Consider the following 72089-nt stretch of genomic DNA (forward strand, 5'->3'; position numbering starts at 1 on the left):
CCTCAATGGTGGATGTTCAAACGAACCATCAAAGTGAATATCAAAATCATACGCTCGTTGACGCATCCTGAAATCATTAAAATATTAATTAATTAACTATCATTACTTTACATAAAGTAATAATATTTACATAATTTATTAACTTCAACTCGAAATTCAAAAAAATCCATGCAAATAATAATATTTTACAAAACCCTAATTCTGAAGAGAAAGATGATGCGAAAACCATACCTTCCCGATGAAAGAAGCAGTCAAATACCAAGAAATACAAAACGGATTTGAAAAGTTTATTAATTTGTGATTTTATGTGCGATTAAGATTTTGAAAGATTTAGGGTTTCCATTTTTTTATATCAAAGAGAAAAGGGGGACAAAAAAGGAAATAAGTGGGGTTGGGTGGGGTGGGGTAAATGAATCGGGTGGGGTATTTATATACATACACATACAATCGATACATATAGATATAGTTATAATCCAGATAGTGGAATCCTACGTGTATAAATTTTATCCAATTTCATTCCTCATAACAGACATTTTGAAAAACTTGGTCCTAAAATAGGATTTTGTGACAAGTTGAGGTATTTTCCAATCAATTAGCAATTCATTACATCTTAACATTGTCAATTTTCGATTATTTGTAAGGCCACTTTTATGGTTTTTTTTAACGACAGAAATATATTAAATTAAGGACAACTAGGAAGTAACTAGCCGCCAAGGTACAAATACAATCAATCTAGAATTTAACAAAGACAACAAATCTAGACCCTTCAAATTTATGTATGTATTAATTTAAGTACCCAAAAGTTTTGATTCTACAATACGTAACGATGTTTTAAACTTTTCAAATGATTTTCGTGTTCTAAGTTTAGTAAATGCACTATGTGGACTCAACTGACTTAGCTTACATATTGTAATGCACCATCTGGTCTATTGGTTCGTTTTGCTTGGTATTAATCATTTATGGTTATAGATATGTGAATTGCATGTTAAGATCAACATTTACTTGTTATAGATATTTTTATCTTTTATTTATACTTAAAACATGTTTTTAACTGCCTAAATTGAATTCGGGTTGATTAGCTATTAAGAGTATCTTTTCTTAGCATTTCCTATTGATGGTGCTCTTTTTATTGTTCCAGACAACCCTGCAGTTAATTAACCTCTAAATTTTAACTAACAACATCATCAGAAATGGGTTTCCTTAAGGGGATAGTTTGATTTTTAGTCTGTCTACCTTCTCAAATGCTTCAGGTTGACCTCTAATTATTTCATCAATTTCTTTGCTATACCTTTTTGCGATATACCGTCCCAAACAATTTTTAGTAATTGCAATGCTTGAGTGTCTTTATCAATAATCGCCTTAAAACCAAGAATTTAATCTTCTAAGTTGTCCACTTTCTTAAGCGCATTAGGTTGACCTCTGATTATATCATCAATTTCTTTCGTAGACTATTTACGATACTGTCCCAAACAAATTTTAATAATTGCAATACTTGAGTGTCTTGTCACGAACCGCTTTAGAACCATCACCTACTGAGTCTCTAAGGGAGCATAAGAAAAAAAAACCCTTACCTTTTCAAAATACTACTTATGAGATATAAATTATATGTGAAAGTTGGAAATTCATTATCGGATAACATATAAAGAAATAAGTATGACCAACAAAATTTCCATATATATGGATCTTATTTTTGAAAAAAGATTATACTTGTATTTTCGATTTCTTAATTTGTAATTTATGTGTGAGGATGGTGATTTAGCGGACATGTGTAACATCCCCAACTTTTTATTTAACGGTTGACTAGAGTCGTTGAGTCAACACACGTGTCCGTTAAGTCTCTAGGAGATTTAATGCTTATATGTGATTAATGTGCTATATGTGGAAGGCTTCAATGCCTTAATGACGTATATGTTAACTTGTTTAAGATGTCAAAGATGATTAAGATGTGTTAAATGTGTCGGTAAGTATTCTCGTTTAGTCGTTTAAGTCGTAAATGTAAAGTTGTAAAGTTGAGGGGCCTAAGTGTGAGCTTAGGAAAATGTGTCCAACTGATTAGGGGGTGATTAGCCCTAATTCTCTTTCATTATTCAGATCACATACACACACACACACTTCACTATCCCTAGAACCGCCCCCTCCCTTCCCCTGATCAATTCTTGCGTGTTACGATCGTTTCTTGGTGATTTGAATAGGTTTTGATCTATAGTTTGCATCCTTCTTGTAATCTACAGGTATTTGAGGTATTATTACATTGATTTCATGTCCTTTCAATCCCTTGATTTGTTTCATAATTGATCTAGGTCTTTAGAAGGTTGATTGGAGTCAAAATCGTGAGTTTTAATCGATTCGGTAACGTAAAATGATTGTTATTGTGTTGCAAATGAATTGGATGTTAAGGGTTGTTTTTATGGCATCATTAGTGTCTTAAAATGATGAATTTTGAGGGTTAAAAGTCGTTCATGGGGTTTGGGATCGTTTGGTTTTGATTGGCTTTCGTTTTGGGTGAAAAACTAATGAGGGTTGCTGGTTCGTCCAGTTGGTGCGGCGCACCTCTTAAGAGGGTGCGACGCACCCAGTGTTTTGTGAGGAGGTGTGGTAATGTGTCATCAGTAGGTGCGGCGCACCTCTCAATAGGTGCAGCACACTAATTGACACCGAGAAGGGGTGCGATTGAGGGTGCATTATAGAGTGCGACACACCTTTACTTTCCTCTTATTGTTCCTTCAGCTAGTGCGACGCACCATGGATAGGGGTGCGGCGCACCTAGCCTATTTATGCTGAAAACTCGTGTTGATGCTTAGCTTTCCTATATTTTGTTTCTAGGTTCCCGGGAATACTTATCAAGCACGGTAACTCATTACTTGGTTGATACACTACTTTGACACGCTGAGGGTTCAACAAAGACATAGTTTTCATATAATAACTTCCCAAATGGTATCTTGTTTGTTTATGGGTATTCGGGATTATACGGGAGCTGATATGGGCTATGTAGATGCATATGAAAGTCTGAAATGTTACCCCAATGATACGTACTGATATGAAATGTTATGTATGCTTAATAGATGATATGATATGAAATGATATATGATATGATATAATAGATGATTTGCAACGATATATGACATGAGATGATAGATGATATAAATTGATATATATATATATAATATGATACGAAAGATGATATGAAATAATGTACGATCTAAGATGATAAATGATATGCAATGGTGTAATGATATACGATATGCAATGATATATGATGATCTACGTGATGTAACAATGTATGCGATGTAATGATATGCTATGAAATGCTATGTAATGTCTTGAGATGAATTCAAATGTGTTATAGGTTGATGATATGTAAAATGTGTATGACTACATGGCTTTTTTAGGTAGTATGAACACCTAAACTATATGAGATGTGAAATCGAGCTCGTAATTTTAGATGAAAGTGTTAAGCTTAACCCGTACTTGCCCTTGCCTGGCTAAGTGCGTAGATGTGGTTGCTTGGGTGGCTCCTTGAAACATGGTCAAAGATGTGAAGAGTAATACAGGAGGTCTGACCCACCCCACTTGTCTTGAACATACGGATTACTCCAGGATTGGCTTGTCATTCCTTAACGACAATGATGTACAGCCGTAAGGTTTGTCCATCCAGCCGGGTGTGACTTATGTCACACTTATAAAGATGCATATGTTATATGAGATGCATGACTTATGTCACAACTATAAAGATGTTTAGATGTGATATGTGGAGATGCAAAAGATGACTAGACACATTTAGGATGACCAATCCTAATATGAAAGATGTTGATGTTATGATATGTATGTGAGATGATATGTTTGATGATATGTGCCTTAGCGACTTAATATGACTTTTATATAATGTTTTAAATGGACAAACGTTTTATAAACTAAGTGTTATCTTACTTAGCTAATTCGTTAGCTAACACTTGCTCTTTTAAATGGACAAACGTTTTAATATGACTTATAAACGCTTTAAACATTTGCTTTATGTTTAGATAATAATTTGTATTGATAATGTGGTCGGTTGTTTAATGTTGGACAACCGGTGTGTTTCCTTTTAAACTTATTTTGATGATATGGCTAGTAACACCATTTAATGAATAAACCAAACAGATTTTGCTGGTTTGGACTTTTAAAGTTTAATTCCGCTCTCTTATAACGCCGTTAGGCGAAAGTTTTTGGAAATTCATATTTTTAAATGACGGGTGTTACAACATGATTCTATGTGATATACACTCTGGGTACGAAGACTTCCCACCTATTTACCCTTTTTGAATTATGCATATCAGTCAGAAAAAATCTGATATTATACTTTATTTTGAAGGGTATTAAAAAAGAAATGTTTTACACATAAAAATAGATTATATATGTTAAACTCAAAATTATCAGATTTTGAAGGGTATTATACTTTATATGCTTGCCGTTGTGGAGGGTTCTCCTCGAGAAATTTGATAATTTCTCATATGGCCAAAACTGCAAGTAGACGTCCTTTACCGGCAAGTTCTGGGTGGTCTTTTAGTATAAGTAGCACGATATCTAGAAAAGATTTGACAATCAGTACTTTTTGACTGACATTGTTATAATTGAAACTAGTTAATTAATCCAGGTTTAACCCGGACATTTTAACTAAAATTCTAAAAGAAAATAAATTTTAAAAAATATGTATATAATTTTTGTTATTTGTATATTATAACTTGGTTTGAAAAAAATAAATTAACTAACACAATAATTTATTATATGAGTATCTATTGTATTAACAAAACATAAAAAGTAATTTACTATTTTTATTAATAAAAGAATAGAAATTTAAGATAAACATTTAAAGGGCATCTATTTTTAAGATATTAGTAACTAAATATGACATCATAAACAAAATAATTTTTTTTGAAAATAATTGTAGGCATGCCAAATCACAATATTTTCTATAAATAGTTTAAGAAAACAATTCTTCTTTATTATATATAAAGATAAAGATACTAAACAAAAAAAATTTAAATTTTAATAATATACAAAAAGACACATTTTACTATGCTAGCATGCATACCAACCATATAGAGTGGCATCAAATATTTACAACCAGAGATTATCAATAAGGCGGGGTTCTTCTCAACTAAAGTTTAACGATTTTAACATTTTCAGCTGCATTTACAAAACAAAGGGGAGTCATGAAACTCTTATTTTGGAGCTCCACGTCCAACTTTTCCGAGTTCACCAAGTTTTTCACAAAATCTTGCATTTGTTTGGTCTTTTTAGTTGATGCTCCAACATGAAGTGTTGTGCCGCAGTTTTAGTGATACTCCAATCTGGATCATTCCTAAGAATGTCTTGAGCAACTTTCCATTCACCTTCAATAAACGCTCCATATAAGGGAATATTAACCTTAATGTACTCTTCTCTTCTTCTTTTAAAGTCGTTCCACAGATAAGTTAGCACTCTCTCAACACGAGATAATGTATAGTGGTTGTGTTTATCTTGTTCATTTGAAACAAATTTAATACTGTATTACACATCATAACTGAAAATGAATTCCACCTCAAAGTAGGCTTTCTAGGAAACATATACATCTCATTTATAGACTAAACACTTTCCAAGCAATTAATGGTAACTTAAACTTATGAAATATTCGGTAACCCAATCAAACACTTTCGCTGATAAAAGTCTAGTACGGATGTGACTATCAATCCACATGCACTATCACACGTTGACCGTATTAATTGTAGTTGATTATTTTCAATCTAGTGGGATCATTTTTTTTTTTTTCTTTTTGGTTTCTTTCTTTTTTTAATCAAACCAACACATCAATATATTTGACTATAAAAATTACACACATATAACAGTGTATCATTTGTACTCTTTATTTTACTATTTGTACACCTTTTGTTTTCTTTCCTTTTTAATTAAACTAACCCATATATCAATGCAAAGTTTTACACACATATACCAATGTACCACTTGTACACCATCATATATGCAGACACTAAAAACACAAACAATGGTAAGACCGTCTGCATCGGGGATGTTCATAGGATATCCGTGAGTGATGCGGAGGGTATCCATATAAAGACCTTGATGTGGGTGATGATGTGGAGGTTGTCCATCATTGGACATCCTTGGGGAAGGATTCTTACAGATGGTGTGGTCTTTATTTTTTCACTTCTTTTTTTTTTTAAGCAGAAGCAATATAGGTAAAATGAAAAGACTTTTATTTACATTTATATCTTACCTTTATACGGTGAAATAAATGGGTAAGGTGTAGAACGAAGTAGCAACAGTAGTATGACTATGAAATGAATAACCAGTAGCAACAATATGGTGAAATTAGCAGATCATGAAACGAAGTACATGCGTAGATGATTGATCGAGAAGGGATGATATTTTTTGGAATGGAGAGATTGAGACACACAGATGGGGTTTGGTGTGGGATTTGGAAGTTCTAAAGGAAAAAAGGTTTTTGACTTTTAAAATTAAGTTCAATTATATAATTGTTCTCTTTTACAGTATTATTATTATAAGTTTCATTTTTAACTTTAAAGTTTTCACTTTTATTTCAAAGTTACCTTCAAATAAATATATATACGGAGTATTTGTTATTATCATTGTTGTTATTGTTAAAGTGTAAAAAGAATTATATACGTAGTATCATGTAAAGAAAAGAAATATATATTAAAAAGTGTAAAGTTAAATAAAAGTTAATGATAATATGAAAATTATGTGGTTATTTGTCAGAAGGATGAATTTGTTATTGTTATGGATAACAAGTGTTTGTGGAAAGGATTAATGAAAAACTAACGTGTCATGATGATTAGAATGTTTATTAGAAAGATAACTCCAACTATTGCGGGCAGTCTAAGTCAAATCAATAAAATTAAATATTACTACTCCGCATTAAGAAAAATGTATAAAATAGAATTGAACACACGAGTATGAGTAATATTATTATCCTACTACAAGTGTAGTAGTAGTACGAATATCGTTGTACTGTAGCATGTCTGGGGAAATTACAGGACCTTTACCAAAAGGTTGGTCGGCCTACCAGGCACCCTTATAAGGTATGGTTAGTTTTCTTTTTGATATCTTTATTAATAAATTATAATATATGGTTTACAAAGAAAATAAAAATAAAATAAAAGCAACATTATACACGGCCATTAATAACAAATTGTAAACAAAGTTGTTTTGTAATTTCATTGTGCATTCTATATATACTGGTTATCTGGATGTGAATAGGTTTATGAATTTTCTCTCACTTTGATATATAGACCCACGTGGATGCGCTATACCCTTAAATAATTTTTTTAACACCAGTTCAAGCATGCATGTATCAAAGTAAATGTACTCCTATTACAACTAATGACCATTTTAAAAAAAATTAATGACTTAAAATGCATAGAAAAGTCTTATTTAGTACTAAAATAAACCAAATATACCTCATAATTTTCATTACAAATTTGATAGGCTGTTCTTTGTATAAGATTTAAAATTTGTTGATCATTTATTTTAACTCCAATAGCACTAGTGGCATCTACAATCCTAACTTGCACATTAAACCTACAAAAAAAAAAAAACCAGAGATACAATTTTACCACACAACTTAATGATTATAGAGTTTTAATATGAAATATAAATATATACCTAGGATTGATGAGAACTCCTTCCTTGTTACATGAACAACAAATCCACATTTTGTTGTCCCTTAAAGCATCAATAATGTCAACTGCATCCATGTAGAGATCGGTCAACTTAACTTCTTGAGAACAGTTCACACATTCCATTGAATACCATAACTGGTCGGTTGGAATAAAACTGATTGTTGCAACAACAACCACTTTATCAAACTGTCAAAATGAAAATGTTTATACATTAGAATGTCAAAAAGCTAGTTATAAATTCGAAAGAAAGTTATGTTAAAAAGTAATCTAATCAAAAAAGAAAAATTCACAAACAATGAATACTTACATGTTCGTCCATCAGGATCATCTCAATACTACCTATGTTATTAAGATCTCCATATAGAGGTTGCTTCCATAGCTGCAAATTCTAACCGTTATCGTACATGGCTTATTATTTGGACGCAAGTTTCTAATTGAAACATGGTTTAGTGAAGCCATGCTAAAATTGATCTGTTATGTGTTTACGTTTTAAAATGCCTTAAAACTGAATGGAAGTGGCCTTATATAGACATAAACATGCAAGGAAGTAACCGCCACAAGCAATACACGAACGGTTACATATTCAAATTTTTGAAAATTTGAACTTCTTGAAAGCATAACTAATATGTTTTCGAAAGTTTGAACTTCTTATAAAAGTAACTAATCCGTAGACCTTCCAAGGAGCGATATTGTAATGATTTTTGGGCTTTCTTGCATTTTTAAGCATGCCACATAGGCAATAACTAACAAATTTTGAAGTGAAATTTATATAATGTAGGGATTTTGATTTATAAATAATTGGTAAAATAACTTTTGTTAATACGAAAAGACCAATCTAAACGTTGAGAATAATTCAAACTAAAACAACATTATGAAATCGATAAACTTAATGAATGATATATTATTTATCACAACAATAATTATCTAATAACACTGATAATAAAAGTAGTAATAACAAAAATGACATATGATTGTAGAGATATAACAAAATAACAACAACAATAATAATTAATAACACTATGTCAGCCATCGTCGACATACGAGCTGCTCAATTTGCATGAGGCCTCAACCTCCGACCCATCAAAACGAAAAATGATTCTGCGGATAGTTTTAGCCTACATCTGGATTATTTGGAAGATTCGTAATGACCGCATCTTCTCCCATAAACCACATTCACTCAGATTTGCTACTAAAGAGTTGAAATCCATGAGCTTCCTTTGGATGCGCAATAAATCAAAGACAAGTAATATCGATTAGGAATACTGGTGTAATTTTAACTTCTAGTTTTTCATCTCATTGTATATTTTTATTCCTCCCCTCTTTTCTGTACTCACTAATACCTTGCTAGTTTTAATCATGAACAAGTTTGAATGTTTTTAAAAAAAAAATCAATAACAATCATCTAATATAAATAATAATATGATTAATAACAACAACAAAAAAAATGCAATTTGTTTGGTGTAATTTATACCAAGTCAACCTAAAGAAAGATGACGCAAAGTCAAAAAGAAACAAAAGTGCAGGGTAAGAATTTCGAACCCATAATCTCCGCAATAATGGGCAAGCGTACAACCTAGTGACCAAATGTTGGTCATGGTTAATAATTGTTATTTCTCTTATATATATTTATGTCAAGAGAAAATAGAGTGTGTGGCTGTTAGACACACTCAAGTTTGGGTGTAAAACCCTTTACATACAAAATCAAGATGTGAGGGGTTTTACACCCAAGCTTAGGTGTCTAACAGCCACATAAACCCTAACCACTTATCTTAAAAGACATATCAACCACTAACCAAAAGCCACGAATACGGTAATTATTAATGTAAAATTGTAAAAAAAAAAATTAAATAAGTGACTACAACCTAAAAAGATTTTAAATAGGTTATAATTACATACAATCTCGTCAAGACTGTTAGAATAAAAAGATTACAAGGATCAGATTGTATCATCATATCCCGAAATAGAAGATCTTTTTCTTTGAGAACAAACCAATAATTGAAGACTTGATTTTATTTCCTTATTTAACATATGAAACTCTTGTATAAATAGGGTTTTTGGTTTATTGTAAAATCATCACAAAAATCATAATAGAATTCACTTTATCAATTCTTTTTCTTAACATGGCATGAGAGCCAGAGCCACGGTGCTCATCATATACCCATTAAATCCATGAATCCATAATCCCAAACCAAGCTACCATGTCTAAAGACGGCAACGGCTCGAGTTCAGATCTCACACTACAACTTGCAAACATGTTAAAACACCACCAGCAACATCAAAACCCAAAGTTATCCGATAATCTCCCAATCAATCTCAAACTCAATAGCCAGAACTACCCGCTATGGACCCGAATGATACGCCGCTATAGGAGGCAGATCCAAATCACTATTATCACATTTAACCAAAGACCCACCAGATGAAACCAGTAAAGAATATGAGTCATGGGAACAAGAAGATTTAATTGTGTTCTCATGGCTCATCCAAAATATCGAACCCATGCTCGCTCGCAACCTTACCGAATAAGCCACTGCAAAAGCATTGTGGGACGCATTGGTGATTACATACAGCAGCAGGAAGAATAAACTGCATCCATTTAATATTTACGTGAATCCCACAGATTTATTTGTTGGGGAAGAAGGGGAGAGGTATTTTCGGCCAAAGATAAAAAGGGAGGAGAATTAAATTCCAAATGCTACCGAAAATATCAATACCCACTTTAGTTATAAAGTCGGTAAACAAAGTGATGTAGCTATCCATTTTAAAGCTGACCAACATCAATCTTTGAATAAAGGCCCAAATTCTTTTAGTAAACTTCAAAGCCCAAATTCTAAAGGCCTAAATCCCTTTACTAGTCCATTTAATAGCCCACCTAATCAAAATGGATCTGCATACATGGCCCACTTTTGAAATCCCAATGGACCATGGATATTTGACTGTGGAGCTATGGATACAATGACATATGAATTTTCTGAGTTTTCAGAAATATCTAAGCCCACAAAAACACACATCAAAGTTGCGAACAAAGGAAGAATGGATGTAAAATCTGGGGGAACAATTGAAATTCTCCTAATATTAAATTATCTAAATGTCTTCATGTTCCCTCTTTGTCACATAAACTCTTGCCAATTAGTCATGTGACAAAAGAACTCAATTGCTCAGTACTCATGCATCCAACCTTTTGTCTTTTATAGGATATCAGGACGGGACAGATCATTGGGCGTGGCACTGAGAGAGGAGGATTGTATTATGTTGATGAAGTAACTCAAAGTGGAAATGTAATGCTGGCTCATAGAACAAGTGAAAGAGAAGCATGGTTATGGCATAGACGACTGGGACATCCTTGTGGTAGTTATCTACATACCCTGTTTCCTGATCTTTTTCCTTCAAATAAACCAATTTCTTGTGAAACTTGCATTTTAGCCAAGAGCCATAGACATACCTTTAAACCTAATAATACTATAGTTAAAGCACCTTTTTCATTAATTCATTCTGATGTTTGGGGTCCGGCTCCTGTTATTGGGGGTCAAAATTTTCGGTATTATGTGATATTTGTTGATGATTGCACCCGGATGACTTGGATTTATTTTTTAAAAAATAAAGCCGAAGTGTATGATAGGTTCACTGCATTTTATACCATGATTCAAAACCAATTTCAAGAATCTATTAAAATTGTGAGGTCTGACAATGGTGGAGAATATATAAACTCACAAATGTACCTGTTTTTCCAATCAAAAGGTATAATTCATCAAACCACATGGCCCCATACCCCGGAACAAAACGGTGTTGCTGAAAAGAAAAATAGACTTTTATTGGAAATGACCAGAGCTTTAATAATCGAATCATGCGTTCCTAAACTGTTTTGGCCTGAAGCTCTAGCCACTACCACTTACCTAATTAACCGGCTTCCTACAAAAATCCTGAACATGAAAACCCCATTAGAAACCTTCACTAAATACCATACCCTTCTACAAGCTCTTACTCTTCAACCAAAATTTTTTGGATGTACAGTGTTTGTTCATGTTCCAAAATCATATCGAAATAAACTTGATCCATGTGCTGAAAAATGTGTTTTTGTGGGGTATGGAGTGACTCAAAAAGGGTATAGATGTTATAATCCGAAAACTCGTCAAATGTTTACCTCAATGAATTGTGACTTTCTTGAGACCAGTTATTTTTACTCCTCACAACACAGTGGTCAGGGGGAGGAACAATGTGATACACTGAGTTGGCTTAGTTATAATTCTGAAGTAAGTGGAAATACCATAGTTGACTCCTCTCAACCCGTAGTTGAATCCTCTCAAGAACAGTCCTCCCAGTCTCAGAATTCCAGTGCCACCGAAAATACTGTCCCAAACCTGATGTCTGAGGTAAGTAATTCTCCACTGAGTAGTTCTATTGATGTTTCGAATGAAAGTATACCGGATTCCACAAATGAAAGTGTGCAGGATAATGAAGAACAGGTTGAACAAAAAGCTGCAGAGGTTGAACAAGATACTGCAGAAGTTCCAGGAAAATATGTTCTTCCAGCAAGGTCAACTAGAGGAATTCCTGCAAAGCGATAATCTATGTTGATGATATGATTATCACCGGAAATGATGAAAGTGAAATCAAGAAGTTAAAAGAAGGCTTATGTGCAGAATTTGAAATGAAGGATTTGGGAAATTTAAGATACTTTCTTGGAATTGAGGTATTGAGATCACAACAAAGGATTTTTATTTGTCAGAAGAAGTATATACTGGATTTTTTGGCGGAAATAGGGATGATTGATTGTAAACCGACAGATACACCCATGGTTAGCAATCAAAAATTGTTTATGAAATTAGATGGTAAACTTGTTGATAAAAACAAATACCAACGAATGGTAGGGAAGCTAATTTATCTAGCTCATACTCGTCCGAATATAGCATATGCTGTTGGAGTAGTAAGTCAGTTTATGCATCAACCTCAAGAAGAACATATGGATGCAATTCTAAGAATTATCAGATGCCTCAAAGGAACTACTGGTCATGGAGTTTTGTTTAAAGCAAATGGTCATTTCAATATTCAGATATAGGAGGAAATCTTGTCACATGGAAGAGTAAAAAGCAAAAAGTTGTCTCTTTGTCAAGCGCTGAAGCTGAATTCCGAGGTATATCCAAAGGCTTAGCAGAAGTTTTATGGCTAAAGAAACTTGTGACAGAGTTGGGATTTGCTCCAAAAGAAAGTATTCAGATCATGAGTGATAACGAAGCTGCTATTCAGATCTCGGCAAATCCTATACAGCATGATAGAACCAAGCATGTGGAGATTGATCGTCATTTCATTAAAGAAAAGCTTGAAAACGGGGTTATCAAATTACTGTTCGTCAAATCTGAAGATCAACTTGCAGATATCCTAACAAAAGCAGTAGGAACAACCATCTTTCACAAGTGTCTAATCAAGTTGAATTTTGGTAATCCCACAATTCAACTTGAGGGAGAGTGTTAAAATAAAAAGATTACAAGGATTAGATCGTATCATCATATCCCGGAATAGAAGATCTTTTTCTTTAAGAACAAACCAAGAATTGAAGACTTGATTTTATTTCCTTATTTAACATATGAAACTCTTTGTATAAATAGGGTTTTTGGTTTATTGTAAAATCTATCACAAAAATCATAATAGAATTCACTTTATCAATTCTTTTTCTTAACAAAGACTAAATATATTGACCACACTACTACAACAGGCCTTAATGCCTTATTAACTGATATGAGGCCGAGTAAGAGTCTACCATTTTCATAGTCACGGTTATACTTATATAGCGTCTATCTCCTTTGAGGTTATATTGGGAATTTGGGATAATGTTACTGCATGATAGTATAACCCTTGGTCAATTCACAATTTCACATACGCATAATATTTTCGCTTTGCACGTGTATCAGTGTATGAATGTGATACCTTGTGAGTGATGATAGACATTAGGCCAACATTTATTTTGATGCACAGCACAACACAACTGATAAACAAAAATGTTCAGGGATGATTTAGAAGATGGTAGTGGAAAGTTAAGTTACTATTATAGTTATAAAAGTGTCACGATGCTTAAAATGATAACGGTGACTAAATACAAAATGTATCACTTATTCTCATAATACCAATCTTCAAAGTTCAAACATTGATGGTACGTCATGGATTATGTTAGTTGATTATGCGGCCTATCTGTTTGCTATTTCTATTTCAACAATTTGTTTTTTGATACTATCGTTTTGTCTAATCAACAAATCCGGAAACTAATTACTCCGTAATTTACCCATATTTTCCATGACCCCGTTAACATATCATAGACGGTTTTGCCAAAGATAAGCTCTAAACTTCTTTTGCTTGTTGAACCAAAATATGCCTTTAAGAAACTTGTGATATATCAATGGTTACACAGTTTGCGTGAGTGCTAGATACACTTGTAACTCCAACAGTAACTGCCTTTGTAGTTGGGAAAACGCGCTAATGAACCATTAATTGATTTGTCTAATGTAAGGTTCTTGCAAGGGAATTCCTATTAATGTATTTTTGATGATTGTAAACAGTAGTTCACTAGTTCATCTTAATTTAAAAAAGAGAGATGCTTTTTGAACTATATGAAACGCAACTCAAACACCCCCTCTGGCTTTGGGATATTTGACAATTTACATTAGTCGTAAAATTGGTCAATGGCATGATTGTATCACTTGCAAGCTAGCAAAATTAAACACGTTAGTATAGCTGGTTAAATGCCAACCGTCATTACAGTGATATGAGCGCAACAAAACAAAATATCAGATATACCGGCAAAACAAATCAATAATTGATATAAGAGACAGGATGGACATCGTTTGAAGATGATCAACTAATCAAATCACACGTCAACCATACAAGATTACAAGAATTTTAGACAGACAAATTTACAGCAAAAAAAAACCACTAACTACACTTTGTATATTTATGGTTTCGAGTCATATATTTTCAATCAACACAGCATACCATGGTCCATGTACATTCTTACTCACTCTAGCCATGACACCCAACACCACGGCAGTTTCCGTCACCTTATTTGTCAGCATAACAGCACCAACTTGACGTAGTGCCTTTTCCGCCAACTTTCTTCCATGGCTCATACTGCCACTTAGTACAACTCCTCTTGTTGCAATATAAACGGCTTGTGATACCCTATTAAAAACTTGGTCCTCAGCTTGTACACTTTTTCTTAGCATTCTTGCCAGCACAAGCCTTCTTGACTCAGTTTTTGTTAAATCGTTGGCTGTATCAAAGTGTTCGGTTGTCTTGCTCATAACTTCAACAAGCTCCTCTAGGCCCGCATCTACAACTGTATCTAGGATCTGGGAAAGCTGCATCGAGCAAGTGCCCATCGTACTTTCCATTTCCTCAGGACTTGATATCATTTGCTCCATCACGAGTGTTTGTCGAAGAACTAAGATACTGTAATGTAAATGTGAATTTCATTAGAGAATGCATATTATAATGAAAAAAGACCAGCGGAAGGCAGTGTGTGCAAATGCATATCAGCACATTAGCGGTGTCAAAAAAGGTGGGTGGAGGGTGAGTTGGGCAATTGAGCTAAAACTGGTAACTTTTGTATGCCCACCCGCCTTGGTTGAGTTGGCCAAAAGCACTTCTTGACTGAAACTTTCAATAATTTCTAGTAGTATGTCAAATACAATTAAAACTCTCGTATTATGCGAATGATAATCAAACTTTTGAAGAGGGACGTGAAATGCACATAAAATCAGCCATACACATAGGTACAAATTGTATACCCTGCAATATAGAACTGCGTAAAACATGAAAGTTTTGTTGTATACATAATTGAATAGGATGAGTCCAGAGATTTTATGCATTAAAACTTAAAAGTAAACTTTTGGCTGACCTTTAACTCATTCATCCGGTTTCCTTTTAGCTAAAATTTTTTGTTTTACACATTCGACCAGTTAGTGATCAAACATCCTCAGCCAGAGAAACTTTTACTACCAGGTAGAAGACTCAGGGATATTAAACTTTTACTATCTGGTACAGGGGCGGAGCCAAGATTTCGAGTTGGCGGGGGAGGAGCGACTATATTCCTATTTTATTTAATGAATTTGGTTTGTGATTGAAGAATATCGACCTTATTTCTCTCTTCAACCTCAACATTTATATGCCCGAATGCAAATATCAAATAGTTGTTAAGTTGTGACTCGTATGTTGAATCGTTTTGTGAATCTTTGAATCGGGACTAATATCGTAAAAGTCATATAAATAATATGACAAATATATATTGTTGTATAAAGAAAAAATTTACTATAAACAAAATAAAATGAAAGAATAGAGAAATATACATCAAATTTTAAGGGTTCACTTATGCTAAACAAAAATTTTTCATGTAAAAAGCCTTTGTCTATATCAATGAAAATATATTATACAACTTACTCGTTTAAAGATAATATTCATGACTGTAAAAGGAATAATTATGATTTTGTGAAACATATATAATTATTTTGAAAAAGTCTAGATAGTTATGGGTTAAAAGTGTAAATAATCATAATAAAATAATACTAAATTCGCCAAGTTTGACCAGAAGTGATGCAATTATACAACTTCTTTTACTCTCCAGTATGCGTCTTCTTCATTTTGTAACTTGCTGACAGCCGGCCAGAAAATTTGTTTGTTTTTTTTTTTTTTTTCAGTAACATGAGCAATATAATGATATCTCTATACAAGAGTAGGATGTGAAAGTAGGTTTTATCTAACTAGCTTTTCAAATCAACCGAGATTAGAGGTGGTTCTATTGGAATTTCTTTGCATCTATAAACGGTGGAGTAGATCTTGTAAAGAAAACTATGAGTCATTGGGAGGGACCAGCCACCCCCTAGCCCCCCCCTCTCCCTCCGCCACTGATCTGGTAGTAATAGACTGATACTCAAAGACTCGATGATATAAAACTTTTACTACCTGATAGCAAGTACGATGATCTTCTGAAGTTGGTTCTGTAGAGACCGCAGCCGGAGAAAGTTGAGTTTTAGTGTTTCGGGCAACTCCTCCTGTATCACTCCATTAACATCGCTCACCAGCTTAACCAGGCCTAGTCTCACTAGTAAATCACCTTTTTCTCCCTTGCACTCTGTATATCCATCATCTACTGTAGAAAATAATAAAAGAATCCAAGTCTCCCTTGGCATAAGTATCATAACCAGAATTAGTAATGGCAAAATGAACAATTTTCAGTGCAGGTTAAAATGGGTTGGACGGGTTAGGTTGAACCATGACCATTTTTTGTCCATTTTTAAAGACATAATTATACATATTGAAGGTGTAAATGTGATAAATATATATATATATATATATGTTACTACAAAAGAACTTGAATAAAGCGAGTTTGGGTGATAAATTTATCTAAAATACAATAAGGTCCACTTTAAATCCATTTAACCATTCAACTCTGACCCTGTCCCATTTTAACTTGAGATTTGACCCTTTAAGAATGATCTCTTTCATAAACAGACATTAACCCATAACAATCGGTTGTAACTAAACCTGTGGTATTAGTGAGAGACATGTTGGGTGAAGTTTGCGATTTACTAAGAAAGTGTCCACCAGTCCTAAGAGCAGTGGAGGGAAGAGCATGCCTTTCTAAAGATGAATCTTCTTCCAACTCTAAAAGCATTCTCTTATGTTCACTCCATTCCTGATCTTTGGAAGGACCCGCGAATGAAAGCCACTGCATAGTCAATGGAAGTTGACGCAAGGCATCTGATGGTGGACCGTAGAGCTTTGTGAAAGCTTTTCCCAAGTACTCCAAACCAGAGGGTCCTTTTAGTAACGGTTCAAGGATCTTAATACGTGCCATGCTAATTTCTTGCTTGAGCACCTGACATAGAAACGATATGGTATATTGAATATGTATTGGGTAGTGTAAAGTAGAGATGACAGATGACAGGTTCTAGTAGGTCAAAAGTCGAAACAAGCAAAACTTTACGACAAATAAACAGTTATATTATACATTTACTAGACTTATTAATAGTATATGCGTTCAATATTGTTACAAATAGCAGATACAATATAGATGGGTAAACAGAGGAGTTTTGCCAGTTTGGGTGATGGCGAACCTTTTTGACTCGAATGTAAAAGGCCTATTCGGGATACCTATAAATGTAAAAGGCCTATTGGGTAAACAGAGATGTTTGCTTAGGGACGTTTGAAACTTGGCACTTTTTAGGGAACAGGACGCCTAACCACTAGGCCACCTTGGTGGTGGTTAAATTACAAATACAATAGTATTACAAACTTACAGTAATTATCCCACTTCATTTATTTGCCATGGTGAAGCTATTACACGTGAATACCAAATAGACCCATTTGACATGTTTCATTCTAAGTTAAATCTTTTAGCTGAACCCATCTGACTTGTTATCAAAAACAATAACATAAACCGACCTCTAGTGTAATGCCAAATTAAAAGGTTGCAAAGGAACTCTAAGTAAACAGGTACCTGTATCTGCTCTAGTACAAATCGCAAACCCTTTATCAAGGCTATTGCAAGTGAACGGTTTGATCCATCTCCGGCATGACATAACTCAACTAGTTCTGCCATAGTCTTCTGATAGGATACTTTAAGTTGGTTTTCATGAGCTACGGCTGATAGATTCTGCAAGCGGACTAATGCGAACTCCATGATCGTCCCAAGATATTGCATGTCCAAACGACGGGAACCCAACAACTGGGAAGAAAATTAAGGGTTGCCATCTGGCAATTTAGTAGGTAACCAACTAGATGAAATTTTAATTAAGTAACTAACGGCAAGTCAAAACCCATTTACTTGTGAAATATACTTTATCTCACAAGTCAGGGAGGTAAAAACAAAAAATAATAGCTAAAAAGATAAAGATTGAAAGTTGCTTAAAGTGTATTACTAAAGCACTATACTCTTTTAACATTTTACTAAAAATACAAAAGAATAGATCACTATCAAAAAAGTTGGGGTAAAGACGTAAAGTAAGACAGTACCCACAGCAAAATCATATATATATAACCGGTTATCACAATTTACATGCTTTGTGTGGGACTCCCACAAGTAAAGACAGAAGGTCCCATATCCTGAGACATGGCTCAAGGATCTTTACACATAGCAACCCAAGTTTGTAGATTTGGGATACACTCGAGCATTGGATACAGAACTAAAAACCCACCGTCTTCTGTGACCATATTTGACACAATAACTATTTTAAAAAAATCAAAAAACTGTACAAAAGGTGTTTCGGGTCCATCAAACGTAGCTCTTACTAAGAGCATCCTAGAGTAAACACTAAATTTTATGCAATCTACTCTAAAAATGATGTGCTCCAATGTCTAATTTAGATCTTACAAATTACTGTTAAAGAATCAGTTAATTAATTTAAGTTGTTTTAACTATTTTATATTTACAATAATAGAAACTAAAAACTAACAATTGTAAGTGACACCTGAAAATTTTAACAATATCGTAAATCAGGATTCAAGCCCTTTAAGTTCATTTTAAAGTTCCAAGTGAGAAGTTTCTGATAATATTTATTAATAAGATTTTTTAATGTAAGATATGTAGTTTTTTGAGAATAATTCATATATGACAAAGAGTATATATTAAATGTAAATAAAATCAAGGGGATGAAAATAAATGACAAGTTTTACAGTAATGAATAGTGTAAAATGAGGTTCATTGTTCACCACACTTAACTTAGTGTAGTGTTTAGTTACAACATAAAGAGATTATTTTTCATACTTTTACACTTAGGTTGGAATGAAAGGTACAATTAGTGCAAACATTGAAGATGCTCCAAAAATATAGGTTTTGACCTGTTAACCAACCCCACCACCTCTGGTTAATATATTGAAGGATAACCTACCTGTGAAAGAATATCAAGATCAATGGCTTCAAGAATCTCTTGTTTCCCGCTCTTAGAAGACATCTCAAAAAGCTCGTCCCTCACTTCCTTCATTAAAACAACAACATGATCGTAGTTCTCCTGTTGTATAGATTCAGAAATACCATCCCAGAAAGCTTTTTCCATTGTCCCCCGTACCTGTGGCCAAAGAAGGTGTAAACTGTAAACTTTCAAGATTCATTCTCTCGGGGCGGTTCTCGTTTTCCTTTTAGTATACACTGTAGGAACAAAGAAGAAAAGAATAGCAAATGATAGATGGTTGTATCTAGAACCAACTTTGACTACCTTGTACCTTTTGGTTTTCATCAGAAATATTTGAACCGTCAGCGACAGAATAATGCCACCCATGAAAAAATTCATTCACAATTAACACATTCTCCATGCCCAGCCTCTCGCCAGAATGGTTTACCAAACCTGAAGTGCTAGCAACAGAAGAGCCGAGGTGTTCAAATGGTGGTGCGCTAGCATCATCCCCAAACTGTGAGGTAACTACGCTGTTGCTTTCGTCATGCAGGGCAGCAATAAATGGAGAAGTTGCCAAGCAAGAAGGTGGCTTTGTGACCGGTGATATAGCTAGCATACTGTTCTCCTTGGATTTAAAGTACTGTTTTCGTGTTTCAGAAAGAGCATCTTGCAAACGCTCTATGCCAGCCTCTCCACTTAGGTGCATAACTTTTTCCTCCAGCAGTTTCTGATGTTCAGTTACCTGTATCTGGAGAGCCCAAAACCTATTAAGCAAGAAATTTGAATTCTATAGATACATTTTTGACATAATTACTTATGAATTCTACTACTCGAGTAGAGATGGAATAAGCAGTCCAAAACTGAAACTGATCCTAAACGAAAAGGACTTGTATGAGCATTTGTAGACCTTGCCCGGCCTGCCAGTCCTAAATCAGTTTGACACCCAGTTCAAAAATCGGTGGAAAACCAACCGGAATCAGTATAAACTGAAACTGGTTTTAGTCCAAACCCGACTTAAAACTAGAACCAGTCTAAGACCGGACTGAAATTAGTTTGAAATGAATTTTTATTACATTTTTACAAATTTAGTATGCATGAATACCCTTTTAAATGACCAGATTAAATGTCAAATGTCTCCAAGAATTACTCTTCCCAAGGACTACTCTTCCACTATTTTTTAGAATGCTCAATGTCTCCAAACTGTACAACTTACCAATTTTAAAGGCCAATTCTTTCCTCACCATCTTAATATATTAATCTTTTAGACTCTAGACTACGCACAACGTTGCTTTTGTTTGTTACTATGAAATGGGTTCATTAACAATTTACATATGAAAAAATGGCTTCTTACAGTTAAGTGCCCTAATGCTTTCATAGAATTAGGAATTTACTTGGCATTTTCAATTTTCACTTTTCAGACAATTTTCTGATTCTACAAGTTTTTTTTTCTTCTATATAATACTGATACGATCAAGTTATTAGGTTTGATAATTATTTAGTAATATTTATAAATAATATTAATTTTATTAGGTAAATATTATTGTTACTCTAGATATATCCTATGATATCTTTATCATTATTTAGTTAGCTTGCTAATCAATCTATAGGCTTGGTATTTATATAGATCATTAGCCTTGTCATGTTTATGGATAAATTAAATTAAATCGAGGTCGTCTGAGATAATGGCAACCAAAACAAGCTCAAAATTTGGTTTATCTTCAATGCCATCTAATGGTTCGGGATCGTGGGACAAATGTATGGGAGCACTTTGACACAAAACACTATTCTTTCAAAGAAGCACAATGTTTTATGCCATCAAAGTGGACATTTTTATCTCCCCCAAAAAAAAAGAAATAATAAATAAATAAATGAACAATACCACTCAAACACAAAAAATGAGATATGTGTCGGAAAGGCTGTTGAGTAAACATGAGCAAATGAAAATTGACGAGGAAGATCTATGTTGGATGTATAAACAACCACTTGCTCGTTTAGAAGGCATCTGAATGGTTATACAAGATGACCTATCTGTTAAGCCATGATGGTTTTTAACTTTTTATTGTTCAAATTATAATGAAGAATTTTCCGGTGACGGTTGTTTACAAATTAAATAATCTTACTATACTACTAAAGGAGTGTTACCACGTGATGTCACGATGCATTGTTGTCAGCTATATACCGCTGCCACATCAGATTAGTGATGTATAAGTGATGAAATTAGTAGGTATTTTTTGGTGTTTTACTACGTGAGAGATGAGACTTCTTTAAGAAGCTACATCATCTAAAAAAAAATCCCCCATAACCGGTTTCACTTTCATTATATTCTTTGAAATTCAAATTTTGAAAGCGTTATACCTTTCTCAGAGCTCAGGTCTAGAAATCTTCTTTTAATAATTTTCAGATCTTGTTCTACAACACACTGTTTAATCAAATACAGCTACTCTTTTAGTAATTATCCTTTTAGTAATTATCCGATCTGGTTCATCATCATTTTCATTATAAGATTCTACAAGGTTTGTTTATTTTTTATTTTTTTGGGTTTGAATTACTTATCATCAGATTATCATCTTCAGATTCATCATCATAATCCCCAAATTTTTCTTTTTATTTTAATTTTTTGAAATTAGGGTTTTTTTAATTTTTAATCTGAATATGGTTCTTTATGGATGTAATTATTCTATGCTTATGAATCCAGCGAATATCATCATCTTAATCTACATAGTCTATATCCTAAATACCATTAATTTCATTCTTTTTATTTCCGGTTTAGATATTTATTTATTTTTGAAGTATAAGTTCATGTCCATTTAGGAGTTTTTACAATGTTTAACTTATTTAGCTATGTCCATCTTTAATATGAAATTTGTGGGTCAGACAGAAGCCCTTTGACCTAGTTTCTGGGTTGGATTTCAATACCATTAGTGATTTCGGTTTATTCTTCGTATGAGAAAATTTGCATCAGATTGGAATCTTTGGTGCTGGCAATTGGTCACAATTTGTGATTGATTCTTTGGTGTCAAATGGATCCGATTGTGTTTTCTTGATCCTTAAATACTTGCTATTTCATGATAATTGATTATAAACGTCCCATTTTATTGGCTATGATGATGTGGGTCGATTCAAAGAAAGTTGAATTTATGTGTTCCTTGGCGTGGCATTTGATGCAGCCATGTTGAACCATTGCTCATACTTGTCTGAGCCGAATGAGTATATGATGAATTATACGATCCAATACAATCATTGGATTCATTAGCTATGATGATATGTTTTATACGACCATTGAATAGGTTAATATAATGGATGGTTGTCCCTTCTAATTTGATTGGCTATGATGATATTACATGTTTACATGAAAAAAAGATGAGATTATGTGTTCCTTGGCTTGGCACTTGAGGTGTGTATGTGACCTTGCTATCACATGACAACCGTTTTTGAGCTCGACCAGTAGGGAAAACAGGGGCTGATTTCCGGGTTCTTACAAAATTGGGGCGGTGAACTAAGATAAGAGCCTTTTCACTATACCTTTAATGTATACAACTTACATGATTATTGCTTTTTTAAATGATTTTGTGTTGTGCTAATATATCTTTATGTAACAGATTATACTTGCTCCCTACATGAAAGAAGGCATTCATGTTGATGTGCTTTGCTGTGAGGTGTGACTGAAGTCATTACACCCATCAAATGGGTGTAGAGAGGTTATGTGTTTGAATGGCCAGTAAGAAGGTAACTTCATATTTATGCACCCACAACCTAACCCCCCCCCCCCCCCCCCCCCCCTTTTCCCCTCTTTCAGTTTACCCATTGGTTTTGCCAAATTCGCAGGTTGTAGTGCTATGAGAAGGTATGTATCTCACTTGCAAAAGGTGAGCTTTTTAACTTGTGTATATCTTATAAAGTGCATTTGTGGAATTTTGAGGTTTAGGTTTTGAGTAATTAGTAAAGATGTCTTGTATGAAGTTAGGATCTAAAGCAGGTGAGTTTCTAAAGTAGATCAGCCTTGCTTTATTTTGCATAATCAATGAAAGTTTTGTCATTTGTTTTATCTATTCGATATATGTATCATGTATGTGTGTATATACTGTATAATTTTGTATCATGAAGAAGTAAGTTGCTTGTGAACTAATTTGGCTCAATTTGGGTTTTGTTTTATGTCAAATAGGTTAAATGGGTCAACTACAAGTGTTTGGTTAAAAAGGTAACTGGTCAAAGAATTACAAGGGGTTGACACTTATTGATAGGGGAACTTGGAAAGCGAAGGATACGTAGTTGTAGCAAAGCTATTGAGACACTGATTATATGGTGAGTTTTGTTTTAGATTAAATTCTTTAAATTGTTTGGTTTTATATTAATGTACATAAACGGTTTGATTATATGTTTCAGTTGATGAAATATCCAAAAGAATCCAAGGTTTGTGTTTTCAATCCACTGAGATTTACAAAATAAGAGAAAACTGTTGCTTATCTGAAGGTATCACATATGATACTGTTATTGATGTTTATTTGAAACTATCCCCATTTCAAGCATTATTGCTAAATTTGCCTGTTTAAGTTAACATTTTTCTGTTTTAGGTGATAGTTGCAGTTTTTGACTTTAACTTACAGTCACTTATTCTGTTCAGTGATGCATCATATGGGAAAATCTTTAGATACAAGTTGTTCGTGGGTATCTAAGGTATTCCTTTATCTTTTCAATTAGTATTTTTTGCCACTGATGCATCATATGTCTTCATGTCATTATGAATTGTTTTTTTGGAATACAAGGTGTGAAACTCTGTCAAAAAACACAATGGGGTGACCATATTTCTATCATTCATGGAAGCTATTCTCATAATGTATGAATGTATGTATCAATATAGATTGAACTTCATACATATAGATGTCTCTGTAACAGTTAGACACCTTATCCAGAAAATCTTACATGCCGGCATGTGTATATATCTGTGGTGCAGGTTTAACACTAGCAGAGAAGCTCCTCGACTTGTATCATGGCAGATGGGAACAAAATGTGGATCATGTATTTTAGAAGCTACTATACTAAAATGCCTTTCTTGGCCATATTTGTGTATGCATCTCTTCTCAAAATCTGTAGGTATTCTTTATTTCCTCTTTACACTATGAATTGTGCACGTTATTTATGTAGGAATAAGGTGTATGTCATATATGCATGAAATGATCATGGATTGCATTATATATACTCTTGATGACTTGCTTATGAGATATTGTTGCTTTGAGAATAAATTTGATTAGATTCTTGAGACTGCATTGAGTTTTCGAAATTCTTGGGCTGGTTACAAGGAAACTGTTGGGCTGTGGGATTGTCTGGCTATTATGCATATATTTTGAACAACTTCTTTTTTTAAGAACATTTTCTTACCAGTTTTTTACTCCATTTGAAGGTTTACCCAACCTTCATATTGAATAGCTGCTTACAGGATGATGAGTATATTGCATCTTTGCAAGCTGGCAGAGAAAAAGAGCTGCTAGAACAGTCAGCCAAAGAAGCTGCTATTGAAGAAGAAAGGCGTAAGGAAGAAGAGGCACACATAAAGTTGGAAGAAGAACATGTGATGGGTGTTTAATATAGTTGCCCCGTAAACTGTTTATGCATATTGGAATGTGTTAACTGCTCACAACGTGCTTCACCACCACCAACCCTTTCTATCCAAAATAGTTGCTCTAGACCAAATATGAACCCAAACAGAAGCACAAGTGATATTAGCCGTGGGTTGTAGGCTATGAAAGGGTAAGATTGATCATAGTTACTAAAGCAACGATAAGTTTCATGATATTTTAAATTTGGAGTTTAGACATCTGATCTTACAAGATTATTTTTGAGTTTATACTAAATCAGGATTTGTTTAAATCTTTTGCAGCTGCAACCCATAAGCAGAGTACAGAGCTTATGCAAGTCGATGCCCTTACAAATGACGAAGTTAAAAGCCATCTGCAAGTGAGTTCTAAACTTCTAATGTTTTAGTTCAGAAAAACCTTTGATCATTTTTGACATAACTTCATTTTAATTACCCAAGTTGAGGGTTATATCATGAATTCTAAAACTAATTCTTCCTTTTTTTCCCCTCTAAATTGTAGAAATGAAGACTTCATTCATGGAGACTGCCATATTACTTGGTGCCATAGTTATAATTTTATATGAATTTATGGGCATATTTAAAAATAGATACAGATGTAATGTATATATGTATTCTGAGATGAATTTTAGTTTATGGGTTTAATTTCTTTTTGAAAAGTAGTTTATGGGTTTAATTAGGTTGATAAGTTGCGTTCGCGAGTGTATGAGAAATAGTCGGGCTTATTTGTTGGCCAATATAAGAAAATTACACTGATACTTCAAGGGTGATTTTAATGATGGCATATAAACTCTCAAGAGTATTTTGCACTTTTTCATGGAATATAATGCAAAATGGGTAGATCTTTTGTTTTTTTAACTGTATATATAATATATAGGAGGATTTTATGTTGCTATGCCCAAAACATATATTTATGAAATTTCAAAGAGAAAAAAAAGTCAAAAGTAGGGTACAGGAAACGGTAGCAACCATGACTTAAGCTTTTGTATGTTCAAAGTGTTGCTCATGTTAACTTAAGTTTATTTAAAAAAATTTCTAGAACCCATATTTGAGATAGAGGCCCACCTGCCCAAGAGATATTAATCGATATGCATACATATATGTTTTAATAGGTTTGTACATCAAGACTTATATGAATTATATTGAGGTTGCAAATGTATGGAGTTTTCATTTGAAAAAGAGATTTGAGTTCACAAGTAACAACATGGGTATGAAATAATAAATGATTTTACGTCCACAAAAAAAAAAAAAAGAAGATAACTTGGGGTTTAAGTACATATAAAAAAGCGATAATCACCATAACGTTAACCAATTGTCAAAATTCCGTTAAATACTACCAATCATTGTTTTTCAGATACAATTTATAAAATTACAAGTGTCAATTCTATAACCTAACCGTAAATAAATAAACAAATTTATATCAACAGGCCCGCGTTTTACGCGGGATCTAAATCTAGTGAATGTCTTAATAAAAAAAATGAGATAATGAATGTGATAACTATGGCTATGATTTAGGATTCTTATAAGTGGTACCAAAGAACCTATTAATTTGAGATAACTATGCCTGTGTCCTGGTTTGCTAATATTTACTAATATGACTTTGCAACAACTTGATGTAAAATACTTAAAGGTTTGTGTAATTAGATAGTATCCATAAGATACATAAGACTTTCTACATGATTTTTTATATTGATTGTCTTTATATCATTGAATGCGAGGTTATAACTTTTTTTTTTTAAAATAAAATCTGAGACCAATCTTTGGCCATCTCTATATCCGGTTATGTTATATTACTAAAGCGGTCAAATGGGTGAACTAATTAGTAGCAGTAAAGGACATGGGTCAAAGGAGTTGAGAGTAACCAAAGCATAATTGATAAAACTTAATAAACCACTTCATTAAAATATATATAAAAAAAGCAGAAATTTTGTTAATCAAACTTGTATGCTAAATCTTCTTCAAGTAATTAGATTTGGACAAAAAACAAAATTATAGGTCACCCCAACCTGTACCAAATCATTTCTTTTGACCCAAACCCATGTTAACCCATTCCTGCACCCAAACCGCCAACTCTCTCAATTTAGAGACTATTGAATTCCACTGATGCATTGGTATGATACAAACAACAAAAATAATAGAACCTGTTTCTGAAGAGCTTTCATGTCATGCGTAAGGGCACTATCAGCTTGGTTAGGTGCCGGCTTGTATCTTCGTATCATAGAGATTTCCATCTGGCAGGCAGCCTTTACCAAATCTTGTTCTAAGGACTCTACATCCTTAACCTTCCATATAACAAAGCTATTCAAGTAGGAGCACCATGCTGCATCAAAAGCAGCAAGTTGAGACCTGAAGGTGCAATGTCTAGCCAGACTAGGATTGGATCCTTCACCAGACGTCTTTGAAGGCCCATTTAATATTATGCAAACCAACAACTCAAATTCTTGGATAAACTTCTTGGCAGAGTCGACTAAAACAGTCTCACGCACACCTTGACCACTAAAAACAGTGTCGGGATGATCTAAAACCATGTAAGCACTTAGTACAACTCTGGGTTGGTATCTTGATAATCTCACAGATGTTTTGGTGATTGCTCTAGGAGAGACTACTTTTACGTGTCTGTTATTTGGCGAAACAACTCGTGTAAGAAGGTGACTAATGTCATCCAGATTTTTCCCGGATGTCACATCCAGTAGAGCTTTGTAACGGGTCTCGAGTCGATCAAGTAAAGCTTTTGTAGTCTGAAGTGTAGAAGATTTGTCAATTAAAAATGCAAAATGCTCAAATGGCATTGACTTCCCATGACTTGCATTAATATTTAAAACATAGTAGCTCTTTGCCAAGTTTAAGGTAGTCCTCTGCTTTATAAATTTCCTCCAGCATCTAACAAAAGAAATAAAATCGATTTTATACAACATCTCAAAATTTGCAATCATAAAAGGTAACTGAATACATATCCAGCAAGATCAAAATTTGATTAGTCTTCCCAGAGCAACAACCGGTAATTGACTGCCACCATAGCATATATGGTACTTAGTCAAGGGTTAACGACTATATATGATTCTGTACCTCAACAGCTTTTTTGACAGATTGTCAGCTTGCCTTTGAGTCTTCATATTACAGTTAACACCTACAACATTATGTAGGCTTACATTCTGCAGTAGATGATCTGCTCTCTGTCTCTTTGCTTGTGAGGCAGGCTTAGCTTCCTTCTTTACTTGTAGGCACCTATCATGTTCTCTCTTCTTTTCAGCTTCCACTAGTTCCAACCAGTTCTTCTCAGCAGTTGCATGCTTCTGGTTATACTTGCCACGGAAGGAAATTGTTCTTAGTAACGATTGAGATGTCTTCTCCCTTAATGTGGCTCTTCGTTGGCTATGCGCCTTGAGGATCTGAATTCTATTAATCTCTACATGCTTAGTGATATGACCAAGAGGAAATTGTATTGAAAACAAGTAACAAGAATTATTAAAAAAAAAAAAAAAATGACCCAAAGTGTGTTTAAACTCATCACTTATCCAAGTGGCGTCTTGTATAACATTAGTGCACTGTTGTTTTAAGCATTGGTCAGTGATAAGATCCCAATTAAAGTGTATTCAAGAAAGAAATGGAAGCAGATCAAAGATGCCAACATGGGGCAGTTGAATTATGTATTTGGGTCTGAGTTGAATCCACTGGGTCACAAAACCAGTAGGAATTTGGAAGAGTGGGGAGCAATAAGTAAGCTAATTATTATTAACAGAAAGTTGGAGGGTTAAAGATGGGGGTTAAGGACCTGTCCCTTTGCCCTCTTTAATGGGAAGTATTAAATGTTAAGGCCTATATAAGCAAGATGTTCTCTTTTATTTTGGTGTTCCAGTTTTTCATTTACAAAGTATTATGTAATTGGAGACTTTTCCCCTCTCGAATCGGGCTGTCTATCTCAACATAAATAAAAATATCCTGCTTGAATATTTGATCCTATCAGTCAGATCTTATATCTAGTAAGAATGCGCCATAATGTATATTCTATAACAATGACAAAACTTTGGACTACATGTATAGCTCTTATATACATATGCTTTCATGTTCCTACAGATACGTATCACCTTGTGTATGTTTAACATAATTGAGCACATAAACATTCTACGCTCACAGAAGCTATGGGGATGGGGAAAGACGTAAAAATTAGGAGTTGAAAATGGCTTCATGTAAATACTGTGAACATATCAGCTTTCTGATAATTTGCGGATACGAATTTGGGACAACCTTTTTTTCTAACAACATAAAATTTAGCTTCCACGTGCCTAGTACGAGCATGGAAAATAGGATTAGTAAGGAGATAGATTGCACCTAGATTGTCACTCCCTATAGGGTAACAGCTGCTAAAGGTACACACACGTTCAATGTCATCTCTCTAAGAAGAAAAGGATGGAGAAGGAGGTTATGTATATGTATGCTTCTATGGAAGAAAATTTGATTTCAGTACATTATTTATGGATACAAAAGATGCCAAGTAACATTGATAAAACTGGTATTCTTATCTCTAGTCAACAATGCCAAATATAGCCTTATACTGGTCATCTTTATCATTCAATAGTATTGCTATGGTTTTTTTACCCTATCCAGGGGTTCATATGTATATCCTGGACAACCTATTTAAATATGAACTAACCGAAGCACATAAAAGAGAATACACATGAAGAAACCGGACCAGATCAAAGAGAAGACCCATGACCTTACTGATGTGCGTGTTATATATCTGAAATTTGGAATATGTCTTGATATTCTATAAAACAATAAATAAGGTATTTATACAAGACCAAAATGGGTAGACTAAAACTATAAAATTTCTATAACAAACTGAAAACTATACAACAGCTAATGACATTTATACATAACTGTGCACTCCTCAAGTAGCCAAGTACAAGAGAAGATATTAATCACGAATGTTAGAGCTACAGATTTTGTACAGCTGTTATTGCCTAATTATAGGCTGTAATTTAGAATTATTATAATTACCTTCCTATAAAATTTCTATAATAAACTGAAAACTATACAACAGCTGATGACATTTATACATAACTGTGCACTCCTCAAGTAGTCCAAGTACATGAGAAGATGTTAGTCACGCATGTTAGAGCTACAGATTTTGTACAGCTGTTATTGCCTAATTATAGGCTGTAATTTAGAATTATTATAATTACCTTCCTATGATAGATTATGTACACTAGTACATAACAGGGTTCCATGATTCAAGCGGCTAATTCAACTACACATTGTTCAAATGAATGAAGGGAAATTAAGAAATGAATTATCAACTATATACTGCTTGGAGCTATTTGGGCTACATTGCCAAAAGATAAGCTGCCAATAGCAGCGGGGTGCATATCTTATGAAGAACTAAATGTCATGGAACCGTGCATTAACAAACCAACGATTTAAATTGATCAAACAAAAACCTAACACTCCTCTTGAAAACAAAAGGTCCATTAAAACCATCAAATATAATTTCAGCTCATGCATGTATTGAAGCGTTTCGTGATGTGAAAACATGTAAGATTGGGGAAAATATATACCTTTTCTGTTCAGCAGCCTGTAGCTTGGCCTCTAGACGTTGAGCAAGGTTACGGTCATCTGCAGCTTTAAAGCTCCTACGCTTTAGCTGGGCCTTACTAGACAAGTTCTCATAAAACTTCTGTAGCCAATAAAAAAAACCAGCAAAAATGGATAAAACCCGCATAACCATTTATTTATCATCAATACTATAAAGCAAACAGAGTTTTCAACTTTCAATATTCAACTTTGAACAATATACACATGCTAATGCATGATGTACAATACATCTAATCTAAACCATATTTAATCAATAGACATACTTGCCATCGCCACCGCTACCGCCGCCACCACCACCGCCGCTATCGCTACCACCACCAATCGTCGCAGCAACGCGCCACCACCACCCGTCACCGCTGCCGCCATCTCCACCGCCGCCGCTACGCCACACGCCACATGCCGTTATACCGCCGCATCGCGCAGGTACCGTTCTATCATAGTTAAATCAAAACTCCTAAGAAATCAAGTTACCAATTTCCAAGCGATCAATTAACATAATTCAGTTTCTAGTTCACTTGGTTAATTTTAGTTATTATATACCAGAACCAGGAGAAAGACTAGATATAGTTCATCTGGCTCACACCAGTAAAGATTTTGTAGCATCCTTTTTTTTTTATCGGTTTTACTAGTTTTATAAAAACAAGCCAGTGAAACATAAACCAGAAGGGGCATGTTTAAGCTTGTTAAAGCTAGAGACGCTTGTCAAGGTTAGTGTATGAAGTTCGGAGCTCCAAGTTAGGCTCGAACTCGACTTGAGGCTCCCATCAGTCCCAACTTTTTATTTATTTTCAGGTTGCATACAACATTACAACTAACAATGTAATTGCACCGATATACAATATAACTTTCACTATATATATATTGAAAATTTCAAGCAAGTGACTACCTTTAAATAAACAATAATCAAAATATATAATAACAAAAATAAAAAAAGAGTAACCTGGCGACGAAGATCTGCATTTTGAAGCTTAGCTTCAATTTCTTCAATGGAAGACGGAAAATTATAAGCATTTAATTCTGTGAGTCTCCGACGTAGCCACGGCGGTACAGTCAATGGCGCACCGTCAGAAACCGGAAATTCGATCGCCGGTTCGTCAGACTCCGGTGAGTTAGCTACATCCATTGATTGGATCTCCGATCAACAGATTCTGTCAATCGATTTGAATTAAGAAGAAAAAAGGTTTAGGATTGATGGATTAGAATTTAGTTTAATGATTTATAAATAAAAACCAGTGCTTAGACCATAAAGACAACCCTAAATCATTTTTCATAAAATTTATTTTAAGATTGTATTAATGAATTTGGACATAATAAAAATATTCTTATGAGTTATTAATTTAAAGAAGAAGAATGTTAGATATACCTTGGGATTTATTAATGATACACGAGGGCTTAAAACGCGTATATTACACGTCGGAGAGAAATTATAAAATGGATTGCCCATAGTAGGTGCATATAAGAAGGATTATGTTGGTTACCTGGATGTGATAGGTATTGTGAATTTTCCCCCACTTTGATATATAGACCCATGTGGATGCACTATAACCTTAAATAATTTTTTTAACACCAGTTCAAGCATGCATGTAGCGAAGTAAATGTACTCTTATTACAACTAATGACTATTTTAAAAAAAATTAATGACTTAAAATGCATAGAAAAGTCTTATTTAGCACTAAAATAAACCATATATGCCTCATAATTTTCATCACAAATTTGATAGGTTGTTCTTTGTATAAGATTTGAAATTTGTTGATCATTCATTTTAACTCCAATAGCACCAGTGGCATCTACAATCCTAACTTGCACATTAAACCTACAAAAAAAAACAGAGATACAATTTTACTACACAACTTAATGATTATAGAGTTTTCATATGAAATATAAATATATACCTAGGATTGATAAGAACTCCTTCCTTGTTACATGAACAACAAATCCACATTTTGTTGTCCCATAAAGCATCAATAATGTCGACTGCATCCATGTAGAGATCGGTCAACTTAACTTCTTGAGAACAGTTCACATATTCCATTGAATACCATAACTGGTCGGTTGGAATAAAACCGATTGTTGCAACAACAACCACTTTATCAAACTGTCAAAATGAAAATGTTTATACATTAGAATGTCAAAAAGCTAGTTATAAATTCGAAAGAAAGTTATGTTAAAAAGTAATCTAATCAAAAAAGAAAAATTCACAAACAATGAATACTTACATGTTCGTCCATCAGGATCATCTCAATACTACCTATGTTATTAACATCTCCATATAGAGGTTGCTTCCATAGCTGCAAATTCTAACCGTTATCGTACATGGCTTATTATTTGGACGCAAGTTTCTAATTGAAACATGGTTTAGTGAAGCCATGCTAAAATTGATCTGTTATGTGTTTACGTTTTAAAATGCCTTAAAATTGAATGGAAGTGGCCTTATATAGACATAGACATGCAAGGAAGTAACCGCCACAAGCAATACACGAACGGTTACATATTCAAATTTTTGAAAATTTGAACTTCTTGAAAGCATAACTAATATGTTTTCGAAAATTTGAACTTCTTATAAAAGTAACTAATCCGTAGACCTTCCAAGGAGCGATATTGTAATGATTTTTGGGCTTTCTTGCATTTTTAAGCATGCCACATAGGCAATAACTAACAAATTTTGAAGTGAGATTTATATAATGTAGGGATAATATTAGGAATGAGTGTAAATTTATGGTTAATTTCTTACTCAATATTTATATCGTATTAAAAAAAATTGAAATTAATAACCGAAAAATAAAAAATACCTCACTTAAATTCTCATATTCTGACATTGTTATGTATCGACAATGTTTGACAAAAGTCATTGGTGACGCGTAAATATGTAGATTCATAATTTCTGTTTTGGTTATATCACATGAAGTTACTTCTGTAGTTGCTTGATATCTACATGTATTTATAAATTAAGAGCTTTAATGCATAATTCATTCATGATATAAGAATTATCTTTTTTTTTTGGACACTTTCATATAATTTTAGGTCCCATGTATAATACTTCTTCACATATAAACAAATTTCATCAACTTTATCGTCCATTAGCAATCTTGTACCATATGCAACATCGGATATAATTATATTACCTATATACAATAGATTTACACGTGTAATTAAAACTATAAAAAACATTTAAGTTAAACTTACAAAATTATACATTTCGAATTTAGTAAAAATAATCTAAATATAATTAAAACTAATAGTTGTAATCTAAATACATTACCTCCACAATTTCGAGCTCTCACGAATTGTAATATCATAACCAATATAGATAATTCATAACATTGAACAACCCGCATAAATATATCCACATAATGATTATGTAAAATACATTCAATCTTCTTTCCACTGAAATAGTTAAAATATAAGATATTAGTGAATACATAATAATATGAAATCTAAATGATTAACTGATTATTATTAAGTATATATCGATGAATTTAATTGCATATACTAACCTCTTGTCTTGCAACACCAAACTCAGTCTCTTTAATTTTTTTTCATGCCATTTAAAACACAAAGTATCTCCAACATCTACAACTCTTCCAATTACATCTGATTGTACGTAACGTCTATAATAATATATAATTTATGATCATATCTTGCATATATAAAATCAAAATATAGAAATATTAACCAATATGATATGCTTCATATATATACAGTATAGAAAAAAATATATAAAGTAATCTAATAAAAAAGAAAAATTCACAAACAATGAATACTTACATGTTCGTCCATCAGAATCATCTCAATGCTACCTATGTTATTAACATCTCCATATAGAGGTTGCTTCCATACTTACATGGCTTATTATTTGGAAGCAAATTTCTAATTGAAACATGGTTTAGTGAAGCCATGCTAAAATTGATATGTTATGGTTTACGTTTTGAAATGCCTTTAAACTGAATGGAAGTGGCCTTATATAGACATAGACATGCAAGAAAGTAACCGCCTCAAGTAATACACGAACGGTTACATATTCAAATTTTTGAAAATTTGAACTTGTATAAAGCATAACTAATCCGTTTTCAAAAATTTGAACTTCTTATAAAATAACTAATCCGTAGACCTTCCAAGGAGCAATATTTAGATGATTTTTGGGCTTTCTTGCATTTTTAAGCATGCCACATAGGCAATAACTAACAAATTTTGAAGTGAGATTTATATAATGTAAGGATGATTGAGAGTTTGAAATGGATCAGAATAATTAGATATTTTCACTATGTTTTTGAGTTTTTTAGATGGGGAAAAGAAAAGAATGCTAAGTGATTTTAAATAGAGTTTTTTTTAAGTGAGAAAGCATATGAATTGAAATGATTTAAATAAAAGTTTTAGTTGTTTTTTTTAAAAAAAAGTCTCTTTTTTATTAGTGGGATGATTTGAAAGGATCAAATCTTACCTCTTTTTATCATATTACTTCTTTTCTTTTTTTTTTAAAAATAGACTAAGGATCAAATCTTACCTCTTCTTATCATATTACTTCTTTTCTTTTTTTTAAAAAAGAGACAAGAAGTGGGAAGGAAGGAAAGAGTAGTTAATTTAAGTTTTCTGAACTTTTTCATTTTACTGTATTTTTGAGTATTTTTTTTAAGAAAGATAAAAAAAAGAAAGGATAAGAAAAAGCTTAATTTTTTTATTATTGAGTTTTTTTAAACAAGAAAAGAAAAGAGATAATAGGATAACTAAGAGGTTTTTTGCTCCAAAGTTTTCCAAGCCAAATTTGGCAAGATTTAGATGGAAAACTTTACATCTAGATGTAAAAGTACCAATATATCCTCTGAGGTTATTGCTGACTAATAACATGACTATAAAAACTGGAAACAAATCAACTGTTTCAATGATGTTTGTTTATGGCAACAGCGTTAATGGTTATAGTAGGGATGGACTTTGTTTTGTGGTTAGACTACTATGGAGATGGTGGGTTTCCGGTTTTTGTGTTTGTAATCAAAAGGTAATAAGAGGAGATGGCGGCATTTAATTGATATATTTTTATGAGGGAGACGAATGAATGAATGAATGGTAGGGGTCTCTTCTGAATTTCACAAGTCCAATTCTAACCATCCATTTTTATATAAGTATGTGAAAATAATAATTGTTAACTTGACAGTGTTTGCTTAATATGTTTTATTCATAATTAGTATATCCTATTGAGGATAAAATTGTGAAATTATATTTTGTATATTTTCTTTTCCTATCTACTAATTTTAAACTCAAGAATGCCGTTTTATAAATATAAATTTCTTTTTTCCACTCTTTTCTTTTCTTTTCTAATGTTTTAAACTCAATAATGTAGCATTAGGTGATGTTTGGTATATGTGAATGGAAAGGAAAGAAAAGAAAGAGATTAAACTCCTTTGGTTGTTTTACATAAAGAATGGAAACAAATGGTCATTTTTCCTTTTTTTTTCTTCTAAAATTGATTCTTTATAAAAAGTGAAGAAAACACTTTTATTCCACTGTGAATAAGGGCGGAGGTCCAAAAAAATTGGGGGTTATAAAAACGAAAATACGTGCAAAGAACATTATATCACATACAAATAAAAAACATCAACACCATTTTCTCAGCAGCCTATATTCTAGAGCAACGTCAACAAGCCAATCTATTAAGGTTGCACACATGCTCGATGTAATGACTATCGATAGGATTCCCATCATTTGAAGTCTCCGGCGAAGGAGATAAGGGCGAGGGACCATCTCAATGAAATCAATGGCAGGCCTTGTCTCCCTTAGACTCTCTAAGATGGTGATAAATGTCACAAGCCACATATATGGTTTCAAAAATTTGCTGGTGAATTTCACTAGCCATAGCCGTAATAGTATGACAATCCTTTAAATCAACAATCTTATCATCAATAGTAGTATTCCCCATCTTTATAAGTACCATCTCCATCCCTCTTGAAATATATATTGTCATATACGGGTATATATACCCCTTTTCGCAGATTAATCCTTGCCAAATTAATCTTTACTGATAAATTCGAATAATATATAATATATAAACCCACCCATCGCTAAAAGAAATCGAAATAAAGATATTCAATGAAGAGATTTTGAAGAGATTTATAGAATAGAAATAAAGATATTCGATCAGACAACAAGATATTGAAAAGAAACCGAATAAAGATATTCAATTGAGATAGAGGAACAATTAACTTGTTTGGTTTTCAATGTCAATGGAATGGATGATTCATTCTCCTAGCTTCTCTTTTTATAGCAGAGGGAGGAACACGTAGTTACCATGTATAATTTTACTCATATTTCCTAATTTGAGCGCATCCCAAAAACATGTTTACCATGTTACCACTTATAATTTTACTCATAGTTATCATATATGATTTTGTAGTACAAATCATCCACATGCGGTGCAGATATATCTTTTGGTAATGTCATTGGTCCATTGACTAATTCCATATCCATTTCTTGTTTTTAATTTTAATATATATTTAGAAAAGTTTTGTTAGTGTTTATTAGCCCATCAAAATTTCCTATTTAGTTATTAAACCTATTAGAAAATTTAAGTTATATGACCAAAACTTAATAGTTAAAATGTAGTATCAAAATTGTTTACAAGCGAATGTGTCTAAAAAACTATAAGTTAAACTTCATATATTCTATAAGAATTCACATTTTTTTCCCAATGATGTCTAGTCTAATTGCTCAGAGACATTTTCAGATTTTATCCAAGGTCTTGAGTTTAATCCCTAACATGTCGACAAATGGTATTAGTTTATAATATTTATGACAAGGACAATTTTATATTTGTATTAATGAGGTGTTAAGGAAAAAAATCTGATAAAGTATAATTGTAAAAGGGCTAAAAAAATTTTGACTCATTTTATTGATAAGGATCCTTTAAAGTTGTTTCAACTTCATAAGTGAATTTGGAGTAATCTCAAACATTGGATTCAAATCACAGGTTAAAATTCAAATTTGAATTTTGAATCTTGACCTTTGATTTCAATCCAAGGGTTCCGTCTTTTTATATATCTAATTTTTTTTTAATATATTACTAAAAACTAATAATTTTTTTCAACTTTACATTTTAACCCCTTAAAGTTTCTATTTTTTCACTTTTGTCCCACATCAAAGTTTTCGTTTGTATTTTCTTGACACTTAACTTTTGAGTTTTTTTGTTTTCATCAAACAACTTTCACACAATACGGTTTTACTTTTAATTTTCATCCGCCTTTTTATATATCTAATGTTTTTAATATTATTCTAAAAGCCTATGTAAATGTACAAGTTCTTTATGCATGAAATATACAAGTTTCTATAGCACATAACAATTTTTACTAGTTTTCAATTTAACCCCCTAAAGTTTCTATATTTTCACTTTGTCCCAAATAAAAATTTCATTTTTATTTTATTGACATTTAACTTTTTGGTTCTTATGTTTTTACCAAGAAACTTTCACACAATTATGGTTTTACTTTTAACTTTTATCCGTTTTTTTTATATATCTAACGTTTTTAATATATAATAAGTTTTATCATCTTTACATCTTACGTTAATGTAATATTTAAAGCGTTCATATAACGCATAATAATATTTACCAATTTTCATTTCTCCCTACGGTTTCTATCTGTTAACTTTTGTCCCACATCAAAGTTTTCGTTTCATTTTCTTGACACTTAAACTTGGGTTCTCCTGTCTTTATCAAACAACTTTTACACAGTTACGGTTCTACCTTTAAACATTTGATTTTTTATATTTTCATCCGTCTTTTTATATATAATACATTCATATAACATTTAAAACATTAATATAGTTATTGTTTATATTTTTATATATCTTATAATTAATTTTTTACATTTTTTTATTGTTATTGTTATATGTTTAGTTGTCTTTTTTAAATTTCAGTTTAAATTTCTGACATAAATCCGGATTTAAAATATTGTCATGTAAAAACGTATCTCGCAGTAACGCGCGTGTTAAAAAACTAGTATATTTAAAACATTTCACTCATCCAGTGGAGGGAAATTTTCCCGCTCCCCAAAAAGAACTTTTGTAAATATAATCACAAATAAAATCTACTCAACATAGAGCATCTTTTTTTTTTGGCATATATACAGCGACCAAATATAATCCATCTCTCGATTTCAATTTATTTCAATTAGGTTTTCCTATAGCAACAATGGCAGTCAGGATTAGATCTCCTTCACTTCTTCGTCGTCTTTCAACCATAAGAACCATCGGGTATTATGTTTGGTTGATCCCACAAAATATATGCGTAGCATTTTTGATCAAATAAACCATATATATTTGCAATTATCCTTGATAATAGTATCGCATGTACGCATTTTTATTTAAAATCCTCCGAATTTAGTTACAAATATATGCTAAAATACATGTATGTATAAAGTCTTGCATCTGTTTAGTTTCTCGACTTGATCATTTTTCATATAGGTTACTTTTTGTTATCAATACCTGATTGAATGTATTAATCAAATCTATAGGTTTCTTTTTGCTATCAATAGCTAATTGAATGCATTAATTCTTTTTTTTTTCTTTTTGTTATCAACTAGGCTCAAAGCCCGCGTAAAACGCGGGATTGGTTAAACTCTCGTGTTCTAAAATAGAAGAGTTTAAGGTTATGTGACGAAACAATATAAGATTTTATTTGATAATTTTTAAAATTTTGATTACACAATTAATGTAACATTTAACTTGTCATAAACAAAGAATGTATTTAAAAATTTGATTAAAAACAATTAAGTGTTGAATTTGTAAGATTTACTATATAAAAGAAGGCCCACTAATTTGAATCCGTATCCTTTAGCCCAGTGTGAAAAAGTTTTAGCCCAGGACAATTTTTTTTTTCCTGTAACTAATCCATATTTTTCCTCCACTTTCTTTACTTCTTTTTTATAATTAAAAAGTTAATCAAAAGTTAATCAATCCCGATGTTCCAACTTCTAACTATTAGGGTTTAATTATTATTTATAAAGCGGTTAACCTTGTGTTTATCATTCCTTGTCTCGAGACAAACTCTTCTTCACATCTACATTTTTTATCACCACCTTTTACGTTTTCCCATTCATTATTCCTGCATTTTCATTTCCATCAACGATCATTATGTCTGCACAGGTTTGTTTATTTACTTTGTTGTTTATTTTAATTTTCTTGAAGAATGACAAATTTCTTTGGTTATATTCGGATATTTTACTTTTTAGGGTTTCTAAACAATGGTTTTAGTAATTTTTGTGGGACAGGGGATGATGTAATTTATGTATATATTATCAGAATAATCGCCCTTTTATTATATTTTAATAAACTATTTTTGGTTTTTAGTAACCAAATTCTTCTATATATTAGGATGATAGATTTATGTATATCTATATTAGATCTGTTTTTTAGTAACATTACTGCTTAAATTATTTGTTTTTATTATTATTCCATATTTTTTTTCCAGTACTTTCTTTTAATAGGTATAAGTTAATACGTATAAATTTGGAAATATGTTAAATGATTTGTTTTATTTGATTTGGTTAAATAGTTGGAGTTTGAATTCCAATTTCTTGTCAACTGTGGTGAAACTATGGACTTTGCAAAGAAATTGGTTAGTGATTTCTATCAATATAAATTTCGAATATGACAATCTTAGTGTCCTATATTTATGTTTATTTGTAAGATATGCTATTTTTATTATTGTTTTTAGGTGATACCTAACATTTTTGGCAATGTGTTGCCAAAAGGAAGTCAGTTTATTATTAAATTGATTGATAGTTGCGGGAAGACACATAAGGTTCATGCTTTCCGTTTGAGTGATGGTAGTTGCCTTCTTTGTGGTTTATTTTGGAGAAAATTTGTGAATTCTGATCAATATAAACAATTTCGTACTCTATGCTTTACTTTGAAAGACAACTCTACTTTTGCGGTTCAAGTTTATTGTAGTGGTTGTTTGGAATATCGTAGAATGATGCATCCTGGAGATTCGGCTTTTAACACCCAGTTAGTTGTTGCAAATGATTATACATATTTTCAAGTGGTACGGGATTCTTTGAAACGACTCTGTTTATTAATTTTTGCTTACACATTTGTTTTTTATAAAATCATTTTAATCTAATTTTTATCATTGTAACTTCTCTTTTAGGTTCTTTCTGCATGTTTCTTGTTTAAGTTGAACCGAAATGAGGATCATGATTGGCAACTTACGACAGTGGTTTATGGTAGGAAGGGGATTTCACAAGTAAGTGTAACCTATTGTTATTATGAGTTGGATAGTCGTAAAGGAAGGATTGCAATTGGTTTTGAAGGAGTGGGATGGAGGAATTTCTGTTCGATGAATAAATCCTTCCAGATGACATTCTTAAGTTCACCAGAAATTTTGAGTTGGGTTTCAAGGTCGAGGTGTTTGAATCTGATGGAAGTCTAAAACGCATTGATGATAAAGGTAAAAACGTATTTGATTAAAATTATATTGTCGAATTTTTTACAACGTAACTTTTTTAGACAGAATTAGAAACTGATTTGTATATCATGTATAGTTTTTAATGATAGGAAGGAGCAGGATTGTTGTTCAACTTCTTCAGAATATGAGGATATTGTTGAGTTGAAATACCACAAATGTAGGTATCCTCATGCTGCACACTCACGTTATGCGTCACACTGCTTTCAGACTATTTCTCATCGTAATCTGGAATTGAATCAATTGGTAAAATTTTCTTGATTCTGTACTTCATTATACATAAGTTGTTTGGCTAACTAGATTTTCATTTAAGTGGATAGTTAATGATAATTACATAATTTACAGTTTATATCTTATGTATTAACATATATTTATGTTTTGTGTAGGTATTGCCCAAGTCCTTTGTTCTTAATCATAATTTATCAAACTATGATTCTGGTCTCCTTCACTTTGGTGAATTGGTGTTTCCGTTTCATTTGATTCCAATCTTTGATGGTAACATTCCAGCAAATGTTATTAATATGGTTATCATCATGGATTGGGTTTACTTCATGGGTCAGACGGGAATCGAAGAAGATGATTGGCTCAGGTTTCAATTCAATCCTGATGACAATGTTGTAGGTGAAACCCTTCATTTGGATGTTTGTTAAGTTTCTTATCTGAAGAGGATGGAAGATAATGTGAATTGTTCTATGTATTAAGTGGATAATATATGTGATTTTAGGAGACTACTAAGTTAAGTTTGAACATGCACTTTTTATAAGTATGATTGCTGGTTTTCTTTTTATTTTGCAGCAACATACTTGATATAGTTTTATTGTAATTTGGACATGTTATTCTATGTTGCAAACATGTTAAACATATTTGATTACTTAATGTATGAACTAAGTTATGCAATTCTTTATATATTGTGAAGTTTTTACACGATTTAAATTCTTTTATTTTAAGATGTAATAAAGTTGCTTAATTTAAAAAACAGTTTGTAGAATTTATACTTTTACGAATCTTACGATCTATGTAATCAATTTGATTGTAAGATGTAATTGTATTAAAAATAGAGTTATTAGAAATTAATAAAAGTAGTGGTTTTGGGCCAATTTTCGTTTACTTAGCCGAAAACAATATTAACCCAAACTTATAGCATCACTGCAGCCCAAAATAATATTAATCCAAAATTATATCGACGGGTGTACAAAATAATATAATAATTTAAGAAATCAGTTTTTAGCCAAACAACTTTTCAATCATCGATGGTTATTATTACTCTGAAACCTAACTCTTGCATCTGCTTGTATCTAACTTCATGAATATTTTAATCGGCGATTTTCCTTTTTATCTATCTTCATCAATATTCTACAGCATTTGAGTCTGCTTTAAGTGGGAAATCTATAATGGCTCTTATGGATCAGGTAATTTATATATTCACTTTATTTTGTCTTTTTTTTTTTTCGAATTTAGGTTTTCTTAATCGAAAATACGTTTTTTGTGTAACACCCCGCTAAAGCGGAATATACGGAATGCACAGATAAGCACAATTGCACACAGTACAAGTTCCAACACAGCCATTAACATTAATAAATAACAGAAATACGATTGTTATTACAGAACATAAATGAACTTAGAATAGCCAATATCTGGAAGACAGAACAATTGTCTTTTAAGAATAGAAGTTGAACCGATGTAGCAAGGAAGATCTTCATAGCTCCCGAAGTTGTACGCTCGAACAATTGCCAAAAGTATGAGCTTAGAAAGGAAGACTCCTATGCTAAAGGACTATGAATCTAGCCTGAAAAACATGTAAGTTCAAAAGATCAACTACAAAAGTAGTTGGTGAGATTCACATAATGTATCTTTAGTTTACATATACGTATATATGTATAATAAGAACAAGAACATAAGTTTTGTACGTTGAACCAGTGTGTTCTGTAATAATAAGAACTAGATCAAGATCTGCACATTGAACATAAGTACTTTATAATAATTAGAAGTAGGTCAAGAACTGCACTTTGAACATAAGTACTTTATAATAATGAACTTTAGGTATAAGTTGTCACTGCTAAACCGATTGGTCAGAACTGAACTTAATATAATAGTGTGCTCATATGATAGTAAGATCTATGTCAGAACAGATGACATATACAAGAACAAGTAATATGCATTCTCCTGAACTGTGGAGAATGAGGGTGGGCCTACCCTAAATAGCGCTGTCTATAATTACCTATGGTTCATTCCCTGAACTGTAGGATATGAATTGATAGCAGTGAACAAGAACTGAACAAGTACATGTACGAACTAGAACATAATAAAGATCAAGTACAGAAGTATAGATGTATTTAAGATCCTGCCCATTGAAGACTTAAATACTCTTTTAATTAGTGTAAGAATCATATCATAAGTAGTCCAAGATCAAGATCATAATAGAGTACGTAAAATAGTTCAAGAACATATGTACTAGTACGAAAATAGTTTTCATGCTTTTCAGTCCCTGATAAAGAACTTTGAACAAAATGTACGAAAAGGGGATTAGTGAACTCACAGTGATCTGGTACAAGTACTAGTAGTATTAGCATAGAGAATAAGCACAAAGACAGATAAGTATATCTATCGAAATCCAAGCACGTCTTGATGGATACCTAAGTACATGTTGATCATAAATAAGTACATATATTAGTTCATGTGATTATTCAATCACAGAAATGTCCTTGATGAACTGATGATTTGGTCCTTTGAAGATCTTTGAACGTTTTGGCTCAAAAGAGTTTTAAATGAACTTTAAGTACATGAACTGGACTCGCACTGAACATCTTTGAACTCACAAATAAGTACTTATCGTGTTAATGAGTTGAACATGTCTTTAATGATGAACTTTTAGTCTTTAGAACTCATTTTAATTGATCATAGAACTCGTACTTTGATAATCAAGATAGAACATGTTTTATTTGCACTTAATTAGAGTTTGCCCTTTGCACGTTGTCTTAGATCGAACCATGATCTAGCTTTGGTGTTAATGGATAGCCTTTGAGATGTTTAATCAAGTCATGATGTTGTTAAGAACTGATTAGATGATCAAGGATCGAGTGTGGTATGTTATAGAACAAGTACGTTTTGTTTAATGTATGCACAAAGTCGTCCTAGGGTTTTGAACTCCAAGATCGTCCCATTGGACTTAGCAAGATCGTCCCATTGTTCAGCCAGGATCGTCCTGGATGCAAGCCAAGGTCGTCCTAGGGTCTTAGTACCAAAATCGTTTCAGTTGTCCAAGGTGCAAGATCGTTTTAGAAGCAATAAGTACAAGATCGTTTCAAGGCTAAGTGTATCAAGATCGTTATGAGGGAACCAGACCCCAAGATCGTCCTAATGGACTTGATCAGGGTCGTCCTAGTGATCCAAAGACAAGAACAAATGCACGAGATCGTTTCATGAACAAGTGTTTGAGCTAAACCAATCCAAAAGATCAGTTACCCATTAACATACCAACAACATCACAGCACCACACGAGATCGAACGAACAAGAACCATGAACCATGTGAGCGGCCCAGGACGATCTTGGGACAAGATCCATTTCAAGACCGTCCTAGGTCTCCCACGAGCTGAACAAGAACAAATTTATAACATGAAGGTCTAGATCGATTCCGGGACTTGTTAGAACTTAGAACTAGCACATATATGCACAATAACATTAACCATTAACACCTTTAATGCTTTTCAAGATCAAATAACACATGAACAAGTCATAACCTCAAGAACAAGTTTACTTTCACTTTCACAAAATGGGTTTTGTAAATTAAAACATGTTATGACCCAAATTTGTTCACATACATGTTATTAAACACATTTAGACACAAACCCATTAATCATTAACACGATTTCATATCAAATTTGGACCAAATCATCAAGAACATAAAGTTGAAAAAGTTCACTTTTAATTTGATCAAAAACTCATAATTTGTTGTTGTTACCTGAGATTTGATTCAGGAAATACGTTTTGATTATCACAAGGATGCTAGAAGTACAAGTGATTTCGATTTAACGATCCAAAATCAAAGGATGAATTTATGGGTGAAAAATGTGGCTGCAAGGTGTTTTAGTGTGAGAAAGTAGAGAGAAGAAGAGGATGAATAGTGAATGACTTCTCCCTCTAGGTTTCCATCTTTTTCTATATATACATTTCCATATTTAATGAACCCAATAAATGCAAGGACCATTTGCGGACATTTTGAACTAGAACTTTAATGAACATGAACATTTATGAACCGAACTTTGTTATTTCATTGCACATAATCATGGACTTGTTATATAGATCAAGATTTTTGATCAAATTGACCTTCATATAAGCACATAATGGAGGTCTAAAGTACGTCAAGAACTTAATCAAATTGAATTGTCTGTCCGTTTTAATGGCAAATGTACGTTTTTAAGAACTTAATAAGGACATTTCTAAGACGGTTGTTACATTTTGAATATTATAATCTAAATTAGGGTTTCTGTATATTATGTTTATTGTTAATGTATAGGGTCTTTGAATCATAATTTGTTGTGTTTTTCAGTTAATTTGATATTTTATTTTCATTTATTGTTCACTGGGGACCATCATGTTTTTTTACAATTTCTATATTAGGTTTTATTTATTATACCTTTTTTGGGGATTTGAATAGGGTATATTGCTGGGACCATTTTCTTTGTTTAGGTTCTAACACTTTTTTGTTTATTCCTTTTGTCTATATGAATTTTTTTTATAGGTTCCATTTCAGTTTTTGATGAATATCAATCCTAATGATGAAAACCTTCTAAATCCTCTGGTATTATCTCTCTTTTAGTTATAACATGTTTGTTCATGAAATTATTATTATTTTTTATTTTTATTATTCATTCTTCTATAATTATGATATAATAGGTTTTACCAAGGATCTTTAAAAGTAAGCTTGCTGAATATATTGATTCTATAAATGTAATTGATTTTCAAGGACGTCAATATCCAACTTCTCTGTTGAATGCTGGTAACGGTCAATTTCAGCTTTCCTTAGGTCATTGGCATGTCTTTGTTGCTGAAAACATACTTGTTCATAAGGATGTTAGCCACTTATTATTTAGGTTGTTGTCTAATAAAGATGTTGAAGTGTTATGTTTCCGTGATGGTTATCTACAAAAATCTATTGATAAGAATGGTGAGTTGTTTTTAGAAAGGTATTTGTGCGATGTAACGGAAGATAGTATTGAAGAAAAGGTGATTGTTTATTTTTATTGTTAAGTCTGTTTTTATAGTTAGTGTTATGTTTCTGTGATACTTGTATTCAAACATAATTTCATGTTTTGCTTTGTTGTTCAGTACTTTCTGCACATACTACTTGAACAGTTGAATGAAATCTGGTTACATAAAGCAAATTGCACTGCTGAGGTTCATGGTAAGAATTACCGTTCTTGAGATGTTAGTGTCATCTATGATCATTATTTTGATAGTAAGAACAAAGAACGGGTTCATGCTGGTTTTGAGGGAACCGAATGGACTAATTTCTGTAAAAAGAACAATGTTGAAGATGGATATAGGATGATTTTAAAAAGTTTGGGGAATGGTGATTTTGAAGTGGATGCATTGAATGGAAAAGAAATTGGTCTTGGTAAGTATATTTGTTTTTTTTTTCTTCTTATTTTAATGTAATTTAAATAAATATTTTTATTATATTTTATATGTTTATGTTATATTATACATTTTAGGTTACGAAGTTTTCTTTCAAGAGTTTGATTGTGAAACTTCTTATGAGAAATTTAAAAAAGATCGTGAGATCAAGCATACTTGTAGATTGGACTTGCACATTCATACTGTATCCAAGCCGTCGTCCAAAATTGTGCTTCAAAAGTCAAATGTTAAGCTCAAATCTGTTTTAAGTTTCTTTATTATATACTCTGATAGATATAATTTGTACAGTTTAGAAATTTTAAAAAAATTTGAAATATTATATTTTCATTGTAGACGATTCCAAAGGCGTTTGTTCGTAAGTATGACCTGAATCGTTTTAAAGGAGGTCTATTGGTATTTAGGAATTGGAAACATCAAGTTAAATTTTTTGTTTTGAAAGACAAAAGAAGGCCACATGATTTGCATCATATTGTAATGAAGCGTAACTGGAGTAGGTTTGCTGCTGAAACAGGTTTGGGTGTCGGATCCTCTATACGTTTTGAATTGGAAATGAGTGGGTGCAAAGTAGGTGGTTTGCCTTATGCTTATTTCCGTCTTTGTTAAGAGTTGGTTAATTTGTTGTTGTAGCATCAGTTTGTTAAGGAGGTAAAAGTTGGTTTGTTTTGGTTGTATGACTACTAAGTTGGTTTGTTTCAAACTTATATTACTCTTAATTTCGTAAACTGTGTTATTTGCATCTGGTCTGTAATTAACTTAATACGGATCGTTTTGTATTTTCATTTGTCTGTAAGTTTAAGGAAATCTGGAACTTTTAACTGGTAGGTTTCACTGGACCGTTTTCTATTTTCATTTGTCTGTACGTTTTTTTGTTAATGTATAGTTTAATATGTACCATTAACAGGGAAGCTTTCAAGTAATTGTTAATTGTGCGGATTATCAGGAGAAGAATTCTGGTTTGGTAAATATTTAACAACCAAGTTTGTAGAAAACAAAAAGTTATTTTGAATGTGGTGAATGCCATTTTTTATTTCATGCTAATTGTTTTTTTTCCCCTTGTAAATTTAGGTATTACCAGAAATAATGGGTAATGTGCTACCAAGTGATTGTAAAGTAGTTAAATTTGTGGATGCTAAGGATGTTAGAAAGTATGTTTTTGTTTCAAAAATTCGTGAAAAACTTTTTAAAATTTAGGACCTTGAGTTGAAGAATTTACTTGAATAGTATAACCATACGGATGTAACGAAGATATGTTTTACTTGGAAAGGAAAATGACATTTTATTACCAAGTCTATTTATTTAGAGAGGTAATGAAGAAGTATTTGTTGATGACATCCATGGTGGGAGTTCAAGTGTTTAGATGTCTGAATGGATTGAAGGTTTTATTATAAATTTGCGTGGTTTGTTGTTTTGTATTTTTATGACATAATTAGGTTTTTATTATGTTACTATCAAACTTATGTGTGGTTTTTTATTTCTGTCTTATGATACTTATAATTTAAAGACATAATTAGGTTTCTATTGGATGCAATTTTATTACTATTATATATATAAAATTACGTATGTTTTTAATAAATACTCGTCCTTTGAAAAAATTGGTGAAAATAAACAAAGATCACTTAACCTACCCTTAAGCACTTTTTTAGCCTCACAGCAAAAAAGATCGGACCTCGTGTTCATTTTAACTCAAGTTCAGTTAACCTACCCCAATCTGATTTTAACTACACTGTATTCTTGAGTTTTTATTAAAAGAAAAGAAAGGAGAAGATTAGATAGGGGAAGATTGGATAGATAATTACATAAAAAAGAGGCATTCTCGAGTTGAAAGAAAAGAAAATAAAGTTGATAGTTAAATGTATTTTTGAGTTAGAAGAGAAGGAAAAGAAAGGATAAAAAGATACAATTTTACATTTATAGCCTTGTAGTAATTAAAACCTTTATATAAGTTTGAGGGTATAATAATAATTTCACCATTTTTCCTTCCAAATCTTGCCAAAAGTGGTAAGAAAGTTTTGGGATCAAAACATCTTATTTTCCCCTTTCTTTCCCTTCCCTCTCCTTTAAAACAAAAACTCAAGAATACAAAAACTAAAAGTTTCTTACCCTTTCTTTTCTTATCTCTTCAAAATAAAACTCAAGAATGCACTCTAAGTATTAGTTGATCATTTAACCTACCTTTAACCACATATTTAACTCAACTTCATTTTATAACCACACAATCAAAAATATCTGACTTCGTGTTCTTCTCCAACCACAAAATCAAAGTAAGTCAAGTTCACTTAACCTACCACAATCTGATTTTCAGTTCATAAATTGTTGTTTAGTTGTTCATTGTCTAAGTTGGTTCTATAATGGCGAGTCCTTACAATCTGAGGAACGGATCTTCACCTTCTTCAAGTAAAGGAAAGATGATTGTCTATCCGGTAAATATTAATTGAATTTACATTATAATATTTGTCTTTCGTATAAATTTGGTGTACTCATGTATGTGGTATATGATTGGCTATAAAAAACTTCCTGTAATATAATAATGGACTAATAAACCCTATTTCCTGATTTGGGGTTTATATTAGGTTATATATGTGGGGTTTATGACATGTGACTACATTAGTTAATTGTTGGGACCATCTGATTGAAAAAGCGTAAAAGTTGTTGGATCGATTTGGTTGGGACTGTTATGTCCCAGAGGTGTAACAAGATACCAAGGTATAATGTACGCAAGTAGTTGTAGAGGGGGGGTGAATACAACTATTTCGTTTTTCCTAAACTTTCTTTTATAAAGGGTTTTAATTGATCCAATAAGTATATTAAACAATGTGAGTTATAAGAATCAATAAAACTGTAAAGCAGAAAATAAACATTCTAAGGCACTGATTGCGTTTTTCAAATGTAATCCTTTATTAAGAAATAATCTATACAAAGAATTACAGGGTTGCGAAAACAAGATAACCTACAATATCTAAACAACCCTATGAATTGACAGACAACAATCAAATAAGTTCTCTCTCAAGAGAAGCAGCCCAAGCTGACTTCTCACAGACGAGGCTGTGTATAAGAGCAAAGAGAACTTTTGTGAAGAATGATTCAAAGGAATGTCTCACTCTATGCCTTCAAGGATTGTAGCTTTTATAGGCAAAAACTTCAAATCCACTTGGTGTCCAAATAAGCCACGTCTTCAATTATGGTTGGAGGATCAAGGAATATTGGAATGTGCCTTCATCGTACTTATGGTCCCCAAAACCTGTAGCACGTCATTTTGATCGTCCAATGAGAGTATGGACATGCATATGCAAGTAAACCACCTACCCAGATTCTAGGAACCTTCCTAGTCACGTCATACGTCCTTATCAATAAATCCAGGCTGTAATCTTCACTGATTTTTTAGACACAAATTGCTTGTTTGTCAAGAGCAAATCTGTCTAAGTGTTTCCAGGCTGACTGCTAATCCCAAGCTGTCTTCCACCAACAACTTGATCTTCTATCTTCAATCCTCCTCTTTGATTTGAACTGATTGATTTGGACTGAATGCTATAACCATTTGATGCAGCTTGAACAACACTTGCTTCCATAAGATAAACAATTACAAGATATGAAGCATGATCTGAGTTAGTTACAGATAGCAAGCTGTGTTAGCTTAGTCTGACCCAGATCAGATTACAAGAACCAAAAGATTACTAAGTGCTTATATATCAGATTTGTCATCACCAAATTTACAAATAGCATTGGGACTCAACAATCTCCCCTTATTTGATGATGACAAAACCCTACACCTTTATCTAACTATCAACTTACAAGGAATCAAAGTAAAATATTACTAACAGATTTGACCCTTTGAATCTTTTGGGTTCTTTGATTAGACTAGAAGTTGTAACAAGAAAAACTGATTGAATATATATAATAGACATTTCAAAGGAGAATATCTTACAAACACTTCACTTAATTTCCTAAGATATCTATAGTTTCTTGTTTAACTTCAAATACATCAACTTTTCTATCCAATCTTTCCTCAATGAGAAACTGCTCGTATCCATTTCCTTGTTCACAAAAATTGACACAGAATCTGTACAAGGTGAATAGGTGCATTGTTGGTACCTGTTTCAGCTCAGCAGTTCTTTGAAATACATGTTGCTTTCTAGCGTTTGCAAAATACATCCCATGCTCAGGCTCAGTAATATGCAATCCACACTTTGCATCTTGAGTGCTAGCAGGCAGAGACAGATTCAGATGACCAAGAAGTTTATCTAGAGCTTCAGGTGCCAATGCTCAAGTAGCTTTGAGGGGTTTAATTGTCTGATAAAATCTGTGTGATCCCCTTCAGGACCATCAAGCTTGATATGTTTTGTTCTTCTTCTTTTCAAAGGCTCTTCAGTTTCATCTTCCTCCATGTCATAGTATCTTGGTTTTGGAAGACTTGAGAAATCAATCTTGTTTTTCACAATAATAGCCAACTTCTTCTCAAGTGCTTCCAAGACAATCTCTCTATGAATGCTGGGTTGTTTATAGATGATGTCATATAGCTCAACCCACTCAGTGTAACCTAGATCAAACAGTTTGTCAAGATCATAGGTTTCCCAAGTATTTTCATAGCCTTCTCTAGTACATCTGATGCTTGGAGTGGATTGGTTCTTCCTTCTTTTTAATACAACCTGAAGGATGGTCTGTGGATACTTTTTGTGATTCAATCTTTCCTTTGTTTTCTTGATATCTACAGCTTCCCATCCAGCATGAGCTTTGGAAATCTCCCTAACATCCTTGACCTTTTGTGATGGTTTGGAGTGAACCACCACCTTTTTGTTCCCTTCTCTTTCTGCAGCCTTTCTCTTTGATCCCACAACTGGTAACACTTCCTCATCTTCCTTATTAAATTGTTCTTGAAGTGCTTTGGCCAGTTCAAGATCAGACTCAAGAGCTGTCAGCTTCAATCTTTCCAATCTGTCTTCCACAATCATCTTGTATGCATCTTTGATGGATACCTTCATCTCTTGAGCTCTTTCTGCAGCAAACTCCCAGTCTTTTTCTTCTTGAGTCAAGACCTTCACACCACTTGAGCCTTCACCAGATACTCTTTTCTTCATCATAAATTGACTCAAAGTGGTGGTGTCATCACTAGAAGTTGAATCAGCAACTGCAACTTCTTTGGAAGCTGGGACAGCTTGTGCAGGGACAGATTTGCGAAGACTTTCCTTTCTCAACATCTTCTTCATCAAATTCCTTCCTTATCTCTCCAACAACATTCATCACAATATCGGTTTCCTCCCCCTCAACAATATCACATTTCCTAACAGCTTCCTCATTATTTCCTTCAGATCTTTCACCACCAGACTCAGACTCTGGCATTTTTATTTTCTCCTCAGCTTCCTCATTTGGATTAGAGCCATAGACAACCATTCTTCTATCACTGACCTCCCTTTCTTTTCTGGCCTTGGCATATCTTGCATCCAACTTCTTCAGATACTCAGCAGTCTCTTTCTCTACTGCAATCCTTTTTTGCTCAGTTTTAGCCTCACTCCTTTCACTTCTTTTCTTCTCCCCCTTTTTGTCATCATCAGGAGGGAAGGAGCTTACTGGAGTAGCAAAGATTCCACTGAGTCTTGTATTTAACATGTCAATTCTGAAATTGTTTGTAGACCAGGATCTGTGTAGATCAATAAAATCATTATGAAGGTTGACCATGTTAGATTGTACACCTTTAGAGATATCCACTAACTCTTTCTTGAATTCAGTTTGTGACTTGTTAGAATTTTTTAGTTCAATGGATACATCTCTAGTGAACTTGATTGCATTCTTCTCAATCTGACCCAGAGTACTCTTGTTTAATTCATTTTGTTCAATCATTGCTTTAGTCAACCCATCAAAAGACTCTGTCAGCTTGCTTTGGCTCTTCTCCATATTCTCAAGTGCCTTTATCACCCTTTCTTCAGGATCTTTGTGATCTTGACACAGCTTCTCTACCTTCTTATCCGTCAATTCCTGATCCTTTTGGATCTTGACCAAGCCTTCAACCAACTTTAAGTTCTCAACCTTAGAGGTTGATATGAACTCAGTGAGCTGATTTACCATATCTAAGGATGAGATAGTGGCAGCTTGGGAAGGACTTGCAGTTGGCCTAAAGGCCACTGACTCTAGAAAGAGCAGCCTGCAATCCTTAAAATCAGGGTCATTGGGCTCATATAGAAGGGGGTGGAGGCTAAGGGAGTTTTGGTGCATTTTTTCTTGAGAATGAGTCTCATGAGCAGATCTTTTAGAAATGATGATGTGTTGAACAATCTGAGAAGGATTGACATGTAATTCAGATTGAGGGCTAGTGGGAATTTGTTGATCTTGATTTTGATCAACACCTCCACTGGCATCTTCCATCAGAGCATCCCTTGAGGATGGATGGGCAAGCACATCATCGAATGAAGAATCACTTCCGGAGATGGTGATCTGATTCTCATTGACATCGTGAGGACCTGTAAGGTGCCCTATCGTTGCGTGGATCGTAATAAGACGTGATTCGTTATATCAAGAGTGCGGAATCCTATTGAGATAACTAGATTACTATTGCCTTTTGTTGATTAATAAGTAATTAACCAACCCAAGGAGATGCACAAGGCTTGTGGTTCGTGTAGAAGATCACACGAAGGAACAAATAACCTTAGCTCGTTAATTCGTGAATATCTCTCAAGATTTCGTCAATCATTAACCTAATTTTGTAGATTAGGTCTTGTATTTATACTAATTGATATTGGGTTCGTGTGGGCTTAGGCCTTAATTGCGTAATTAGGCCCGAACAATAACTAATCGTTCTGCCTCGTGCTGACGTCAGCAAGAGGTTCATCCTTCACACTGATGACGTCAGCACGAGGGACGACCTTTAGTTCTTTGTTTTGACTTTGTTTGACTCGTACATAACATCCAATCACCGTTTAAGTGTTCTACGACACTTATAAACCTTGATTCTATGTTCTTGTACCTGCAAAACAATATATAACACACAAACACAATACAAAACATAAACAGATATAATATTGAAGTTCAAACGTAATCATTAAATATCAACACAAGTTCTTATTGAAATGATTACAAACGATAATCAAATCTATGTTGCGATTGTCACAACGAATCTGCATCTACAGACACCCCCTTGACGATTGCAACTAGATCTCTTTAAAGTCTTTGAACTTGAAGTTCAAAGCTATCCATTAAACAAAAGTCTTGTGCTATTCGCATGTATTCTCTCTTGTAAACAATGAGCGAGAATGTTGCGATAGCGTCTTTCCTCTACTCTCCAAAAATCCACAGCTGAGCAAGGTGTATCCAAAAGTCTTCTCTAATCACCTCTTGACAAGTTGACAACCTGCATCGAATCATACATGCGTAGCAAAATTTGTTTCTTTGAATCATCAACAAACATCTGTGCTTCGCCTGACTTGATATCTATCTGCCAAAATGTCATCTCCGTCAGCATATCTTGATCCCATCTGATAGCGGGAACCTTCTTAACACATTTAATTCTTTTCTGGACAAACTGAAATGTGCCATCTGAATTCTTAATCTTCTTCAAAGGTGTTGGCTTTATCAACCTTTCTTCTGGCTTCAGACCTCTATCACTGAAATACTTAATTCTTTCATCTCTGAATCTATTCCAGTAGAAATCTGCAAGTCCATTGCTCTGAAGATTAACGAACCAGTGTCTTCCCAAATCTATCATATCTGAATCACTGAGAGAGTGAAAATGTCGTTGACTTATTGACATGTACTGGCAACCCTCCTTTCTCTTGATAATAAACAATTTGATTCTGTGATCATAGAACCAACTTTGTATCACTGAGAAGTATTTGGGTGCATCCTTGTCTGAGACATATTCCCAAAACATTGATGGTTTATACGTATCACGTATCATCAAACCAGTATGTCCTCTATAACCTGGAATCAGTCTATTAACAATAAACTCATGATCTTGCTGCACCGGAGGTATATTAAATCTTCCAAGGTCAACCTCTCGTGTAGCATCTATATTCCAGTATAGATCAAAAATATTATCATGTCCTTCATCAACTATGTTTGCATATACAGCAAATCTCCACCTTGCAGCATTTTTTGGTTCATCTGGACTATCTCTGACTGGATTAAGATTGAGATGTTCTATTTCAGCTATAGGTTCAACTTGAATGACTTCATCTTCATTAAAAACACGATCAAAGTCATAAGGTATCTCAAGCAACCTTCTTCTATCAGCTTCTGAAGTAATGAACTCTCCTTTTTCCATATCTTCATCATCGATACTTTCTAGATCTTCTTCAGCATCAAGATCATCCAATGCACCTATTGTTTGAAGCTTATCTGCAATTCAAACGATTTGCATATACAAAGATAAAGAACACAAATCACAAGTCAAGACATAATAAAATAGTATAAATACATAAAAGAAATTAAAATAAATAATACTATATCATAAATATAATGTAACAATTACATTAATATTTATCTTATAATCTTTATCTATTTTAACTTACAACAATAATATTATATCATAAATATAATGTAACACATTCATATTTATCTTATAATTATTAGTCTTCATTACTCGAGTATTTTAAAATTACACTGTCAATATGTTAAGCCGAACAGAATAACTCTGAGCTGAGTAACACTTTGATTAACACTCTAAACTGTTAATATAACCCAAGTAATCTAATCAAAAATACAAAATCAATAGCACTAAGGTTCATAATCCGAATCTGAATCCGAATCTGACTCTGACTCTGACTCTGAAGATGTATGAGTTAACCCTGACTGTTCTTTCATTTGATCCCTAAGTGATCCTTGATCATAATAATCATCATAATCCATAATCTCAGCTCTAGCTCTCATATGAGCTTGTGGATCATATCCCAATCTCTTTTCTAGTCTATGCACAATTAATGGGTGCAAATCTGACTTTGTAGAGGCATTGGTAGTAGAATCAGTCTTAGTTGACTCACTATCCTGAGTAGATTTTCCTTTGCTAAGATTTTCTTTTTCTATATGATTATGAGGATCATTCACTATCTCCCTTTCTATTGTATCAGAAATAGAATCGGAGTTACCTGAATTGGAATCTTCCCCATCATCATTGTTATCTGGATCATCAGGATCTGCATCTGGAGTGGTCATCACAACTTTTCCTTTATCTTGAGTCCCAGAAGTACTAGCACCAGCTGTACCAACAATCTCTGACTCTCTTTGTCTTGATGACTCCCCCTGAATGTTTGCAGTCTCTGTATCCATAGCAGCATCATCAGCAGCAACTTGATCTTGACCTGTATTCTCTGGCTCAACATCTGCTTGATGTTGATTTGGATCTTGAGCTCGATCTTGATCATCATGATCATCATCTCTTGTCTTCTTTGCTAGCTCATCATCCTTACAACCATCTTTATCTCCCCCTTGAGCCAAGAATTGGTCAAATCTAGATCCAAGAGAAAGAACTAGAGCGGTCATCATGTCCATCTCTTCCTGATGTGTAGCAGCCTGGAGCTTTAGCTGATTCTCCAAAGCTGTAACCCTCAACTCTAACATCTTCTTCTCAGAAAATAAACGACTCAACTGCACTTGAACAGGTACAGGTGGACGTGAAGTAGAAGCAACGTCAGATGTAGAGGCTTGAGGGGGCATCGTAGCTTCAAACGAAGGCATACGGGCACTAGACGTTCCTACGGGAGGCATCTGTGGTCTTTGTAGAGGAGCCAACAGACGTCCCATGACAGTAGAAACAGGAACTGTCACCTGAATGGGAGCAGACGAAGGCCTAGGAGCAACAAGTGTTGGAACTGTAGACCCCGGAGCAGCAGGAATCGTAACAGTTGTAGCTTTAGTGACAATTTGTGCACGAGAACCAACTCCCCTTATTATGAACTTTGGTCTCGACCTTCTCTCCCCAACAGTAACACCAGCAGCAGAAGTAGTAGACACAAATGTAGGAATCTCAGAGACAGAAGCTCTTAAAGAAACCAATGGAGTATCACCAACGGTAGGTACATGAGACCTCTCCATGGCGTCAGAATAAGCAGCAAACTCTCTATCAACTTCAGCTTGAGATCTTGTATGTCTTCTTCTTCGCTTTGGCAGTCTTTCTACCTCTTCTTCATCTTCCGAGTCCTCAACAACATTAACAGGGACTTCAGAAGGACCAACAACAACATCAACTAGAGCAGAGGTAGAAGTAGAAACTCAAGAAGATGGTGGTACAAGATTTGTAGGATCATCAATATCCTCCATGAGAGCATCCATATCAGAATCATGCTCCAAATCACCAGCATACAGAGGAACATCATTAAGTCCCTCAAACTGATCAGCTCATTCTTCATGAGGATCATCTTGAGCCTGATCATCACCACCAGCAGCAGCAGCAACGGGTTCTTCATCCCCCCAACCTTGTCTGGGTGCAACATAGTTAGGTTTAAGCAAATGTCCGAACAAAGGTGGATTATCAACCTCAATCGGAACATTTCTTCCTGACACGTGCTTCAAACTTTCAGCAAATGCCTTATAATTAAAGATGACCTAAATTGAACGTAGGACCGTCAAATGGCAAATCAACTGCAAAGTGACGAATTATGATCATCACAAATCTTGGAAACAGAAAGAATTTCTTGTCTGTACCAAATGACCTCAACTGCTTCTCCAAATTATCAAAAATGTACTGAGAGAAGCTATATGGCTTGTGCAGCACCAAGGCAACCATCTGAGAAGCATTCTGTATATTCATCTGGTCATAGCCTGTACTCCGATGACTAATGGACCTCAACAAATAGTAAGCAAGAAGCTTCCATTTGCCTCGAAGATGATTCCTGAAGTATGGGTGAGAAATAGCTCCAGTATACCCCATACGACGTAGAGCACCGTCGCAGAAATCCTCAGAAAACTCAATCGGTTCTTGCTCTATCGCGACATCACCTAAGTGTAATATCGTCCGCAAGTCTCCAGTAGAAAAAGAAAATGAACGTCCTCCAACAGTAGTGCGAATGTATGTTTGAGCACCCATCTGCACCGAACGGGCTGAGTTCCAAAACTCTCTAATGAGACTTATCACCAACGGAGGGTTCTCTGTCACAGCAAAATGAACACGAGAACGTGCAAGAAACTGTAGGACACCATGAAACTCTGAAGTGCACCCCGTCTGCGTAATGCTGAGATCGAGTGCAGCATTGTGCTCCTTGACGAACACACGAGCGTTATTACCTTGTCCTGCCATACCTGCATAAAAACAGACAAAAACGACAAGAAAAACAAAAGTTAGAATAAACAAAACTTAAATTTAGGGTTTTGACTCGTCTGCTTCGTGATGACGTCATCACGAGGAGGATTTCCTTGGTCGTGACGTCAGCACGAACCAATGTGAAACCCAGAAACACGAAGATCAAAAACATCTCCATATGATGTTAAAATCGATCAAAAACATCATCGTGGACTTGTTTATGGTTCGTGTATGCCCAGAAAACAAAAATCGAACCACAATTTTCTTTGATTAATCTTGATTTAACACTTGTTTACTTAAAGTTTTGTTAGATTTAACATGTTTAAACAACCATTAATCCAATTTTAAGTCCAATTTAAGTCCAAATCATCAAAAATCAAAGATTTAATCCATGGTTCGTCTTAGTTACTGTTCACGCGAAGAAGAATCAAAATTTGGGCATTATAACGACTTATAATTGTTCGAATCCATAGTTAAAACATCAAAAATCTATCCTAGATCATGTATTTACCAACAAACTAGGATGTTAAATTTGAAAAGAAGATGAAATCGATCGAAAATAGGAACGGATGAACAGTGACACGAGGGAGAGATGATTCGTGTGATTTACTTAGGGTTAAATTTCGATTAAAAGCAATTAATGAATAGTGAAACCCGTATAGATATTCGGAGCTTCGTGGGCTGGGCCGAAGGAGTCCTTCGTGGGATTCATGCTGACGTCAGCATGAGGCATAATGACGTCAGCACGGACCAAAACGAATTTTCAGAATTTTAAATCACATAATCTCCATTCCTTAGCCAAATTTCACAAATTTTCCAGAAATCTAAATAAGGAAAAATTCCAAAAAATTCCAGAAACATAAACCTGTAGATACTCGTTACTAAAAACCTGTATCTACTTGAATATGCTATCGTAAATCATCCGTACTAACTTGTCATCATAATAATGTATCAAATAAATCTTACATTATTATCTTGACATAAAAAACGATCATTTCTTCATTGATGTTTAACTCAAACAAATACAAACTTACATCAAAACACATTTAATGTATAATGTACGACAACCTATCACATTACGTCTTAGGTTGTGATCTTGATAATAAAACTATAACCGATCACACTAAGTCTTAGGTTAATTACAAGGCAATCCATCCTTGTAACACAGTCTGTAGAAGCAATTTCTGAGCAACTTTCATTGTCCATCGCAATGCAATGCTAATAAGCAAGCGAAAACAATTTTGCTTTCAATCACAATCTAAAACTTTTGATGCCAATTACATTTAAAATGAGTTTGTTATCTGTAACCTGCACACTTAACAAACTTCATCAATGCACCAAAAACAATAAATATGCAAAAACAACCAGAAGCTTAACCTAGCAATCATTACAAGATCTAAGGCAAGTCTAATCTTTGTCAAGCATACTTAGCAACCAAAAACAATTGAAATTTCAAAAATTTACTTGAAACATATTCAAAAATATTTTGACTTTTCAATTTCCAAAACATTTCATTTTCTAAATTAAACAACTTATGTATTAATTAGAAAATCCATCTTTTACACATTTATACCGTAAGCAACAAGACTTATATAATTCACTAAGAATTATAACTTTTTTTTAATGCTTATCAAATCTCTCGTGCAATAAGAACTAGTTTGACACACAAACTGACACTTATTACAAAAATAAAAATAAAAGGAAACAAAAACTAAAGTTAAAAATAAAAGTAAAAATAAACTAAGCTACTTTATTTATTTACAAGAGATTCTAAGTTTATGCAGATTAGATCAGATTAGTATTTACATAAGTCTGCAAGTGAGAAATAATTCTCTTATTATTAGTTATGAACAGTGATTCAACCACGATTACCGGTATATTTGTCCTCTTAAACACTCGGTACTTCCAGTTTCCTTTGAGTTATGACACTTTCGACATACCCTGGCCAAGGACAGTCACCATGTAACCCAAGTAGCCTAATATGCCATTGAATAGTTTGCGAACTTATGTGACCCACATTCAGATATACTTTCGTAATCAATACTAGCACTAAGATAACAAAAATTTAATGTATATTCAAAAACATCCTTAACAAATCATGAGACATTTTATAGATAGACTGAAATTAATTACTTTGTGATTTCACTTATATGCTTTTGCATTTCATTATTTATAAGGAACCCGTGATTTTCTATGAGACCCATGTAGCGAACTTTCTGACAACCTATCCTAAGTTGGAAGCTTTAAGTAGGCTAGGTATACAAAGACACCCCGAGGACATACTTATCCGAATCTCAAAGACCACATTAGCCCCTTAATTTTCATTCATTTCATTTTCATAACAATATCACATTTACTTTCATCCTCATGATTAGTAGAAGTTTTTGCCTATACATTGAACAAATCTTATAGTAATGCTAGATCTTTCACAAAATTTAAGGACTAGATCAATTCATTACTGAAAAGCAAGCATTCTCAGCCATATATCTGAATATGTTTCCCACAAGAACATTGTATAATTTAAGTTCAGATTAAGGAAACCTTGCTACTTTGTGTCTACCAATATATCCCAAATTGTAATCACTGAACTAAGCAGTTATATTACGATTAAGCAGACTTAAAAGCTAAGTATCCTCACTTCTAATCATCTGACTGCATTAACATAAATCTCCCCATATTTTTGTCATTTTCTTATTTTTTTCACATTTTTATGGTTTTTTTTTTATGACACTAAGAACTCTTTTTGTATCTTTATGACTCTAGCTATTTACAGACACAAACTTACAAAATTAGTTCTTTGAGAGATTTAATATGAATCAGCATTCTTCATCCCATTGAGAAGAATTAACTTCTCAAATCGAGTCTTATCAAATGCTTTGGTATACAGATCAGCTAAATTATCATCGGTTATAACCTTTTCCAAATGAATTAACTTCTTTTGGGCACAATCACGCAAGAAATGATGTCTAATATCAATATGCTTGGTGACCTTATGCATGACAGGGTTATTTGTAATGTCTATAACTGACTTATTCTCTATTCTAATAAGAGTATCAAGAAAATCCATACCGTAGTCACGAAGTTGTTGCTGAATCCACAATACCTGGGAACAACAGCTACCAGCAGCCATATACTCTGCCTCACATGAAGACTGAGCAACACATGTCTGCTTCTTGCACTGCCACGATACTAATCTTCCTCCTAACAACTGACAACCTCCAGTCGTAGACTTTGTGTCATTGTTACAACCGCCAAAATCCGAATCAGTATATGCAGCAAAATCAAACGTTCCTCCCATTGGATACCATAGACCAAGCCCTTGTTGTCCCTTAAGATAACGTAGAATACGTTTTGCTGCAGTCAAATGTGACTCTTTCGAACTAGCTTGAAATCTAGCGCAAAGACAAACAGCGAACATAATATCTGGACGCGAAGCAGTCAGATACATCAATGAGCCAATAATAGCACGATAATAAGTTGCATCCACAAGTTCATCTTTCGGATCAAACACTCCTAAACCATGATTTTGCTGAATAGGAGTACCATATGTCTTGGACTCTAGCATATGAAACCTCTCCATGATGTCATCGACATACTTAGACTGGTGAATAAAGAATCCATCTTTCCGTTTATCTACTTGTAGTCCGAGGAAAAATTGTAATTCCCCCATAGCACTCATTTCAAATACATTTTTCATGCTCGTCTCAAACTCTTTGCACATCTTTATATTAGATGAACCAAAAATGATATCATCCACGTAAACTTGTACAATCAGATAATCTCGCTTCTTCCACTTGATAAACAATGTGCTGACTATCGATCCTCTTGTAAATCCATTTGTCAACAAATGCGTTGACAATTTTTCATACCACACTCTGGGTGCTTGATGCAATCCATAAAGAGCCTTATCCAGTCGATATGCTCTTCTTGGATAATTCGGATCTTCAAACCCCGGTGGTTGGTAAACATACACTTCTTCTTTGACTTCTCCATACAAGAAGGCACTCTTAACGTCTAACGGATACACCTTTATACCTTTGAAACTTGCAAAAGCTAAAAATAACCTTATAGCTTCAATCCTAGCAACTGGTGCAAAAATTCGTTATAGTCATATCCATCTCGTTGTGCAAACCCCTGAACAACCAAACGTGCTTTATTTCTGGTAACGATCCCTTTGTCATCTCGTTTGCATTTATATACCCAACGAGTTCCAATCGGTTCTTTACCTCTAGGCACATCTACTAACTCCCAAACTCCAAGTTTTTCAAATTGAGCTAATTCTTCTTGCATAGCTTCAACCCAACATGGATCTGGAAGTGCTGCCTTAACATTCTTAGGTTCTACTTGTGAAATGAAACCAGAATACAAATACTCAGTTATCAAACCAGTGTCTTTCACTTCACAGAACAAACTAGTTAAATCCTTATTCAACTGATTTCTAGTTCTTACAGGTTCTGTAGAATTTCCAAGAATATTTTCAATTGGATGATACTTATTAATTCGATATTGAGGAACTGAATCAACATTCAAACTTTCTCCTAAATTTGTTCTAATCTGAAACTCAGGAAAGCTGAAATCATCTTCCGATTCTTCAAAAATAGGATCATCATCAGGCAGTGTAACCTTTGATGGAGTAAGTGGTGTAGTGTTTGCGGGTTGTCTGAATCTAATGTCTTATCCTTGTCCTTACCACTTTCATCAACATCAGTAGTAGACTGAACGTTGGTTGGAGTAGTATCGACATTTTGAGTAGGTGGAAATGTAGGAGTATTATCCATGTGATCTCTTAAAATAATCACATCGTCAACTGCCTCGGGATCTGAATAAGAATCAGGACCATGTAGTGAACTAAACACACTATCATAATCGAAGTTTTTGCCACTTCCAGAATGTATAGCAGGCTTTTGACTGACAATCTTGACATTAGTTCCCAAATCAACTTTGCCGGTCTGTTTGTTGTAAACCCGTCGAATTGATGTTCCCGGTTTATAACCCATGAGAAATCCCTCTTCAACCTTTGAATCAAACTTTGACTAAGGTAAATACTTCAAGAAAGTACACGGTACACCAAATGGTTCAATATTCTGTAAATTCGGTTTCTTCTTATGTAGAAGCTCATAACATGTCTTATTATGACACTTAACTACAGTAACCCTATTTAAAATATGACAAGATGTATTCACCGCTTCCGCCCAAAACATAGTAGGAAGCCCTGAATCTGCAAGCATAGTTCTGGCTGTCTCGATTAGAGTCCTATTCTTCCTTTCAGCAATTCCATTTTGTTGTGGTTCATACGGAGAACTGTATTGATGTTGGATTCCATTTGACAAACAAAAGACATCCATCACATTATTCTTGAATTCAGTTCCGTTGTCACTCCTGATTCTCTTAACACGAACTCCATAAATGTTTTCAGTTTCGACAAAGAAATTTATCAAAATCTGCGGAGTTTCATCTTTTGACTTAAGAAAGAATACCCATGAGAATCTCGAGTAATCATCAGTAACCACCAAACAGTAATACATCCCACCGATACTTCTTACATTCACTGGACCAAATAAATCCATGTAAAGTAACTCGAAAGGATTGGCAATAGAACTTTCTTGTTTCGGTTTATGTAAAGACTTTTGCTGTTTACCTTTCAGACAAGGTACACATTTGTCTTCCATTCCAAACCGCTTCATGGGAACGCCGTCAACCAAACCATGTTTGACAATGTCATTCATCTTTCGGAAATTGATATGTCCCATTCTTCTATGCCATAGTAACGATTTAGATTCATTTGCTTTTGATAACAAGCAAACAAACTCCTCTAGATTATCAACACCTAACACAAGGCCATAGATGTCTCTCTTCCTAGGAGCTTTTAGCAGGATCCAGTCTTCAAGAATAACATATCCTGGTTTCAATATAAGTGCTTCTTTCTCAATAAAATGGAAAGTGTTACCCTTGTCACAAATCTGAGAAACATTTAATAAATTATGTGATAACTGTTCCACATAATTGACTTTCTCAAGCGTGATCTTCCCATTGACAACATCACCTTGGCCCGAGATGTTGCCGCCCTTGGTACCTGCGAAACTAACATACGAACCATTTACATCTTCATAATTGGACAAAACATTCTTGTCCCCTGTCATGTGCCGAAAGCATCCACTGTCAACATACCAAAGACTGATAGGCTTCCTTGGTTCTCCCTGCACATCAGACAATAAGATGGTTAGTTTCTAAAGGGAACCCAAACCTTTTGAGGTTTAGGTTTGCCGAATTCATCTCTATAGATTAATTCGGTCCGATATCCATCGCTCTGTAATGGAGCCTTGGATGAGGATGGTGTCATAGAATGTTTCTTAGGTGAACTGAAACGAGTCTTAGGAGGAGAATTCCTTGATGAGTGATTACCAAATCTAGGTTGACTTCCTAATCGATCATAGAATTTAGACGAACTATTAATTCTAACAGGAGGGGATCGATTTTGTTGAGTCATCTTCCTAGGTGAATTACTCCTTTGAGGTGTACGAGAACGACTCGGACTTACACTACTAAAAGTAGTATTCTGTGAAGGTCCCTGTCGTTTTGGAGTTTTAGACCTATTATTATGAGCAGCAATATCTGAGTCACTAGATCCACCAGAAGACATACCCTTATCAGGACATCTCCGTTTCCTATTTGGACAACAACTATAAACATGCCCTACTTCCTAACAATAGAAACACGATTTCTTTAACATCAAACTCAGCTGAAGTCATACCCAAACATTCCTTAAGTTCAATTGTGGCTGACTCCTCTTTTGACAAACCAGTTGACTCATTTTTACCCGAAAAATGTACCCTCTTTTGAGAATTTTTATGAGTCTTGTATGGAGTTAAAGGGACTTCACTAGACGTAGATTCATCCTTATTCCATACTTTATCAATCTTGTCATGATCGATCTTTTCAAAATCAATTTCATTTGATGTAAAAACAGTATCACATCCTTTCATTGTAAAACATTTAATGTTTTTATCAACAGGACAAGTTGATTTTGCTTGATTAGATCCTTTAGAAGTACTAGCATCATACTCTCCATTCTTAGGATCTACTGGTTTAACAAATGAACTTTCAAACTTATGTTTCTTGTTAAGCTCTTTAATTTTATCAATTGAGCTTTTAGAGCTTTTAGGGGCCTTTGGATCAGTATTTTGTTTTTCTGAAACTATTGAATCTATTTCACCATTGTCAATCTTTTCAGTGAGCTGCGTTAGAGATTCTGTATAATTATCATTGAACGGACCTCTAACTTCATTATAACTCATACCCAAACCACTTTTATCTTTTGAATCCCGTGGTACAGGTTTTTGTATCTGCATTGATCGTATTAATTCAGATCCCCTAATTTGATCTAGTCTTGTATTAAGCTTAACTATCTCCAACTTTGCGTCAACTAATTCCTTCTCCTTTTTAGAAAAGTCTTCAGTTAGTTGAGCATATTGTTCATTTCCTACTTTTTCCATCAGAACTGACTCCTTTAGTTTTTCTTTTAATGCAAGAATATCCTTATCAGATGCACGAATCTTATCTTGATAAAGACTTTCTTGTTTTACCAAACCAGAATTTTTGGCAAACAAAGAGTCGTTTTCTTTTTTAAACATGTTGTTCTGACTAGTTAAGTTAATAACTGACTTATTCAAAATAAACACCTCAAGTTTTAAATCCGACACCATTTTACATACGTCAATTATAGAAGATAAAGAACAAGATACCTTCTGATCTGCAGCCTTGCAATCTGCCATGTATGCAACAAAGTCTTCAGTTGTCATACCTTCAGGTATCTCAAAGTTCTTCATCTGTTCTTCAATGCTCTTCATAGAAATGTCATCAACAGGATTTGATGACCCTTCCATTTCAAATGCTTTTACTGCAGTCATTTGTTCACTCTCAGATCTTACTGTTTCAGCAACATTACACACATTCTTCTGTACTATCTCAGATGCACTTTCTTCACTTGAGTACACGGCATAATCAATCGTTGCAGCTACCTCATCATATAATTCTACCATATAGGCATGATTCGAGATATCATCAGATTGTGTATCCCATTGATAAGTACCATTTGGATTTTGAACAACAACAGCCTTTGACTCCGGAAAAGGTGACGAAACTCGCTGTTGTGGAGTAGCAGGATATGTAATCATTGCTTGCGTCTTATGATTATTTGGTGTAATACCGCCTTGATTGTAGTTTTGACGACCTGCAACAGTATTATCAATCCTCTTAGGTCGTTGACCTTCTCTTGCAAAATGACCAAATCCATCGCAATTGTAACATTTCACCTTGGATTTGTCAAAACCTTTAGTGCCATTACCTATAGGTCTACAGTTCTCTGAGTGAATCTTCTGACCTTAATAGTAAGCATAGCAAGTTGCCATTGTAGAACTCATACTATTTGATTGTAATCCTCGTCAATTATTGCAGGATCAGTAACTTTTCCTCCAATAAATGCTTCATGAGCATTACAAAAGGCTGAGTAAACACTCATTCTTCCTTCTGCAGAACTCATACTCATTGGCATAGAGTGAAAAGATTGTGCATTGCTCTTAACATTTGAATTTGTATTGTCATAAACAACATATCCGACAATACCATCAGCATCTACTATTGGTGTAGCTTCTGCACCACTTAGAAATGCATTATTTTCTGAGCTAGAACTTGCTAAATGAACAGACTTAGCATGATATAAGGATGGATCTTGTGTAAAATTCGAGTGAGTGTCTTTTATCCTTATCTTCATATCTCTGTTCTTCAGCTTGGAGACTACCTTCTCAAAATCCCATGTACTGTATTCCTGATCATCCTGAAGTTGATGAACATAATCAGTCCAAGTTTTAGGCAGTGAATCCAGAAACTTATCAACTAGCTCAGTTTGAGGATAAACAACTTCAAAGTATGACAATTCAGTGGTTAGATGACTGAATCGAATAATAATCTCATCAAGAGATTCCCCTTTCAGTCCATTAAAGGCTTCATATTGATGCTTGAGAAGCTTGATACGGTTTTTCTTCAAAGTTACATCACCCTCACAATATCTTTCGAGAGCATCCCATAAATCCTTTGAAGTAGTGTACTTTTTAAACAGATGTACACTATCTTGAGGCAATGCCATAGTTAGAGTAGACAATGCTTTCCCTTCAACAACGTATCTTTTACGTTCTTCAATAGGCATATCAGCATAAGTATACCTACTGATTACTCCGTTCTTCTCATATGAAGGCCAATCAAAACCTTGAGTTATTACTAGCCACATTTCCATGTCAGTGAGACGAATGTAGTCTTTAAAACGTCTCTTCCACATCCAATAATTTTCCATACGGAAAAGCTTTGGAGGTGTATTACCCCGACCAACCTCATGATCATGCCTGATCATCTGGCTGATGAGTAAGGCATTGGGTGAGTTTGCGGCAGCTGGTAAAGTAGTCATTTCGAATCTTTTGGAAACAAATTAAACGAAATAACACTAAGTTCGTGTGATATGAAGTACACTTGGCACGAAGCATGAAGTATACGTGGCACGAAGTGAAACACGAAGTACACTTCATACGAAGTAAAACAAGAAGTACACTACACACGAAGTGAAACACGAAGTATACTACGCACGAAATGATACACGAAGTACACACGTCATGACCTATGTCACGAAGGGTAGTTCGTGTTGATGTGGCATGAAGAGCAGTTCGTGCAGACGTGGCACGAAGTAAACACGAAGTTATTGGATGACGTAAGCACGAACACGAAGTACACCTCGTGCTGACGTAAGCACGAAGTGACACGAAGAAGATTACGGAAATGATAATTAACACGAATTTCAACCGAATCTGCAATCAATAGCCAATCAAACGATCTTAAACCTTCTGGTAATCAACCTTAGGGCTCTGATACCACTTGTAAGGTGCCCTATCGTTGCGTGGATCGTAATAAGACGTGATTCGTTATATCAAGAGTGTGGAATCCTCTTGAGATAACTAGATTACTATTGCCTTTTGTTGATTAATAAGTAATTAACCAACCCAAGGAGATGCACAAGGCTTGTGGTTCGTGTAGAAGATCACACGAAGGAACAAATAACCTTAGCTTGTTAATTCGTGAATATCTCTCAAGATTTCGTCAATCATTAACCTAATTTCGTAGATTAGGTCTTGTATTTATACTAATTGATATTGGGTTCGTGTGGGCTTAGGCCTTAATTTCGTAGATTTTGTCAATCATTAACCTAATTTCGTAGATTAGGTCTTCTTTGTTTTGACTTTGTTTGACTCGTACATAACATCCAATCACCGTTTAAGTGTTCTACGACACTTATAAACCTTGATTCTATGTTCTTGTACCTGCAAAACAATATATAAAACACAAACACAATACAAAACATAAACATATATAATATTGAAGTTCAAACGTAATCATTAAATATCAACACAAGTTCTTATTGAAATTATTACAAACGATAATCAAATCTATGTTGCGATTGTCACAATGAATCTGCATCTACAGGACCATCAATGGTTCCCTTTGCTGCACAAGGGGTTAACATGACCTCCCTAAAGAGAGCCATGTAACCTACAGGATCCCTCTGTCCAAGGATGTAGATGCAGATTCGTTGTGACAATCGCGACATAGATTTGATTATCGTTTATGTTTTAGGAACTATGTTTGTAATCATTTAAATAAGAACTTGTGTTGATATTTAATGATTACGTTTGAACTTCAATATTATATCTGTTTATGTTTTATATTGTGTTTGAGTGTTATATATTGTTTTGCAGTTACAAGAACATAGAATCAAGGTTTATAAGTGTCGTAGAACACTTAAACGATGATTGGATGTTATGTACGAGCCAAACGAAGCCAAACAAAGAACATATGGGTCGTCCCCCGTGCTGACATCATCAGCATGAAGGATCAGCCTCATGCTGACGTCAACACAAGGCAGATCGGTTTGTTTATTGTTTCGGGCCTAATACGTAATTAAGGCCGAAGCCCACACAACCCAATACAGAATTAGTATAAATACAAGACCTAGTCTACAGAATTAGGTCAATCTTGGTTAATCATTTTGAAGATATTCACGAATTTACGAATCAAGGTTATTTGTTCCTTCGTGTGTTCTCCTACACGAACCACAAGCCTTGTGCATATCCTTGGGTTGGTTAATTGCTTATTAATCAACAAAAGGCAATAGCAATCTAGTTATCTCAAGAGGATTCCGCACTCTTGACATAACGAATCACATCTTATTACGATCCACGCAACAATAGGGCACCTTACAAGTGGTATCAGAGCCCTAAGGTTGATTACCAGAAGGTTTAAGATCGTTTGATTTGCTATTGATTGCAAATTCGTTGTGAAATTCGTGTTTAAGAGCTTCTTCGTGCTCTCCTTCGTGTTTGGTTCGTGCTTACGTCAGCACGAGGTAACATTGCTTCGTGCTTATGTCATCCTCGTGCTACAGGGGTGTTTCGTACCTACTTCGTGCCACATCGACACGAATTACTCTTCGGGACTTAGGTCGTGACTAGTATTCTTCGTGTTAGAACCTCGTGCCACGTGAACTTTTGACACGTGTACCTCGTGCCACGTGTGCTTTGTGCTACACGAACCAAGTGTTATTTAGTTCGTTTTGTTCACTAAATATTCGAGATGACTACCGTTCCAGCTGCCACCAATTCACCCAATGCCCTACTTATCAGCCAGATGATCATGCATGATCATGAGGTTGGTCGTGGAAACACACCTCCAAAATTGTTCCGTATGGAAAATTATTGGATATGGAAGAGACGTTTTGAAGACTACATTCGTCTCACTGACATGGAAATGTGGATTATGATAACTCAAGGTTTTGATTCGCCTTCGTATGAGAAGAATAGAGTGATCGGTAGGTATACTTATGCTGATATGCCTATTGAAGAACGTAAAAGATACGCAGTTGAGGGAAAGGCCTTGTCCACTCTTACTATGGCCTTGCCTCAAGATAGTGTACATTGTTCAAAAAGTACATTACTTCAAAGGATTTATGGGACGCTCTTGAAAGATATTGTGAGGGCGATGTAACGTTGAAGAAGAATCGTATCAAGCTTCTGAAGCGCCAATATGAAGCCTTTAATGGACTGAAAGGAGAATCTCTTGACGAGATTATTATTCGATTCAGTCATTTGACCACTGAGTTGTCGTACTTTGAGGTTGTTTATCCTCAAACTGAGCTAGTTGATAAGTTTTTGGACTCACTGCCTAAGACATGGACTGGTTATGTTCACCAACTTCAAGATGATCAGGAATACAGTACATGGGACTTTGAAAAGGTAGTTTCCAAGCTGAAGAACAGAGACATGAAGAGAAGAATTAAAGATACTCACTCAGATTTTACATAAGATCCATCTTTATATCATGCTCAGTCTGTTCATTTAGCAAGTTCGAGCTCTGGAAACAATGCATTTCTAAGTGGTGCAGAAGCTACACCAATAGTAGATGCTGAAGGTATTGCTGGATATGTTGCTTATGACAATATACATTCGAATGTCAAGAGCAATGTACAATCTTTTCACTCTATGCCAATGAGTATGAGTTCTGCAGAAGGAAGAATGAGTGTTTACTCAGCCTTTTGTAATGCTCATGAAGCATTTATTGGAGGAAAGATTACTGATCCTGCAGTAATTGATGAGGATTACAATCAAATAGATCCTGATGCTTTGGAAGAAATGGATCTACAATGGCAACTAGCTATGCTTACTATTAAGGTCAGAAGATTCACTCAGAGAACTGGGAGACCTATAGGTAATGGCACTAAAGGCTTTGACAAATCCAAGGTGAAATGTTATAACTGCGATGGATTTGGTCATTTTGCAAGAGAGTGTCAACGACCTAAGAGGGTTGATAATACCGTTGCTGGTCGTCAAAATTACAATCAAGGCGGTATTACTCCAAGTAATCATAAGATGCAAGCAATGATTACATATCCTGCTACTCCACAACAGCGAGTTTCGTCACCATTTTCGGAGTCAAAAGCTGTTGTTATTCAAAATCCAGATGGTACTTATCAATGGGATACACAATCTGATGATACCTCGAATCATGCCTACATGGTAGAGTTATATGATGAGGTAGCTGTAACAATTGATTATGCTGTATACTCAAGTGAAGAAAGTGCATCTGAGATAGTTCAGAAGAATATATGTAATGTTGCTGAGACTGTAAGATCTGAGAGGGAACAAATGACAACAGTGAAAGAATCTGAAGAAAAGGAAGAGTCATCAAGTCATGTTGATGACATTTCCATGAAGAGTATTGAAGAACAGATGAAGGACTTCGTGATACCTGAAGGTATGACAACTGAAGACTTTGTTGCATACATGGCATATTGCAAGGCTGCAGATCAGAAGGTATCTTGTTCTTTATCTTCTATAATTGACATTTGTAAAATGGTGTCAGATTTAAAACTTGAGGTGTTTATTTTGAATAAGTCAGTTATTAACTTAACTAGGCAGAACAACATGTTTAAAAAGGAAAACGACTCTTTGTTTGCCAAAAATTCTGGATTGGTAAAACAAGAAAGTCTTTATAAAGATAAGATTCGTGCATCTGATAAGGATATTCTTGCATTAAAAGAAAAACTGAAAGAGTCAGTTCTGATGGAAAAAGTAGGAAATGAACAATACGCTCAATTAACTGAAGACTTTTCTATTAAGGAGAAAGAATTGGTTGACGCAAAGTTGGAGATAGTTAAGCTTAATACAAGACTAGATCAAATTAGGGGATCTGATTTAATAAGATCAATGCAGATGCAAAAACCTGTACCACGGGATTCAAAAGATAAAGTGGTTTGGGTATGAGTTATAATGAGGTTAGAGGTCCATTCAATGATAATTATTCTGAGTCTCTAACACAGCTTACTGAAAAGATCGATATTGGTGAAATTGGTCCAATCATTTCAGAAAAACAAAATGTTGATCCAAAGACCCCTAAAAGCTCTAAAAGCTCAATTGATAAAATTAAAGAGCTTAACAAGAAACATAAGCTGGAAAGTTCATTTCTTAA

The 72089-nt window shown here is 34.0% G+C and overlaps 1 protein-coding gene and 2 long non-coding RNA genes across 4 annotated transcripts; 1 reads left to right on the forward strand and 2 right to left on the reverse strand.

Annotated features, from left to right (window-relative positions):
• Positions 1–14493: 14493 nt before the first annotated feature.
• LOC122599358 lies at positions 14494–31924 on the reverse strand. Of its 2 annotated transcripts, XM_043771864.1 has the most exons (10): positions 31669–31924; positions 30692–30810; positions 28203–28532; positions 27278–28016; positions 19875–20294; positions 19544–19720; positions 18154–18381; positions 17199–17532; positions 16617–16803; positions 14494–15107 (listed from the first exon to the last, which is right to left on the reverse strand). In XM_043771864.1, exons 1-10 carry the CDS (start codon positions 31849–31851, stop codon positions 14624–14626), a joined length of 3201 nt encoding a protein of 1066 aa, XP_043627799.1. In that variant the 5' UTR covers positions 31852–31924; the 3' UTR covers positions 14494–14623. The 2 variants fall into 2 exon arrangements, with proteins under 2 accessions (XP_043627799.1, XP_043627800.1); XM_043771865.1 differs by lacking the exon at positions 14494–15107 and having other exon boundaries at positions 16720–16803; positions 17291–17532.
• Positions 24800–26057, forward strand: LOC122599359. Its single transcript, XR_006323916.1, has 3 exons — positions 24800–25291; positions 25422–25498; positions 25639–26057. It is a non-coding gene; the product is annotated as an uncharacterized LOC122599359 (long non-coding RNA).
• Positions 31925–33993: 2069 nt separating the features above from the next.
• On the reverse strand, positions 33994–34530 carry LOC122599134. The gene is made up of 3 exons (XR_006323873.1): positions 34494–34530; positions 34223–34319; positions 33994–34112 (listed from the first exon to the last, which is right to left on the reverse strand). It is a non-coding gene; the product is annotated as an uncharacterized LOC122599134 (long non-coding RNA).
• Between the last annotated feature and the right edge of the window lie 37559 nt (positions 34531–72089).

Source organism: Erigeron canadensis, chromosome 5 (assembly GCF_010389155.1).
Source record: "Erigeron canadensis isolate Cc75 chromosome 5, C_canadensis_v1, whole genome shotgun sequence".
Lineage (NCBI taxonomy): Eukaryota > Viridiplantae > Streptophyta > Magnoliopsida > Asterales > Asteraceae > Erigeron > Erigeron canadensis.

Bases quoted from the DNA above. Each gene is read 5' to 3' on its own strand.
- LOC122599358 (XM_043771864.1), bottom strand. From the start codon at position 31,851: ATGGATGTAGCTAACTCACCGGAGTCTGACGAACCGGCGATCGAATTT. The intron at 28,017-28,202 runs GTACAGAATCAT...TTCTTTTGTTAG, and splicing joins CTGTCAAAAAAGCTGTTGAG to ATGCTGGAGGAAATTTATAA. The intron at 18,382-19,543 runs GTAGGTTATCCT...TTTTCTTCCCAG, and splicing joins ATCTTGATATTCTTTCACAG to TTGTTGGGTTCCCGTCGTTT.